Below are 69,838 nucleotides of genomic sequence, written 5' to 3'. Positions count from 1 at the left end.
TCTGTGTGTGTATGTGTCTCTCTCCGTGTCTGTTTGTCTCTCTGTGTATGTGTCTCTCTCTGTGTGTGTGTCTCTCTATTTGTGTATGTGTCTCTGTGTGTGTGTGTGTCTCTCTCTGTATGTGTCCCTCTATGTGTCTCTCTCCGTGTCTGTGTTTGTCTCTCTGTGTATGTGTCTCTCTCTGTGTGTATGTGTCTCTCTCTCTTTGTGTATGTGTCTCTCTCTGTGTGTCTCTCTCTCTGTGTATGTGTCTCTCTATATATGTCTCTCTCCGTGTCTGTGTTTGTCTCTCTGTGTTTGTCTCTCTGTGTCTCTCTCTGTGTGTATATGTGTCTCTCCGTGTCTGTGTTTGTCTCTCTGTGTGTATGTGTCTCTCTCCGTGTCTGTGTTTGTCTCTCTGTGTATGTGTCTCTCTCTATATGTGTCTCTCTCTGTGTTAGTCTCTCTGTGTATGTGTCTCTCTCCGAGCTTGCAGTTGCACACAGTAGTCACCTGATGACGGTTGCTTGTGTTGCAATCGAAACGTCGTGATCTAGTATTTATTTCATTCTTTCTACGTGACTTTACCGAAAGAACCAATAAGTAACTGCTCTCTCTCTCTCTCCCCCCTGAAGCCCTCTCGTCGTGGTGAACAGACCTCGACATTGGGCATCCGAGCTCAGGAACACGTTGCTGCCGCACGCAATAATACACTCGAATTTATTTAAAATATATTTATTCTTATTGATTTGAAGCTTTCGTGACTGCAGGAATCCATACTCTTTGGTTCTTTCGGTAGTCATCACGTAGGTGATTTATTTATTTTATACCTACGTGACTTTAACCGAAAGAACCAACGAGTTTGTACTCTCATAGAGAGGCGTGAGATGCGTAATAGTGAACGTTCAGTCGCGGATGGTGTGTGTCTCAATCCCTGGCGCAGATTCGTGAGTTTAACTTCCCCATTTCATTGTCATTTTCATCCACAACTTCTGAATTTGTTTTTAATCGAGATACCAGCTGCTGCTTGGGAGTCTTGTGCAAATAGCACGTGCAAACAGGGCAGTGCCGCTCCGAGACTAGTTTTGTGTAATCTGTTCCAGTTTGGTGCCGTTCCAGACTTCATGACAGTAATTTATTTTACATCCCTTTGTCCATGCACTGCTGGATGAAGGCCTCTCAATCCACATGGTGGTCAGCCATGGTGGATGTTTAACCGTACTTTACCATGCTGTGTGAAGGTGAAATCAGGGGGATTTGGTTCCGTTCTGGATTCACTCACCACCGCTGCTATCCGTGGCTGGTTTGACAAACTCGATTCGCTGGGCTCATTACGCAGTGTGAAAATACTTGAAACCTGGCCTGCCATACACATATTTATTTTACTTTCAGGGCCACAGTGTTGTTGTTGTTGACGAATGTGGTGAGTTTTTTGTATATAGGGCTCCCCGGTGGCTGTGAGATGTTATCTCGCTCTCCTGGTATGCAGGAGGTCCGTGGGTTCGATCCCGATCCTGACGCCTGCGTATTTGGAGTTTGCGGTGTCTCTCTCTCATCATCATCATCACGGTGGCTTTTAGATGTTAACTACCTCGCCTGGTATGCAGGAGGTCGTGGGTTCGATCCCGATCCTGACGCCTGCGTATTTGGAGTTTGCATTTTCTCCCCGTGGTCGCGTGGTCTTTTCTCCAGGTACGCCGGTTTTTCCCTCCACATTTAGAGTATTTTGACTGCTATACATTGCCACATGATAAGCCACTAAATTGGGCTATCATTTACGGGCAGATCGCGTCTGAATGAGAGCCATATAGCTCAGTGGGTCTTCACCTGGTAAAAGAAATAGTTTAGTTAAATGCGTGGTGGTCGAGCTGCCAGGGGCTATTTTGACCCAGGCCTCGCACAGAAGAGGGCATCACAACTGGCCCGGTTATTGTCGCTCACGAGCAAGGGGACCCCACGTGGCGTGCTACTCCTGGGCCTCCAGGAACCTCTGAGCTGCCCTGGCTGAGTGGTCGCCAATCAAAGCACTCCACCCTGCTTAACAACATTAATGATAATAGGTTTTTGACCCTTTTATCTGGCACAAAACGGACACTTTTTTTTTTACAAGGGATCATGTTTGCATTAACCACAATACCTGTGGTCAAAATGCAAACAAAAAACAGCACTCTGATAATGTATGCATTGTCCACACCAGAGACAGCTTTTTTTTTTAGAGCCCAGATAGTGCATACATTATCAGAGTAGTTTTAGACAGAGGAGTCGTACGGCGCAAATTTCATTGCACAATCGCCGCCCATGACACATTTGTCCTTTTAAGTACGCAGCGTTCTTGACAACGGCCGAGGAACCGCAGGAGACGAACGGGTTGGGAGTTGGGAAGGGAGCCATGAAGTGAGCTAGCGCCGACGATTGCCCAAGCTTCCGAAATCTGGCCGCATTTGGGGCAATTGTGGTGAGCGGCATGTGGAACATTCCAGAGGGTTACTGGAAAGGACGTTGCCATGACCGTGCCCACTCGAGCGTCGTGGCTCTCGGTCCACTAGAGGCACGTGAGTCAGGCGGAGAAAATTCACTTTTTTTTTCCCTGCGATCGTTCTGGAAGGAAATACGCTGCGAGAACAACAAGTTAATTGTGAAACACAGAGCACCGATTGCTTTTCAACCTGGCGAGGGAATGCCAGAAGCAGAAATTGGGCAGAGATTGAACAATTGACACGCAGAACAAAACGCGATGGCAGTAACAACCTCGGCCGTTAACCACAATTCCCTGAGCGATTCACACTGTGCACGTGGCATCAAACGGCAGCATCTGATTTAGAGCAATAGTTAATTAATGTAGGGCCCTTTATCAATCCACTGATGGATGAAGACCTCCCCCACGCTTTTGGAGGAGGTTGGGAGCACATGTGCATACCTCTCAACCCCCTTATCAGTGCCCTACCTTATTACAGGCCAATTTAGACCTTATTGGTCACGCCGTGCCCCTTATAAATCTCAACGTTCATCCTACAAAGTCCCATCACAAGGGAGAAACACAAACAAATAAAAAAATCACTACTACTACAATTCACCACGACACTCACCACTACACTCACCACTTGTACACTCACCACTACAAACCTCTCAACCCCTCATCAGTGCCCTACCTTATTACAGACAAATTCAGACCTTATTGGTCACCCCCTGCCCCTTATAAATCTCAGCGTTCATCCTACAAAGTCCCATCACCAGGGAGAAGCACAAGACAAATACAAAAAATAGTCTGCCCGTATTGAAACGGCTGCACGCCATATGGACCTGGAACACTCCCTGTACAACAATCCGGTGTTAAACCGTGATGGGTGGACAGATATGAAAAAAACCCTCGTACGGAGGACACGGTTACCGTAAATGCGCCCCCCACGTAATTTTGACAACGACATTGCAATTTATAATCATCGCAGTCATCACCAGCCATGGTCAAATCCCCACGTGAGACTGCGGAGTGTAACGATGCCGGTTACGTGTATCTCGCGGTGCGTGTATCTAGCGGTGCGTGTATCTCGCGGTGCAGTGCGTGTATCTCGCGGTTTGTATATCTAGCGGTGCACGTATCTAACGCTTCGCGTATCTAGTAGTAGTTCGTGTATCTAGCGGGTTCGTGTATCTAGCAGCGCACGCATCTCCCGCTGCGTGCATGTAGCGGTGCATCTCGCGGGTGCGAGCATCTGCCCACGTGTTGCTTTTGAGGACGCACCGCGCTTCAGGTCCCTCAACGACGAGACAGAGGCAGCCTGCGGCAGGAAATTTACTTGAAACGTTCGGGCTCAACGCGAGGTTGGCGGCGGTGGAGGGCAAACGGAGATAGCCGCAATGCCGGATTAAGCTCGTGCGGGGCCTGTAGCATATGTTAGAAAGGTAACCGAATTTTTTTTTTAAAACATCACTATTAAAACACATTTTTTTTACTCGCACAGCAAAGTTATTGTACGTTTTTCATTTGCTGTACAGCCAGATAATACGACAAATCGCTAACCTTGAACACCCAGTCGTTCGTAAATGTTGAAGGCGGTATAGTACTATAGTGATAGAGCAAGTGCAGCATCACTGAACCGGAACTGATAGCTTGAAAGCATTTAGCGCGGGGCCCTTGAAAGTGTGGGGCCCGTAGCTACTACATGTGTAGCTACTTTTGCGACTCCGATAATTCCGGCACTGGACAGGCGGTGAGGAACAGCGGCGTTGCTGCACCGGACAGGGGAAACGGTCTCAGCCGTGGACAAGATGGGGAGCGTCTGCGGGAGGTTCAGACGAGGGCTGAACGACGTTTTGATTGCAACACAAGCAACCATCGTCAGGTAAGAATGAATGATAAAACACAGACACGGAAACAACACAGGCAGATACACATGCAGAGAGAGACACACACAAAGACACACCGAGCGTGTCTGTGTTTTATCATTCATTCACACCTGATGATGATTGCTTGTGTTGCAATCGAAACGTCGCAATCTATTATTATTTGATTTTATTTTCTACGTGACTTTACCGAAAGAACCAAAGAGTAATTCCTGCAGTCGCGAAAGCTTCGAATCAAGTTTCAATCACCCCCTTCAGCTCATTCCCTCTCACCACCACCTGCCTCATCCAGATCCTCTTCCGATGCAGTGCATCTCAAACCATTATCCGACCTCTCTCTCTCTCACTTTGCCATTGCTATGGAAATTACTTTGACGCACGTCCACAGTTTGACCGACGTCACGAGGCGACGTCACGAGGCGACGTCGTCAGAAGGCGACGTCGTCACGTGGCGACGTCACCTCGTGACGTCACGAGGCGACGTCACGAGGCGACGTCACAAGGCGACGTCACGAGGCGACGTCGTCAGAAGGCGACGTCACGAGGCGACATCACGAGGCGACGTCACGAGGCGACGTCACGAGGCGACGTCACGAGGCGACGTCACAAAGCGACGTCACGAGCCGACGTCACGAGCCGACGTCACGAGGCGACGTCACGAGGCGACGTCACGAGGCGACGTCACGAGGCGACGTCGTCACGAGGCGACGTCACAAAGCGACGTCACGAGGCGACGTCACGAGGCGACGTCACGAGGCAACGTTCACGAGGCGACGTCACGAGGCGACATCACGAGGCGACGTCACGAGCCGCCGCTGTCTGGGCAAGTGTAAGCGGGCGCGCGCAGCAGTGTTGCTCTTCAGTAACGGGGAAAAATAAATCACACACACACACAACTGTTTGGTAAACGATTAACACTGATTTATACGTAACACTGACACACTTCGAGTTGTGGCAGCAAACCAAACGCGTCGCTCGAGAGGCTCGTCGCGGCGTCCACAACCGGAGTGACCTCGTGGCGCTCTTCGTCCCATCGGTAATGCTGCAGCCGCCTCCCGCCATCGCGCTGGGCACAATGTAGCGATTTCAAATTACCGGAGAGACACAGCGCGGATGGGAGAGTGAGCGGTCACGTTGAGCTTTGCCCATTGGACACTGACAGCAAGTTATGCATCGGAGTAAAATGTACGTACTAAATGTACATGTAATTTAGAAAAAAAAGTGCCCATCTCTGGTGGCGAGACACCTCAAAATATATTCTTTCACCCACTGGTGGGAACCGGTGGATGCAGCCAGCCGCGCTGACACGGCTCACGAGGGGATGGTTGGCCAGCGTTACGCCCGGCCGCCTTTGTCTCCGCAGCGGATTTTTGTTGACACACCGCACCAGGTACTCATTTGCGGGGAGGCCCAGGACCGATTTGAAATAATCACCACCCGTTACTGGCGGTGGTCGTGAGCGGTTATCGAACTCGGGTCGTCAGGTTCGTAGCGCAGCGCTAACCGCCGGCGCCAGCGCTCCCCCCACACGATGCACATTCCTCCCGCGAGCCCTCCAAAACGAGCAGTCACTGCACATTCATCACAATATCCGAGACCTTCCAGTCGATTCCAGGCGCTTTGCTGGAAAAGCAAAGCGCCTGGAAATGAGATGCAAAGCGTCCACGCGACGTGGAGCCTCTTCAATTCAGTTCGTGGTTCCGCTCCTGAAGGGCTGCTGTTGTGTTACAGCGCAGGTAGTGGCAAATGTCGCTGGCAATTTACTTTTCGCGAGGAAGCACTCAATCACAACTTTCGCTTTGAAGGCGCCAGCTCGTTGAACCAAGCCGTCTCCGATCACTCAAAGTCTCAAAAAAATACTTTCGATTTGTGAATCCAAGCGAGCAACATGTTTTTTTTTTCTCATCACCCGATCCCATCCGAAAAATAATACATTCACAGTTGCCCCGCGCTGGCGATGTTACACCGCAGCAAACTCAAATGTTCATCGCAGAGATCAAGTTCCTCGTTCATTAACAATCACAACGCCCTTTCACGTGTTTTGACGGACAACCGATCTGGTGAAGGCTGCTGCTGCCGCCGCCGCCGCCGCCTCGTTGACAATCAAAGAGAAAACGACTAACAAACGCAACGCGATCCGTCAATAATGACGCCCGGTATGGCCTTGAAAGTAAAAGATGTAATATGATGGGCGACGTTTCGGGCAATGAACCTACTCGATTGGGTGCTATTTGAAGAAGGGCCATTGCCTATTCCATATTTCTCCATTTGAAGGCCACACACACAAACGCACGCGGCGTCATTGACACACGCGTGCGAGGGGGTGGGGGGGGACGGCGGGGAGGGAGCCTCTTCGCTTCGAGAAGGCGCGCGGCACGAAACGTTGGACATCGCGCCAAGCAACACGAGGCTTTCAACCTGAACGCACATCGGGGAGCTGTGCAGCACAACCGCGAGAAACTATGCGGTCGTGAAAAAACGCAAACTCAAACCACATTGGGTTTGTTTTGTTGTGACCCCCCCCCACGCACACGCACGCACATCCGCTTTGGTTAAATAAATAAGTAACCCCCAGGCTTCTTTGTCAAATGGATTCCATGTGTCCCTTCCTCGCAGCTTAAACGGCAGCGGGACGGATAGAAGAACAGATCTTTGGCACTGATGCTGGCGAATCGTCTTCTTCTGCAGCTATGGGGTTCGCGACTGAGCTGCGGGAACGTCGTTTTCCGCCGTCCTTCACAATTCGACGTACAGAGGGCATTTAGCAAAGGGCACTCTCGAGCCGAGACCCAGAACCCGACTTCAAAGGGTTCTTGCCTATAAACACATCTGGCAGTTCAACCGGCGTCGATGGGTTCGAGCGATCGGCCCGAACTCTGCCCACGAGACACTGAAATGTAAAAAAATAGCAAGCGGTGGAGAATTTCGCTCGGTGCTAATCCAATGGCACTGATATTGGGGACGTGTTTGTTTTTTTGTCAAACAAACAAAAAAAGCGTGGATTTAACGCACACGTGGACCTTCGCGACCGATAATATTCGCAATTGATTTTGGGTCATGCGGGTATAGTTCAAGTCAACGCCTGGCTCGGCAAAACATTGGCACGGCACACATTGGCACGGCACACATTGGCACGGCACACACGTATGTATGTTGAACTTCATTCGCACCGTACGTGGCCACACGTGCTAATCGGAGGTGCGGGGGAAAAGACAACAAACTGAACACATAAGAGAGTTCTAAAGAAATTAGTTTTCAATCTGGATTTAAAGGTGCATAGCTCCAATGGCAGAAGCGCATCTGAAAGCGTGCGATGCGGTGGACGTCTTTGTCCAATGGCTAGCCCAAAGCCGCTGTGACGACGACCGGAGTTTGCATGACGGTCTATGTCCCTTGACGAGATCAGCAAGGTATTGTGGTTCATTTGTGGAAAGCACTTTGTGTGCAATGAGTGCGACCTCATATTGTATTCGTTCGCCAACCGGAATGCAATGCAGAGTCACGAGCACTGAAAGCAGATGGTCGGCTCTTGCAGTGCCCGTCATGACATGTGCCAAATAATTTTATATATGCTGCAGCTTGGTAATGCTATGCCAGACATCCCGTAGCGTAGTACATTGCAATACACGCTACCATGCTGGCTATGTCACGACTCAATAGTGGTCGAATGTGCATAGCCCTTGTTATGGTGCCGCGGCTCCATAAGCGAGTAGAAAACTGAATCGTGGAGTCTGCGACCGCCACATCTGATCCTCCCACGACATGCATTGATTTGCCAGGATTTCTAGCTCAAGGAGACGGCGATCCTGGGACAACGAGAACAGGTGGCAGCTCTCCCGAACAACCCAGCAGGGGTCCTCCTGAAGGACAATGTTGACACTCAGCGAGGCTTTCCTGGAAGGTTACGGCAAGCCCCTCAAACGACACCCTTCCTAAGACCCTGGCCAGGCCTCAGAGCCTACCCATCGAAGATCTCAACAAGGCCTGAAGAAGAATGAGGCAGACTTTTCTGGGTAACAGATTAAAATAAAAGCAATGCTCTTATCAGCAGCACCAAATCCAGTCACTTCAGTAAGCCTGTGACGACCCCCCCGTTTGCTCATCTGCATCGATCAGGAAGAGACATGCGAAGCTACGAGGTCGAGATGCCGCCGCCCGGAGACCCGCGGACCGACGGCGCCCCCTCAAAACGGATGACTTTTGTCCCCGGCTTCCTCCACCTTGAGCCCCTCAGTCCCCACGTCCTCCAACAGCAGCCCGTCCTCGTATCTCAGGATAGCCCTGAGCTGGGCCCAGAAGAAGCTCTGCTTGGTCGCCTCGGCGGGCCACTCCAGGTACGTCTTCTTTGACAGCAGCTTGCGCAGCTTGCAGAAGCGGCTGGGCAGCGACTCGGGCCGGATGGGCTCCTTGAGGAGCAGCACGAGGTCCTCCATGGCGTCGTGCGCTGGCCTCTGGTGCGCAAAGTACAGCTCGTAGTTGCACCACTCGCTGTCGACGAAGGCGCTGGACAGCACGAAGATCACCTTGCGGCTGAGCTCGATGCTGTCGATGATGTTGTCGATGATCCACATGCCGGGCGTGAAGTCGCGCTCGTGCACGCACACGCGCAGCGGCGGGCGCGCCGACTCCAGCTGCGGCATGAGGTTCTCGCGCACCCACGCGGCGTCCTCGTGGCTGTACGAGATGAAGGCGTGGAAGCGGTAGTCCCGCCCCCCCGGCGCAAACTGCCTGCCGCCCCCTCTCGTCAGCTTGCGCCGCTTCGACCGCAGCAGGTTCCACAGGGCGCGGACGTACCAGGGCACGTCGAAGCGGCGGCACAGCGCGAGGCACGCGACCGCCAGGGCCGCCGTCACCACCGCCGACACCAGCACCACGAGCCGCACGTCGCACTCCAGCGAGCCGGGTCGGAAACGCTCCAGTTGCGTGCCCAGCAGCTGCGCCGGGTGGTAGCACGTGTAGTTGTTGGGCCAGCCCTCGAGCCGCACGGGCGAGTCGAGGGCCCGCACCTCCGACAGGAAGCCCCACAGGTCGCAGGTGCACTGGAAGGGGTTGTTGTCAGCCCGCAGGCTGCGCAGGAGCACCATGAGCTCGAAGGTGCCGCGGTCGATGACGCCGAAGGAGTTGCGGTCGATGGCAAGGAAGCGGAGGACAGGCGCGCGCCAGCCCGACGGGATGAACTTGATGTTGTTGCCGCTGAGCAGCAGGCACTCGAGCCTGTCGGCGCGGGCAAAGTAGCCGAGGTCGAGCCGGTCGACGTCGCTGAAGGACAGGTCGAGGTGGCGCAGCGTGAGCGGCAGGCAGTCGTAGACGTCGCCCGCCGCGCGGTTGTACGAAAGGTCCAGCCACTCGATCGGCTGGCTCCAGTTGCAGCGCTCGACCGCGCCGCCGATGGAGTTGCGCGCCAGCGAGACGTTGCGCAGCGCGCCCCACTCGCGCGCCAGCTGCGCCACCGTCGCCAGCCGTGTCAGCGCGTTATCGGCGAGCAGCAGCGAGCGCAGGAGCGGCACCGTGCCGCGGTAGTCGCAGCCCACGTTGAGGAGCGCCGAGTCCGTGAGCCGGTTGTTGGAGATGTCCGCCGTGACCACGCGGTGCATGGCGGCCCAGGCGGGGCACGGGACGACGTTGAAGTTGACGTTGTTGATCGTCAGCGTGTCGAGGCTGCCGTACCAGTTGAAGTTACCGTTGTACAGCAGCACCTCCGGGTTGGTGATGTCGCGGAAGGCCAGCGTCCGCAACGGCAGCTTCCCCACAGGCACGCGGGGTCGCTCCGTCACGGCGGAGTACGCGAAGTCGACGGCGGTCAGCGCAAGCGCCTCCACGGCGCTGCGCTGCAGGTGCTTGAGGATGAGGTAGTGCAGGTTCTCGTTGAACTTGCCGCGGAAGAACTCGAGGTTGCGCAGGCGGGAGAGGCGCGGCAGCGGCGCGAAGAGGTCGTCGGCGCCCGTGTAGTAGTTGGTGGCGAAGAGGCGGCGGAAGCGCAGGCTGTGGACGCCCGTGGCCGCGAGGTCGGCCAGCATCGGCGTCACCGCCGTCGGCGCCGCGTCCAAGTCGCAGTCCAGGGTGACGGCCGGCTTGGCGCTCCCGGCCAGCGAGGCCAGAGCCCCCGGCTCGTAGCTCCGGAAGCCCTGGCCGGTCTTGAGGGAGAAGATCGTCAAGTCGAGCGAGCGGAGGGCCGCGAGGTCGGCAGCCCTCACGTCCGACACCAGCTCGCCGCCGAGCCACAGGTGACGCAGCGAGGTGAGGCGCGAGAAGGTGGTGCCCAGCTCGACGCGCCGGTACAGGTTGTTCGAGACGTTGAGCATGCGCAGGCTGCCGAGCAGAGGCCCCAGCTGAGCGTCGGGCACCACCGTGAGGCTGCGGGCGGAGAGGGGGAAGGGTCACGTGACGCGCAACCAGGACCCCCCCACCCCCCCCCCCGCAGCGTCGACCGTGCTGGAGGGGGTCGAGGCCCCCCCCCTGCTCAACGCTCAGCAACCTCAACCCCCACCCCCCACCCACTCCCCACGTTTCAAAATTCTTATATCTGTAAATTTTTTGGCCGGCCGTGCGTCCATGTGTCAGTGCGTCCGACCCACCCGCCCATCCGTCCATTCGTTTCTCTCGTTCGTTCTTCCGTCCATCTACCCGTAACGTCCGTACATCGGTCCGTCCATCCCAACGCGTCCGTCTCTCCCCGCCCCCGCGCGACCGCCCGCCCACTTGCCCGAGTCCGCTTCACCTGTTGTTGAAGAGGTCGAGCTCTTCGAGGGCGCTGCAGCCCAGGAAGGCGCGGTCGTGCATGCGCGCCATAACGTTGAACTGCAGCTTGAGCTGGCGCAGCAGCGGGTAGCGCCTGAACGCCAGCTCGCCCAACTCCGCCAGCTCGTTCCGCGACAGGTCCAGCGAGGAGATGTTCGCCGGCAGCCCCTGGGGCACGCGCGTCAGCCTGCGCCCCGAGCAGTCCGCGTGCGAGCCCGTCAGCTTGCAGTTCTCGGCTGCCTTCTCCGACCCCGTGGATGACCCAGCTGATGGCCCAGCCGATGACCCAGCCGATGACCCAAACGATGACCCAGCCGTTGACCCAGCCGGTGACCCAGCCGGTGACCTAGCCGGTGACTCGTCCGTTCTCGACTCCCACGGTGGTGTAGCTGGTGACCCAGCCGGTGATCTGGCGGATGACCAAGCCGTTGACGCCACTCTTGACTCGTCCAATGACCCGGCTAGTGACTCGACCAATGACACCGACGATGAAGCCGTTGCTGCTGACGCTGCTGGTGACCTCCCCGCCGACCCTGTCGCTGACCCCCCTGTTGACCTCAATACTGACCCCCCGGTTGGCTGCACTGGTAATGTTAACACCGTCCCTGCTGCTGCTTCTGCCGAGCCCAACGCTAGCCCCAAGGGCTCGCGATCCCTGTCGGGTGTCGCCCATCCAGCGATGGGTAGCAGGGAGCACAGTAAGAAGGTTGCCATGGGTACGATCCAGAAGCTGGGAAGCATCGTTCCTGCAGCGCCTGGTCTGACGCAAAGACACGTACACACACACACACAGATATTGATCCACTGCTGTACCGGTCGTGGGGTTTAAGTCGACCGTTCTTCAAAACGCCGGTCAGTTTGGGTCAGTGAACGTGTGGGGGGCATAGGTAGACGTGGCAGCATAGAAGTGCAGTACAACGACGGATTTGGCTTCAGCGTCCACGAGATTTAACGTGCCCGGTGTGTATCCGTGTGATTCGCATGCAGCCTGCGGTGACTACGGGCCGTGCCCTACACTAACCTGTGATGATTTACAGACGTTACAGCGCAGCATCGCACAATCCAAGCCATGCGTGAGAGGGACGAACCCTCAACTACGCCGCTAGGCAGGGCTTGCTTTGGGGGGGGGGGGCGGGGGCGGGAACATGTGGCGGTTAATATCAGCAGCGGGTGATTGTTTGACATACGAGTCGATGAGAACCGGAAAGGCCAAAAATAACAAAAAATAAAAACGGTCCAGAATTTGCACGCTTACCTAAACACTTTATTTTCGTTTGGCAAAAAAGCGTGCACGCGACTCAAACTCGACGAGCCCAGAATGCGACCGAGGATCTAAGCAGGCTCGAGGCTGTGTCACCGTGTCCGCTTGCTTCGTGGGGCACACCTTGCACATCGCAAGGGGAGGTCCACGCTCGTCCGACATCGCTCGCCACCGGCGTTGGGGGCCTGTCGGCCATAAATGACGTCACGCGATTTTGGACGATTTTTTTACCCCCCCCCCCCCCCCCATCGTCACGCGGCGTCACAAAAAGTCAGACCCCCCCCCTCAAATATGACGTCACAAAGCTCTGCCCCCCCCCAAAAAATGTTTTTAACATGCTTCAAATAGCTTTAAACCATTGTCATTGTAGTGCGTATTTAACGTGCCGCTGCACTCTGATGTTGTAGGTAGAAAACATTTATTTTAAAAAAAGTCTATTTAATTAAGTAGAACGTGTTGTCTGTATTTATTTAAAGTTGCGCATTTTTACGTGACGTCACATTTCTCAAACCCTCCCCCCCCCTCCTCGTCACACATCGTCACAAATGTCTGACCCCACCCCCCCCCCCCCAGGTGCGTGACGTCATTTACGAACGGCCCCTTAACCGTGGCGGGCTGTCGAACTCGGTGCGCTAACCGCTGTGCCACCGCTCCCCTGAACTGCGGCCTATCAACGGATCGTATGCTCTATGCTAAGTCGGCCAATCAAATGCTAATTTTTTTTCATGCTAATTCCTTTGTCAAGGCACCTTGTTTCCTCGCACACAGCTTAAAGGTCCGCGGTCTGAGCGTGGCTGTGTTTCACTCCAGCGCTGTCCTCGAGACAGCCTGGTCCCTTCACCTGATGAAGGCCGCTTGTGTTTGTGGCCGAAACGTCGTGATTTTTGTCGTTTTATTTTTTTTTACCTACGTGACTTTACCGAATAGAACCAAAGAGCATGGATCCTACCAGAATATCAACGGATCACTTTGCAGGGCAGGAGAGGAGGTCACCTTGCTCAGCGTCGGTGTCTGAAGCGTTGCCAGATGTTGCTTCGGCTACTCAGTGATCACAACCTCTGGAGACAATCCGCGGGCGGATTTTGCGGTATACATATTCATCCTTATTTAGGACGAGAAAAAGAAACAACGGGAGGCTTTCGCGACCAATATCATCAATTTTTTTTTTTGGGGGGGGGGTGGGAGGATTAGATCGCGTAAATATAAATGTTGTGTCGTTAAAACCGCCACCACCACCCGACACAGCCAATTAGTGAGGGGTTTGTGTCGCGTAAGGCAGAACGTGGCCAATTCGTTACGAGTACAGCACTAACCGGTGTGTTGAAGAGCAAATCCACAACATTAATAAATGTTATAAGGGGCCGTCTGTAAATGACGTCACGCGATTTTGGACGATTTTTGCCCCGCCCCCCTCGTCACGCGGCGTCACAAAAAGTCAGACCCCCCCCCCCTCGAATATCACGTCATAAAGCTCTGCCCCCTCCAAAAAAATATAAAACATGCTTCAAATCGCTTTAAACTATTGTCATTGTAGTGCGTATTTAATGTGGCGCTGCACTCTGATGTTGTAGGAGAAAACATTTATTAAAAAGTCTATTTCATTAAGTAGAACGTGTTGTCTTTATTAATTTAAAGTTGCGCATTTTGATGTGACGTCACATTTCTCAACCCCCCGCTCCCCTCGTCACACATCGTCACAAATGTCTGACCCCCCCACCCACCCCCCCCTAGGTGCGTGACGTCATTTATGGACGGTCCCTTTAGGCGGCGAGAAAAACAAAAGCGCTCGATTTTAAGAATTCCAAAAACCCAAAAAAACACAAACGTGGGAGCTCATCGGCAGGCTGCACGGCTGGGACATTAACAAATCGTGCGCGTGGTCTTAGGGGTGACTTTGCGGTCCGGCTATCCCCAGACACTTCCCGAATTCCGGTGCTCGACTATCTATCGTGCGCGCGTGCGATACGCCGCTCGCAAATCTTAAGAGAGCTTCCCTAACCATTGTGGAGCGAGGGAGATTCGTTTTTTTTGGGTTTGGACATGTTTGTTTTGTTGTAGTACGGAGTTAGACTGATGGCATTAATCTAAGTTTTCTTGTTGTTGTTGTTGGACTTAAATCCCACTGGGATTTTTTTTTTGCACACAGCGTTGGTGGTGTACGGTGCTTTTTTTCACGAATATTTTTGCTGTTTCTTTTTCATTGGATTTTCTGTTTGCACAGTCAACACATAGTCACTTTAAGATGTTTTTCTTGTTCGTGTTTTTGTTTCGTTGTGGTTGCACCCGATTCAAGAGCCGAATGGCTCACAGGGCTATACCAAAATAAAGAAACTGAAAAACTGAAACTGCCCAACTTGGGAGAGATGGATACGGCTGGCCCCAGCGGTAGATTAAATCCCGACGACACTCGACGTGGTACAATGTCTGTCGCGGGCAGGACATTCAGACACGGGTCTTGATTTGAATTCGAGCAGTGCCGGATGAATTTAAAAACATCTTCTTTGGTTCTTTCGGTAAAGTCACGTAGAATGAGAATAAAGTAATACATTAAGAAAATAAAATAACACAATTAAATTCTCACGACGTTTCGGCCACAACACAAGCTTCAATGAAGCTCTGTCGTCCCGACAGGTCTGTTCCTTTCACCTGAAGAAGGCCACTTGTGTTGTGGCCGAAACGTCGTGAGAATTTTATTGTGTTATTTTATTTTATCAATTTATTATTTTATTCTCATTCTACGTGACTTTACCGAAAGAACCAAAGAAGATGAATCCTTGCAGTCACGAAAGCTTTAAATCGAAATTTAAAAACACTTTAAAAAGTTATTGTATTTTTTCATTCGCTATACAGCCAGATAATACGACAAATCGCTAAACTTAAACACCCGGTCGTTCATAAAAGCTGAAGGCGGTATAGTACTATAGTAATAGAGCAAGTGCAGAATCACTGAACCTGAAATGATATCTTGAAAGCATTTAGCGCGGGGCCCTTGAAAGTGCGCGGCCCGTAGTTACTACTACATAAGTAGTAGTAGCTACTACTTATATAGCTACTACATGTGTAGTCGCAAAAGTAGCTACTTTTGTAGTAGCTACTACACATATGTAGCTACTACATGTGTAGCTACGACATGCGTAGCTACTTTTTGCTACTACGATAATCCCGCACTGAACCCGAGCACGTGCCTCGTTCGTTCTGCATCTCGGCTCGTGGCGAGTTTTGGGTGTCCGCGAGGAAACGACGTCGCTGCTTGTGGCCCATTGCGAGCGGGGCACGTTCCCCTCCACCCCTGCCGTGTCCCGTAAACCCCCGCCACTGCCGACCGCCTTAGGGCTGTGGTCATCACAGAGCCGCTTGGCTCAATGTGGGCCCTCCCCACCCCTTCCTAGGAGACCAGCTGACACAATGAAGCCTGGGTCTAGCTCTGGGTCTAGCACTTGCCTGCCCGCGACGAAATGCACTGCGGTCTGCGCTCCTTCAACGGAGGAAGAACAGCAAAAACGACACCAACTCTCTGTCTCTCACTCTCTCTCTCTCCTGAAGCCCTCTCGTCGTGTCCAGCAGCAGACCTCGACATTACACGCTGAGCCTCTGAGCGTATCGCCCCTGCTGCTTCTGCTGCTGCTGCCTCCTTCACGCAAAAGCAGAGAACAGAGGCATGGCATACTCTTTAGTTCTATTGGGTAAAGTCACGTAGGTGAAAATAAAATAACAAAAAAAACATTTCACCTACGTGACTTTACCCAATAGAACCAAAGAGTATGGATCCTAGCAGTCACGAAAGCTTTAAATCTAGAAGAGGCATGGCACTTGCGCCTGGCCGTTACACGCCAGCCGCTCGCTCCACGTCCACAAAATCCGCTCCGCACCTTTGACGCGCGGTTGGCACGGAACGCGGGCGGCGCGCAGCGTGCGAGGCTCGGACCAAGCAGACGCAGCCCACGATAGCCGCGGCGGGCATGCGGTGACAGGGCGAGAGGGAAGTCTCCGTCGCCTCCTTACCTGCTGGTAGCAGCGGGAGAGTCGGAGCGGTCGTGCCACCGACCCGCCACGATGAGTGTCGCGCTTTGCACGGCCGATACAAAACGTCGAAATCTTCTTCCTCCTCCTCCTCTTCTTCTAGCGGCGGTGGATTCGGTGGCGTCGCGGCCGATGTAATGCGACCCATTGGCCCCCCTTCACGCGGACATCAGCAGGTCGCAGCGGTCGGGCCATCGGCCGCTCGAAACACGAAGCTCAGAGAGGCGGACAAACAAAATAAAAGACGAAGTCCCCCCACGCCGCCGCCCCGTATAGCCTCAACAGACTTCTGGGACAAGTGCCGTTAGCGAGTAGCACCTATGGAGGCCGGCGACGTGGCACAAGACGGGGTTTGGAGTTAGTCGGCACCACGCCCCGGGACGCCTTTGTCTTCCCCAAGGTGGCTAAACATTTACGCACCGCACCTCGGAGTTGCCAAGAACCCGTTCGGATAATCGTCACTGACTCTTGACGGCCGTCGCGAGCGGGAATTTAACTCGGGTGGCCGAGGTTCGTGGCGCAACGCAGCGCTAACCGCAGCGCCACCGCTCTCCGCGAGGCTCGATCAACAAAGACAAAGATCCCACCGCATCGCCAGATCCGATAACCACACACACACAGAACACACACGGAGTCTGCCAAAACCCTCCTCCACTTCGTCGAGTTAGGGGCATCAACAGGCGAGTGCCCTCGTCACATGCGCCACGCGTAACTGGCGTCTCTGTTGATCCGGACCCATTTCCTCTTCACCGAGTGGCGAGCTCGCTTGACAAAGCCTCCTCCTCCTCTTGCCTCGATGTTGATACGTCATTGGTGCCCAGGCAGAGTTAAACACGCGTGTCTCCCCGTGCGAGAGTGTGTGTTTGTGTGTGTTAGTGTGTGGGTGTGTCTGTGGGTGTTAGTGTGTGGGTGTGTGTGTGTTAGTGTCTGGGTGTGTGTTAGTGTGTAGGTGTGTGTGTGTTAGTCTGTGGGTGTGTGTGTTAGTCTGTGGGTGTGTGTGTGTGTTAGTGTGTGAGTGTGCGTGTGTTAGTGTGTGGGTGTGTGTCTGTGTGTGCGTGTCTTCCCGTGCGTGTGTGTGTGTTAATCTGTGGGTGTGTGTGTGGTAGTGTCTGTGTGTGTGTGTTAGTGTGTGGGTGTGCGTGTGTTAGTGTCTGTGTGTGTGTTAGTGTGTGGGTGTGTATGTGTTCGTGTCTGGGTGTGTGTGTTAGTGTGTGGGCGTGTGTGCGTGTCTCCCCGTGCGCGTGTGTGTGCGTTTCAGCCCGTGCGTGTGTGCGTGTCTGGGTGCGTGTGTGTGCGTGTCTGGGAGCGGGCGTGGTGCTGGCCACCCACCCCCTCGTGTGCCGTGCCGGCCTTTCAAGGTGCTCGCTAACAGCACTTGCCCCTACAGTCCGTGAAGGCTATACGGGGATCTTTGTCTTTGTTAGTGTGTGGGAGCGGGCGTGGTGGCTGGCCACACACCCCCTCGTGTGCCGTGCCGGCCTTCATAGGTACTGCTCGCTAACAGCACTTGCCCCAACAGTCTGTGAAGGCTATATGGGGGATCTTTGTCTTGTTTGCGTGTGTTGTTTTTCACTGTGGCGATGACTACGTTGGCAGTAGTGCTGTGCACGAGCAAGCAGCAACAGAGCCAGACATTGGTCCCAACGTCAAATGAATAAGAGATATAATGAATAAGCGACGTTTCGGGGAAAATGGTCCTTAGGGGCCGTCCATAAATGACGTCACGCACCTAGGGGGGGGGGTCAGACATTTGTGACGATGTGTGACGAGGCGGGGGGGGGTTTAGGAAATATGACGTCACATCAAAATGCGCAACTTTAAATAAATAAAGACAACACGTTGTACTTAATTAAATTGACTTTAATAAATGTTTTCTCCTACAACATCAGAGTGCAGCGCCACATTAATTACGCACTACAATGGCAATAGCTTAAAGCGATTTGAAGCACGTTTTATTTTCAAAATGGAAATATGGTTTTGTGGGGGGCAAAGCTTTGTGACGTCATATTTGAGGGGGGGGCTGATTTTTTGTGACGCCGTGTGACGAGGAGGTGGTGGGGGGGGGGGTAAAAAAATCGTCCAAAATCGCGTGACGTCATTTATGGACGACCCCTTATTCCACAGCAGGTAGAACTGCGTCCTTTTGTTTCGGCCGATGACTTCTTCTTCTTCTTCACCTTCACAGCACATAAATAATGTATGTGCCCGAACTGTCTAAAAACAGTATGCGCATTTCCCCCCGCCCCCGTCCCTATTAAGGCCACGCATAACAGTGGTGTTCTTCCTGCGACAGAACGCGTTCATCTTCTCGTCATTAACCGCGCCTGTGCACCCAACTGCCAAAGCGGCAGCAGCAGCAGCAACGTCACCAAAGAATGGGTCGCCCTAACCGCGTTCAATTGGGACATTTAAATGACCTCAAAATGATGACTCCGTATGATAGGGGGCGCCGGCTGGAAATTAAATCCGAGCGAGCGTTGCTCGAGGCACTCGAGCGCCGCAAATTGCAGGCAACGAGTCGTTCTTTTACGAAACGACTCGTGAATCGTTCACCCCTCGCTGCGTTTGGCTTCTGCGACGGGCGCATTGCGCGGCGAGAAGACACCGGCAGTCAATAAATGAATCATTTGTGCGGGACCCCGGGGTCCCGCAAAAATCGGGTCAATCATTATTATTGTTGTTGTTCAGTCCGCCCCACTACGTGATCCCCGACAGCAACGCGCCGCCCGCCCAGACTACCGCGCCAACAAGCGCCAACACGCCAGCAGGCCACGATCGACACGATGGGCGCCACCCCACCGGCCAAACGCGATCCCCGGTGGGGCGTCCGCCGCCCTCCGGTCAGCCGTCGATCCTCAGCTCCTTTGCCAAGGCGAGCCCCACCGCTCCCCCCCCAGGCGGTGAATTTAACGTGTTTATGTAATTTTTCAACATTTACGAAACTTAGTGCCCCGAGTAGCTCTCGACGAAGCCAATCGATTGACCACCAGTTTGTGGTTGTCGGTAAGGCCTTAACAAGACTCGTGTCGCTACGCGGTTTTTCCCCACCCCGGGACAGTGATGGTAAACCCGGGGGTCCCGCCAATTGCTTCGAATGTCTTCGCTTTTCAAACGTTTGTCGGGAAGGTTGAGCGTCTCGTCTGTGCCCACGGTAAGGTGATGTTATGTACGTGTTATGTATATCGTTTATTGTAAAAAAAAATTCAATCAGAGTTCCTATGATCACTATTACATTGCTTTTATAGCTTTATTTTGGTGATTTCGAAAACGTTTTTTTTTGTTTAGCCATGTTTGTTTGTTCTAGTACAGAGTTCGACTTGCATCCCACTGAGATTTTTGCACACAGCGTTGATGTACGGTGCTTTTTCTGCAAGACTTTGCTGTTTTTTTCCCTGAATTTTTCTGTTTGCGCGTAGTCACTTCAAGATGTTTTCTTGTTCATGTTTTTTTTGTTTGTTGCAGTTGCACCCGATTCAAGAGCCGAATGGCTCACAGGGCTAGACCAACTAAATGAAACTGATGGCTTCTGCTCGACTTCATTAGGCGGCTTGAGTAAAGGCGGTGCACGAGGCGTGCAAACACGACAAGATCAACTCGAGATCTCTTATCGATCCGTTATAAACGTTAATCATCGACAAGCCCAGTCATTAATCCAGCGGTCTGATGCGCGTGCAAAAAAAAAGTGATTTCCTCCCGGCATCGGTGTTCATCTCTCGTTTACAGCACTGCCTGCCGATCCAGTCCTGGACATTCCACGTTTCTGTGACGGGGACGAGTCCACCCGTACGAGTCAACCACTTGGCTTTACCCACGGCGGCATTGATTTGATCGGCCCCGGAAGGGATGGTGGCCTCAATCTTTTTATTTGAAGCTTTCGTGACTGCAGGAATCCATATACTCTTTGGTTCTTTCGGTAAAGTCACGTAGGTAGAAATAAATAATAATAGATCACGACGTTTGGATCGCAACACAAGACGGTCGCTTGTGTCGCGATCATAAACGTCGTAATCTATTTTTTTCTACCTACGTGACTTTACCGAAAGAATCAAAGAGTATATGGTGGCCTCAGTTCAGCCTCCCAACCAGGATTTGAAATAGTCCTAGGAAGTATTTAGTTAATGATAATTATAATGACCGTTACCTTCCAGGACGACGTGGCACGGATCAACCCGCTGTGATCCAGCACCACGTGGAGGCTGCAGCGAGGATTGGTGGATCACAGAGAGGCGGTGAAACTCCCTTCCCGGCGCCAAAAAAAATACGTGGATCCTACCCGTTCCGTCTGTGTGGGATAGAGCGTTGCCCCCTTACACGCGCGTGGATTTTCTCCGGGTGCTCCGCTTTCCTCCCACATGCACAGACACTCGTTCATTGGCCGAGAACACCTTCATTTATGGTAGTGGAGCCGACTCATCACCGCCCCTCTCTCAACGAGAGCGATGAGCGGCAACATTGCCGCGCGGTGGTGACGCAGTTGTTACAAGCTTGAGAGAAATCACAATTATCCTCGCTACAAACCACCGCAGCTTCAGACCCTAATTGCAAACGGAAGGACAATTTCGTTCACACCGAATAAACTTCACGGAGGGGGTGGGGGGACGCCCCATTTACTTTTTCTGTTTAGTTTGTCCCACACCACATCCGATTAGCACGGTTGGCTACGTACGGAGAGGAAGCGTTTACGTTTTTTTTACCGGTCAGCGTTCATATTCAAAATAACAGATCTGCGAACCGTTAGGGCGACTGAGCCAGGGCACCGGAGACGATACATCCCCAGCGAATTCTGATCTCTGGACAAGATCGGAGCGAACCTGCTCGGATGCTATCGTCGAGTCTCCTGTCCGTGGCTGTTTTAGTCGAGGGCACGGAACGGCGAGCTGTGAAAGGTGGTCAAGGCTCAAGGCAATCGCGCCTCGGGTCGACGACACGCGTGAGATTTGACTACGCAGTCGGAAGGAAGAGGACGCCTTTGTGAATGGAATGCGGCCGCTTTGTAAGTCGCACGTCCAGGGGACGACGGATAAGGAGCTGTTTGGCGAGCACTTATTGAGGCCGGCACGGCGACATTGTGTCCGGGGGTAACGTGTTCACCCGTCTTTGTCTCATTATCTCCCCCAAGGCTGGCCGACGTCGTTCGCACGAACCGCGGGCACGATATTCACATTGAAGGATGAATCGACATAAGGGGGTAGGGCGGGGTCTGAAACCAGTCGATGATGATGCTGCTGCTGCTGTTGTTTCGCCATGGTCAGAAGTCAAACCCAGGTTCTATTGGAGGAGGCGGCGGATTCGTCCGCCACAAGGAAAAGGTGTTGTGGCCTGCAGCTTCGGGGTGGGTCGACTTGGACATCCAGCAGCGGATTGAGCATGGGCCCATGGGAGATGCGTTTAATAGCCGAGTCAAACGCTCCTCCTCGCCTCGTTCGCTTTAAGTCAACCCGCGCGCTCGCAGACTCATGTCCGGCTTGAGCCAGGGGGGTTGGTTGGTGGTTCCATCTCACGATGTTCCTTCCCCACAGCGTCACATCGACGCGACAACGGAAGGCAAGAAAAAAAGAAACCGGTTTTGGAACAAGCTTCGCGGACGTGCCTCGCGAATTACGTGCCTAGAAAATTATTTGTTGGAAAAAAAAGCGCAATTAGATTTGGTGACGGAAATAACTTTACCTGCCGCAAAAGCTGGCGTGAGTCAGCCAGCTAAGCGCGATTATACTGTTGGGTAATTCGGAAATTTCAACCGTTTTCTTTGATGGAAATTTTCGTGTAGCGGTACACAGTCATCGAATTAATTCCATAAATGTTATTACACAAACGGCAGGTCGGAAATGTCAACTGTTTTCTTTGATTAGAAATGCTCACAACGCAGCTTTTCAGCAACTGGTGGTTTTGAAAAATGCTAGAGGCTGGCTCGTGTATGTTTGGCGAGAGGGCAGTTCGGGATGTGGGGGAGGGGGTGGTGCTGAGTCTGGATAAGGCATTCTTCCCTCGCCACTGATGTGAGCCGTGGCCAGAAACCACACTCGGGTCGCCGGGGTGATAACGCAGCGCGCTAGCCACCGCGGAAGGAATTTATAATAAATTAAAAACCAAAATGTGTCCAGGAATTCCCATTTTCCACCCGCTTCTTCATAGCCCCGCGCCTGCCCCCCCCCCCCCCAATGCCCCGTGAGACCCAGTGGTGCAGCTGCACCGCCTGCACACTCGACACCTACGAAGCCAAAAACGCCTCGCCGGTTCCCCACTCCGCGCTTTACACATCTCTCATACCCTCGCACCTTGCAACAAGGTCCCGTCGGGCAAGCCGGCATGATTCCTCCTCGAACACTTACAACGTGATTTTTGCCCAAACTATATCCCGATTGCGCCATCAGCGCGGGCACAACCGATGCATTTGGAACGTGGAAGTCTCGCGGAGCGATGCTTTTGCAACCCTCCGTGCGACCAGAACGGCAAAACATTCCAAGATGCTCCCCCCCCCGCCCCCGCCGACCCCCATTCAAGGGTTCACGTTCGTCCGTCGCGCGAAGACTCAAACCGTCACATTATTCTGCGAGCTGGAGAGGAGCCGGGTTGAAGTCCGGGAACCAAATTGATAGCGACGCGACAGTTTTTTGTGCGGTCATTGGTGACCGACTTTGAGACGGAGCAACGTTCAATCGCAGGCAGATGTAAGCCTGGATTCGAACGGAGGGATCTCACTGAGCGACATAGTCCTGCCGAGGCATTCCTCAGCTCAAGTCTGTCGCCAGGGAAAGGGAGGTCTGGACGGCCCTACTCAACATGCTGCCGGGGACCCTCAACAGGACAAGCGGATTGAGAAACGAACGGACGGATCTGTGGTGCATAGTCTTGGTTCTTTCGGTAAAGTCACGTAGATAGAAAACAAAACCCACGACGTTTCGATCGCGACACGAGCGGTCTTCTTCAGGTGGAGAGAAAAGAGGGGGGCAAGCCTCCAATTTGTAGCTGCTTATAAGTACCATCGTCTTAAGAGAAATCTATTTCACGCGAGCCAGCCGCATTAAAGTAATGATCAGCTACGGCAGAAGTATTGGTCCTGCCGTGTTTCAGATCTGCCTTGTGTTCACGAACACGGTCCGAGACATGTCGCCGAGTTTCCCCAATGTAACTGCTGCCGCAGGTACAGCTTAGTTTGTAGACGCCGGGATATTGCATGTCAGGAATCTTGCCCTTCACAGATGGGATCAGGTCACGAATGTTGTGCGCTGTGTTAAATCGGACCTGGATCTTGTGTTTGTTAAAGATTTTGGAAATGTTTTGGTTATTCCCGCTATACTCTTTGGTTTTTCGGTAAAGTCACGTAGATAAAAAATAAAATAAATGAAAAAACTAAATTAAAACACGTTTCGGGCGCAACACAAGCGTCCTTCTTCAGGTGGGGACAACGGAGCGAAAGCACACCGCTTAAGTGTGTCTCAGAGATGGCTGTGACGAGGAGTTATATAGTTGCGGGGGATGGAGGGGGCCATGGTGAGTGTGGGGGCAGGGTGTGTCCTGGGAAGGACGCTTGTGTTGCGCCCGAAACGTCGTAATTTGTTTTTTTAATTTATTTTCATTTAATTTTTTACCTACGTGACTTTACCGAAAAAAACAAAGAGTATGAATCCTTGCAGTCACGAAAACTTCAAATCCGGAATTATCCCTGCTATGTAAGGTGACTATGTAAGGTAAGGTGATCTGTGGTGCAACGGAGTGCTCCGACCTTCCAGCCACCCGGGGCCACATCCCTTGCAGAATTACTGGACAAAATTCCACGAAACTCCTGGACGGATCAGAAACTCCCGAGACCCCAGCAGCACGCACCGCCCAACCGCGCCCTATTCCATCGGTTTATTTTTATTTTTAAATTATGAGCATCTTAAGACATCGTACAAGGCAAACGTTAATCTCTAATAAGTAAATAGTCAAACATTTCGTTATCTAGACACCACCTTTATTTATATGGTGACAACCTGGTCTTACCGACGCCCCTCACCCCCGACCCTTTCCTCCCCTACACAATAACCAAAATAGATCTGCCCCTTTCGACCCCCTCTACCGTTACATCGAGCCAACCTTGTGTGTGAACGATGACGCTCCCACCCCCTGCCCGCCACGCAACCCCCCCCCCCCGCGCCCACCCCCATCAACAATCGCACAGCTCTACAAAGCCCGCAACGTTAATTGCGAGACCCAATGGAGCCGAGGAACACCGTCGGCGGAACGGAGGCTGGGTGCGTTGGCGTTTCACTGCAGCACGCAGACTTTGTCGACCCCGTCGGGTCGCAAGGCGGCGTGGACGATGGCGGGGGAGGGAGAACCCTCGGCCTGCGCACCGCGCCGCTGTCCCGCCCCCCTGCGACTTCGTGTTGTATCGAATATCGGACAAACGCAGCCGGAGAGAAGTTTTATTTAAAGCGTGGATTTCGGTAGATTCCACCGCGACCGTGAATCGCACCGCCCGCGTTCTGTACTGCGGTAGGGCCGCACCCCCCCCCACCCACCACCATTCCCACGCAGGGGCAGTCGGTGGTTGTGGGACGCAGATTCTCCTCCATCCCTTCTAATCCCACCCCCATTCCATCCCCTCCCCCTCTCTGCAGAGCAACGTTTGCCACCAAGGCCAGACGACACTCTTTACTCCTTTTTCCACTGCCACATCCGAGCAGAGGCAGCGGTCGGGGGGGGCCCTCACGGACCGGGTTGGGTTTTTCCACTGGCTATTTTTCTCGAGCCGAGCCGGAACACAAAGCAGCAATCTTGCTGCTTTGCCTCGCGAGACATCCGAATCCGGATCGAGGCTAAGCAGGACCAAAGGGGGGTTGTGACGTCAGCCGGTACGCCGCGAGAACACGCGGTTACCGCACCGTCCAGGTGCTTCCCAATTGATTTGCTCCTCGGGACGCGAGGCAGTGGAAAAACAACCCGAGCTGCACCAGTCTGGCACGGCACCGGCGCAGCTCGATTGTGCCAGTGGAAAAAAGCATCACTCGCGCCCGTCTACACGTCTGCCACCCCCCCCCCCCCAACCTTGCCAGCATTCCCTCCCATCTGCCCCGATCGGACGAACGGGTGGGCAGACAGACAAGCGGTGGCGTCTCGGAAATGGCGATTAAATCAACGGTAATCAACATGGCGTCTCTGAATTGTGTTCTCAACATTAGGTTCGTCTTTCGTCGGTAATGTTTACGATATAATATATTTATTTAATTTTAACTTTCGTTCCCCTCCCCCCCACTCCCCCCCCCATTGATGTACGACTGCTTGCTTGCTTGCTGGCTTTTTTTTAAACTATTCTCTCTATTTAATAAGTGGCCGGGACACGGTGGTTTAATGGTGACTGGATGAAATGTACGTGGCTGGTGTTGCGATACAGCGGTCGGCAGAGCAAGCCCTGATAATGAGCGGCGGCACATCTGTGTTTTTTTAAATAAAACAATAAAAAGAATGATAAGGCCAAGACTAAACGAATGAGAGAGAAACAAATATAACCCCCTTCCCGTGTGTTGTCAACTGGGTGCTGAGCGCGGGGGGGGGGGGGCGGTGGGGGGGGGGCCCTGTGGGGCAGTGGGCGGAGCCCGTGGGAGGAGGAGGAGGAGGGGGAGAGGGGAGGGGCTAGGAGCCCAGGAGCCGCTCTATGGCGGCGTTGATATCTCCGCCCGTCGCTATCAGCGCCTGCAGGTTCGCGTCCCGGTTCACGAAGCCCATGGCCTGCAGTTGGTCCAGCTGCGAGCGGAACCGCACCTCGGGGCTCACGATGGCACCCCCTAGTGGCTGCACTCACACAAACAAAAAGACAAAGGTCGCCAATGTAGCTTTGAACTGTCAGGGCAAGTGCTGTTAACGAGTAGCATTTAAAAGAAGGTCGATGTGGCACACAAGGGGGGTGGGGGTGCCCAGCACCACGCCAGGCCACCTTTGTCTCCCCTTCAACGCTGTCGACCAAGGGGGGGTCTCCAGGAACGATTCCCGGTCACAGCCACCATTGTCGTTGGCTGCCAGCGGGAATAAAATTTGGGTCCCTGGGTTCGTAGCGCGCGCGCACGCGCACACACAATACGGCTTTGCGATCGTTGGAGCTGCCCGGGCACCGTGTTTTAAGAAGCTGCTGGCACGTGGAATGAAACGTCGGACACCACAACAAACGGCACGCGGTGCAACCAGAAGACAGATCACGAGTTGTGTCGCACGACTCGCCGAACCTCCGCAATCGTGACCCTGCCATGTTTTTTGTAATCCACGCCAAGCGCGGCAGACACGTTTAGATTTTCACCGACGGTAAACTATTTTTGTGGATGTCGTATAAAACAGGCAGGCCTACATCAAGGCCTTGGTGACATATACGCCCCCGATATAAAAAATTCTCAGAACTGGAACTTCGCCAAAATTAAGAGAAAAAACACACTTGATGTGACAGTTTATCTGTGCAGTCACTGTTGACCGGGCAAAGCCCATGAACACACTTCTGAACTAGGTTTTAAACAATAAAACTATTCAAAATATTAACTATTTTTTATTTTACCAAGTAAGGTCCACCAAGCTGTACAGCTCTTTTTCAGAAGCGACCTGGCCACAAGTGATAGCTCAACTAAGTGGCTTATCACGTTGAAATTTCTAACGGCCAAATACTCTAAAAGCATGTTTCTAAATGTGGAAGGAAAAACCGGAGGACCTGGAGAAAAATCCACACAACCACGGGGAGAACATGCAAACTCCAAATATACGGGCATCAGTCGAGATGGAACCCACGACCTCCTGTTTTATCAAGCGAGGTAGTTAACATTCGGCATTTAATCCCAGTCATCTGAAAACTGGATTCGAAACTCGCCAAAATCAAACGTCGATTTTGAGCCACAACGGCCATGAATGACGACCGTGTTGAGGCCCTCCTTGGCTGTATCGCCTGCAGGCCTACACATCCCACGTATGGATCAGTGGACTCCAGGCCTTGTAGCATTTAGATTTCCTAACTCCGTGCATCGCACACTGAGATCCCTTCATGAACTGCCCCTTATAACTGACAATTATTTTAACATGGGAATGAAACGTTATCTGCTTATTTAGATTGTTAACTATATTCTCCACGACGAAGCTAATGATTATTTTTCTGGCATTCATCGTTTACTTACGTGAAAACATAAAAAAATAGTTCGTTCGACAGCGCCTGTTGTTGGACAACCGCGCGGTAACTGCAGACAACTGCGCGGTCCCAGACCGGGCGAGCCGCTGCCACAAATGAAATATGGGCCGATTACCGTCTTAACAGCGGCCATAAATAAAGCGGGCCGGGGGTGGGGGTTGTCTGTGGCTAACCGCACAGCATCCTGCCTGCGAGCTGCTACCGTAAAACCGTCACCGATTACCTTAAAAAACAAACGTGCGAAACCACACACGGCCGACAACAAAAGCGGTGTTTCACCGCAGCGGAAGAACGCGGAATTGCGACCTCAACAACAACAACCGGCCCTCACCTGCGAGCTGCCCATCCCCGCGAGTGCCTGCAGCATCTGCTGCATGAACTCCTGCTGCGCCGGGGTGGGAGCCTGCCCCAAGCCCAGGCCCGCCGCCGCCGTTCCAACGCCACCCGTGCCTCCCCCCCCCAACGTTCCGCTGCCCCCCAACGTTCCGCCCCCGCCCGCCGTTCCGCCGGCGGCGGCGGTCGTGGCCGTGCCTCCGTCTGTCGCCGTCCCGCTCGCCGGCGCTGCCGCCGACTCTGGCTGGGCACCACCCCCCGGGGTGGACAGTGCCGCCCCACCGACGCCGTCAAAGCTGCCCGGCACCAGCCTGCGTGGAGGACGGCGGGAGGACGGCGGGAGGGAAGGGCGCAACAGCATCAAGCGATGTGGCCGGCGAAACTTCAGAGGTTATTCAGAGACCTCTTTCTACCACGCAAACAGAACCCCGGCGCCGTGGACCGTGCCGAGCCAGCCCGGCGTGGTTTGGAAAGCTACCAGTGGGGCTTGCTTTTATACCGCGGAAGCTGAGCCCATTCCCAACACGGCCAAGTGAGTGATGGAAGGCGAGAAAATGGATCGATGCAGGTTGGCTACATACGGTGCAAAATGAGTTCAACGTACGTACGTACATACGTAGCTAACAATGATGTGTGTGCTGGTCTCTCACCCCGGCATGAGGCCTGGAACCTCGTTGGCGAGGACCTGTAGCCCCTGCTGGATCTGCATGAGCGCCATCATGGCGCGCGGGTTCGCGATGGCCGACATCACGTCCGGGTTCTGCATCTGTGTGGGCGGAGCATGGGGGAGACGCGCACGGGGGGAGAGACGCGTGCGGGGAGACGCGCACGGGGAGGGACACGCACGGGGAGGGACACAGGGAAAACCACACATGGGGAGACACATGGACGGTTTGAGCAATGGCAATGTGTTCCCTGTCCCCACACACAGCGAGTTGTATTTGAGCATGGCGAGGATACCGGTCTAGTAGACACGTATATCTGTCCACGATAACCAACTATCAGGTAGCTGATGTAGCGTCCAGCTTAATTTGCATGCAAATGGAATAGGATGGCGATCGGGGGTTAGGCTGCCCATGCGGGAATCGCGAGCACGGGCGTTTTGAGACCAACTTCCCTAAGGCTAAAATTGGAATTCACATATAATTTGAATGAATTACAATAAATTCTTACAGGCATGCACCAAACAATATTGCGTAACATGTGCATCGTATAACCATCAAATGCAATCAGATCGAAGCTATTGAACCAGGTGACAGCCCAGTGACCTGGGCTAACGTACACAGTCGACGAATCATGCTGTGTGGGCAGCGTCGCGCATTCACACGTGCAGAGGTTAACCCACAAGAGGCCCACGTGCAAAGAACCACAACCGCCGCCGCTTACAAAACACGTCCAGCAGTCAAACGTGGCTCGCGCCGCTGCTTACAAAGCAGTGCGCCTGCCGCACTGAAAGGTAACGAGGCACAGGCTGGGGGGGGGGGGGAGAGACACAGCCATCCTCACACCTGCTGTAGGAACACGGGGAGCTGCGTCCTCATATGCTCTCTGAGCTGCGGGTTCCCTTCGAAGATGGGGCTTGTCAGGAACACCTGGCAGGTTAAAGGGAACAAGGTGGGGAGAGAGAGAGAGACAGCTAGGATACAAGACAGCTAGGATACAATCTCGCTTGCCCAGGCTCGCCCGTGACACCACTCTCTTTAAAATACGACGGAAAATCAAATTTCGCAACGCGGCGTTCATCTCCATATCGGTTTCGCCCTTAACTCGTCGGGGGGGGGGGAGGTTATCACAACGTCAGTTTCGTAAATCGAAATAGACATTCGCATCTCCATAAGAGTTTTTTTTTTGGGTTAGATCGCATAAATGTGTCGTTAAACCCACCCACAGCCGAATAGTAAGGTTTGTCCCGTCAACAAAACGTGCCAATTCGTTACTAGATCAGCGCACCGGTGCGTTGGGAAGAGTGACGAGGAGGCGTGTGACCGCCGGTGAGCGAGTGGCCGAATCGAATCGGCGAGCGTTGTATCATCAATCACACCTTGCCCCCCCCCCCCCCCCGCTGCATGGGTAGGTCGGGAGCTTCGTCAACTTGCACTATAATCCACCAACCCTCACCTCCAAAGTGCTCCATTGCAGGCATGTGCCACCAGCATATGTACGGGCGTGCGTGCAGCTGTACGTACGGTTGTATGTGTGTGTGCGTGTGGTCGTATGTATGTAAGGTTGTGCGTGCGTGCGTGCGGCTGTACGTACGGCGGCTGCGCATGTGGTCGTATGTACGCGTGTGCGTGCGACTGTGCATACGGTTGTATGCGTGCATGCGTGCGGCCGTGTAAACGCGTGCGACTGCCGCCGCCAGGTGCGTACCTGCTCAGCGAGCGAGGGGTTCAGGGCGAGCGCCTGCAGCATCGCGGGCATGTACGGCGCCGACATCATGTTCTGCATGAGCTGGGGGTTCGCCGCAACCTGCCTCATCACGCCTCCTGGGATCACCAGCATCGCTGCCACACGCGCGCACACACACACGCACGCGCACACCAGACGCACACGCGCACGCACGGGGTACAAAGACGCCCTCCGTTTAGCTGTGCGGACCTGCTGCGGCACGCCCCGTTAACGACTGCCTATTAGCGGGAGGCCCCCCCCGACTTACGGTCGGGGGGGCCCTCCCAACTCCCGCACCCCACCACAGCCACTTTTACCTCCCCCTGGTGGTGGTGAAATGGAGGGACGCGGCGATACGAGAGACCGCTGCCACGCTGGTCAGCGTGGGTTGGTGATAGTTGGGGGACGATAAGAGAGTACGACAACGCATTTTGCTACACCGCCCTCTGCTGCCCCCCAGGCAGCACTGCAGGCCACACAAAGGTGGTCGCCGTCCCAGCACAATCCAGGGCTCGACCGGCTTCCGCGATCCGACGAGATCGGACGATTATTATCATTAGAAAAAGGGACAAAGGTGCAGCGCTGATATTTCTTACTCACGCCACTGCTGGAGGAAGGGCCTTCAGTAGAGCGAGCTCTATGAGCCCATCTAATAGGGCGTTATTGGGCCTACTCTCCCACGCTGGCCAGGCATCTTCAAAGAGGTGAGAGTACTGCACTTAAAACTCCACCACGCGCAACCCGCCGATGAAATTAACTGTGGTGAACCCATACCCACAGCTTGGTGGACAGAGGGCGGGAGAGGCAGTGGGGAATTTTAAAAACTTGCCCCATGGCTTCAAGTGCCACACCAGTGACATCTTGGTCACGAGCCAAATATGTCGCTGACCATCACACTGCTGTGGCAGCAGCAGCAGCATCCCTTGGTGCCGCCATCGTCGTCATCAAAATCAGAATATTTATTTATACTGGAGGAATTTATACTGGAGGATGTCAGGTCAGGGCACGGGGTCAGAACGTTACAGGAACAAACAAGAGAAAAACAAGACTCATATTTTTTCAATAGCGTATCCCTCTCACTTCCTGTCATCCTTAAATCCGTAACCATCCTCACCCTTCCCCTGGATATCAAAAATGATAGCGCGAGTAAAACGCTGGCGCCACCGACCGGGATGGATGCCCAGCGGGTTGGAGACGCTGGGCGTCGCGCCGGGCGTCTGCTGCTGGAGGAGCGGCGAGGCGGGCGAGGCGGAGCCGGGTCGTGGCGACAGCGCCGGACCCCACGGGTTGGGCAGCGGCTCGCGGTTCTCGGTGCGCGACGGTTGCCCCTCGGCGTTGCCGCCGCCTGGCGCCGTGCCGCCCGTCCCTCCCGAGCCCGCGTTGCCGCCGGGGCCGCTGAGCAGCGAGGCGAACGGGTTCCCTCCGAACTGCGGAGGGGGCGGAGCGACGGTGCGGGTGATGCAGAGAGATTGATGGATGACGAGGCGGATCGTTACCGTGCGGGGCAGGAGACGGTTGTCCCCCTTCGCGTGGTGGCTCCCCCGCCCCGAACCTGTTACGTCTTTTCGTGTCACCTTAAACGCAACTAATGTACCGTAACGCGGCGTCGAAATGGACGTCGTCAATTCTAATTCAATACGCAAGAAAATAAATAAATGGTTCGTTCCTAAATTCCCCGGTTAACTGAAAAAGGCATACACACCGCATCTCAGCGCTGCCATTCTATTGCTCCTGCTGCTGCCAAGCCAAGGGGACCCCCCAGCCCCCTAGTGGCAGTTGTCCATGTACATCAGAAGGTGCACCGGACTGCCCTGTCCTCATGCTGGCCTGAGAGAAGGTTCTGTCGTCACGTTTGTTAATTTCGCGCGATGCACTGACATACATTGCAGCTGCGTCAGTAGTTACTGTTGCGACACCTCCCGAATCAACTGCATCAACCGAGTCGCCTCCACCACTCACATCACCCTTCACACCAGCTGAATCATCTGCCCCAATATCATTCATCCCTCTCTTGAAGCTTATGTAGTGGCATAGCGTTGGCTGCTGGCGGAAAAAGGTAAATGCGGTGTACGGCAGTACTCAACGTCAGCAGGCCACGATATATAGGAGAGCGGGACCATCTAGGGCAGGGGTCGGCAACCTATGGCTCACGAGCCAGATGTGGCTCTTTTGATGACTGCATCTGGCTCGCAAATAAATCTTAGCTGACATTTCTTAACATGATACTTATAAGTCTTAGCATGCTAAGCCTTATAAGTCTTATCATGTTAAGAAATGTCAGCTAAGATGTATTTGCGAGCCAGATGCAGTCATGAAAAGAGCCACATCTGGCTCGCGAGCCATAGGTTGCCGACCCCTGATCTAGGGGAAAGGTCACAGAAGGGCCCATTGGGAAACCCCGGGAACCCGCTAGTAGGTTCCAGAAAGGGGGCGTGGCCCGGGGGCGGAGCAAGGCCACGCTGGGAGTATAAGAGGGGCCCCCTTGTGTGGGACATCGTGGATGTTGCTGGAAGTGGGATCCCCGTCGTGCTGCTCAAGATCGTCGTCGTTACCATCTCCTCGTCGTCGTCTCTGTCTTCACCATCCCGGGGACGCTGTTAGTCAGACAGCCTACCAACTGTTCTAAGTCGTGGCGCCAGCAATAGACAGTCTTAATAATAAGTGTGCGCCCACGTGGTTGTGTGTTATCCCGATGGTGCTTGTTCAATAAAAGAAGTGCATCCAGTTATTACGGTCTCCGAGTTGAGTCGCTACACTTATATTGTCCCCTGCACATCATTGACGTCAAACTTCATTGCCTCAACTCTACGCATCACCCGAATCAACTACATCACCTGAGTCAACGCAGGGTTGTTGCTATTACTGTTGCTAACGTTTGGCCGTTGATATTTAATACACGAGCAGTTCACCGGACAAGTGCTCCTCTCTCTCTCTCCATTAGTCCGGCCAGCCAGGGTTTTACTGCATTTGAAAGTACAATCGCACCACGTGACATTATCACGAACCATTAGCTACAGCACTTGCATAGCTTGTTAACATCCCTTACCCCCCCCCCTCCCCGCCACCGCCCCCTCCCCCTTGTGTCGTCACCTGCTCCTGCGCGGCGCTCAGCATGGGCTCCTGGATGTCGGTGTACATACGGCGCAGCGCGTTGTACCCGCCGGGGATGCTTTCCAGGTTGCTGAGCGCGCGGTCCTGGTTTCGCATCATCTCCTGCATCATGGCCGGGTTGCGCGCCAGTTCCATCGTCTGCGTAGAACGCGCGCACGGAAAGATCAACAGGCAAACTCGGGCGTGCACAGAGGAACAGAGGACGCGGACGCATGCGCGCAAACGACGCGCGGACGGATGGATGGACGCACGGAAACGTTATGGGGGCATGCAGACAGACACGCGCGCACACACACACACACACACGGACACATGCAGACGCACACACATGGAACAGACACACAGACTCACGGCACACATAACGATACACAGAGGCACACACATGGATACATGCACAGACACAAAAGAGAGATGACACAGATGATGACATGCACAGACACAAGGACAGATAAAAGCAGAAACACACACAAACACGAGGGCATACACACACACACACACGGACGTACAGCCAAATGCACACACGGAGAGACGGACATGCGGTTACAACGATCGGGAAACCCACGCTGAGACACGGATGCGTGTTGCACAAATGGGGCAGCGGGTAGGTACAGCAAGGTTCTCGAGTTCAGTGGAAGGGTGTCCTGATAAATCCATTTTATCTCATAAAAACATCATTATTTCCATGAAGACCAAACTTAGCTCATTACCCGTATGACTACTTGGGAGTATTAGCACTACCAATACCGTTACCAGCACCGCCTCCAACTCCGCAACGGTTTCAAACTCACCCCGAGGGGCCTGCGGGGTCAGTAACCCGCCTGCTGTACTGCGTCTCACCTGCCGCAGCAGCTCGGGGTTGTTGAGCATGTGCGTGATCTCGGGGTTGCGCTCCATCAGCTGCTGCATCTGTGGGTTTGTCATGATGAGCTGCCTCATCATCTCTGGGTTGCTGATCATCGTCTGCACAAAGGGGTTCTCCATGACCTGCAGTGGTATAAGGTGGGTTTGTGGGGGGGGGGGAGGAGGAGGCATGGGGGAAGGGGGTGGAGAACACGAGGCATGTGGTTGAGTGCCACGGTGTGGGGTGCTACGGTGGCTAGGAGATGTTAGCTGCCTCGCCTGGTATGCAAGCGGTCGTGTGTTCGATCCCGACATTGACACCTCCTCTATATTCTTGGTTCTTTCGGTAAAGTCACGTAGAAGGGAAATAATAAAATAATACAAATAAAACAATAAAATTCTCACGACGTTTCGATTGCAACACAAGCAATCATCAACAGGTGTGAAAGCCACAGAAACATTTTTTTTAAAGTAGCGTTTTTTTCTTCAAATTTTCTTGCTGTGGTTTTCACACCTGATGATGATTGCTTGTGTTGCAATCGAAACGTCGCGAGAATTGTATTGGTTTATTTTTATTATTTTATTATTTCCCTTCTACGTGACTTTACCGAAATAACCAACAATATGAATCCCTGCAGTCACGAAAGCTTTAAATCGAAATTTAATCTACTCTATATTTGGAGTTTGCGTGCCTCTCTCGATGTGGTTGTGCGGATTTAGTTTTTTTTTTATAGTGCGATGCAGCAAAGCTATTCTGAACAACACACACAAAGGCGCGGTTACAAATCGAAGGATGGCACAATTCCAATCATACCTTGCATGCACGTCGTGTTTTATTTTTTTTAAACAGTTGCTAGGCACAGGCCCAAGGGCCCAAAACGTCAAGCTGCCAGCAACAAACGGCACGATCAAAGTGGATAGCAGATAATTAAGAGTCGACAGGCTTCTTGAGTTGAGCAACGTTATTATTATTACAATAACTTGGGGGGGGGGAGGCGATGGAAGGGGATTTCCCAAGTGACGCAGTACCAGGGAAGAAGCGGAAAGAGAAGCGTGGTGAGTATTTGAGTGAGAGTGAGTGAGTGAGCAGGAAAGTGGCTGGGTAAGTGTGGTGCTTGAACACAGCACGGATGAGGCGAAACGGTCAATCTGGTTGACCCGAGTCAACAACATGGGGTAGAGGAACCAAAGAGTTCACCTATGGCTCACTGGAACAGTGACCATGGTGGTAGTCGTAGTAGCAATAGAAGAGTGATAAAGAGGTGACTGTCCGCCAGCGAGCAAGTGATAGGAGTGAAGAAGATGCATCCACCACATTGCTCGTACAATGTGCTCAGCCTTATGGCGGTGACCGTGTGGCGGTAACATTCACTAGGTGGTTGGAGTTTCGTTCGGCGTTGCGAGCCGCAAGAGCCGTGGGCCAGCGAGGGGCAGGGATTCAAACCTGGCTGAGCAGCTCGGGGTTGGACATGAGCTGGCGCTGCATCTGCTGCTGCATCTCCATGAAGTTGGAAGAGCCGACGCCGAGGTTACTGAGGCTGGCGAGACCACCGAGGTTCCCCCCTGCACCACAACGGACAGCGAGGGCACAGTCACGGTGCGTGAACGCGTGAACCTCATTCAACTCCGTCCCTTCCGCCCACAATGAGAGGGCACAATAACTCTCGTAAGGACAACGCGAAGGAAATTTAACTTTAGCACAAAGTTACGTCGCAAGTGGGGATTAGTGGAGGGGAAGCCTGCGCCAGTCAGAAGAAGCGAGGTGCCTCGGGTGACACTAGCAAGCGCCATCTGACAAGTCCCCCATGATGAAGCACAAGCGTCCGAGTTGTGGGAGGATCTGGGTTGCTCGGTCATCAACGGAAGCACCCTGACAAACTGGTCAATGAAGATGGAGGAGTCATTATCTAATGCGATGGACAGCGATGACAATTAACGGCTTAGCGTGTTGAAAAAAATGGCTAAAATATATCAAAAGGGGATGAACCAAAACGTGCAAAGAACACTGGAGCGTGAAGGAGCCAACACCACAGCACCGGACGAGCCAACACACCACCACCGCCACACCATTCAATCACACCACTCCACTCAATCACACAGCCACGCAGCACTGCCACACCACTCCACTCACCGAGGAAGAATGGCGGCAGGCCGGGAAGCGGCTGTGTGGGGGGTGGTGCGGTGGTGCTGCTGCTGCTGCTGGAGCCTGTGGAGGTGGGTGTGGTGCTGGCACCCGAGGAGGTTGGCGCCGGCTGTGATGCCGGCTCCTGTGATCTGGGGGTCAGATGGAGAGGGACCAGCGGGGGTTATTGATGGGGGGGGACAGTTGGGGGGGGGGGATCAGAGTTTCAGCAATGGCAGGGAAATGATCTTCCTGTTGTTGCTGCTGTTGAATTTGCTTTTCAGTTGAACTATTGAAACTAGCCATGCTGGATTCATCACCACGAGCCCTTCTCGGTAGATACCCCAGCCGGCCACCCCTCTAAATGTCCACTCAAGCAATTCAAGATCACTTCTCATCCACGTGGTGGGATCACCTCTGACATCCTCCGTCTCACCAGCACTCTACACACACCCTCTGAGCTCTACCCCCCCCCTCTCTGGCTGCACCCACCATCCTCTCCCTCCAGGGTACCACCTCTGCAGCCGTGTAAGCTTGTGCCTCTGGCAGGGCTGGTGGAATTGCTGTCACGTTGAAACAATACATTCCAAGACTTTCACCTCATCCGAGTATCTCCCCCTCTCCGTCTCCCTTCACCTCTCCCCTCCCATCGACAAACTCTCTGCCATCTACAGTTGGCCAAATTCGCCCACGAATATTCAGCTACAGAAGCTCTCGGCACGTGGAGTGAAATGGTGGACGTTGTGATGAATAGCGGTTAAGACAATCGGAAATTAGGGCGGAGAGCTAGCTTAAGTGTTCTTCATTATCCGTGCTCTTACCCTTCCTGCCTACGCTACCCAAGATAATTCAGAGCTGACTGTATTATATTGTAATTGAGAGCCGACTGTACTGTATTGTAATTGTGAGCCAACTGTATTGTATTGTAATTGAGAGCCAACTGAATTGTATTGTAATTGAGAGCCAACTGTATTGTATTGTAATTGAGAGCCAACTGTATTGCACTGTAATTGAGAGCCAACTGTATTGCACTGTAATTGAGAGCCAACTCTATTGTATTGTAATTGAGAGCCGACTGTATTGCATTATGTAATAGATCAGTAATCAGCCACTTAGCATGTGACTCACCTATAAGGAATTGCAATGTGTTGTGTATTACTTAATAATACACTTCCAGGCTGCACTACAGCTATCCCAGCAATTCTTCTCAATTTCAATTGATTATCTAACTAATCTTGGCCAGTAATAAATCGTTCTGCATAACACTTCAACGTTATCAAAATCAATTGAATGTCCTTGTTGGCAAGCATGCCCTGCCACTGCTGACACAGCTGTGTTTGGGAAAATGTAATGTTCCTTTGGTGTTCTTTTAGTCTTACGCTAATGTTACGTCCCGTCTGTCCAATATAACACTTACCGCATAAAGCAATTGATCCGATATACACCTTCTGTTGATAACTTTGGTAATTCTTCTTTAGTACAAGACAGTAGTTTTTGAATTTTGCGTACCGTACCACCCACGCCTCTGATCTCGAATCCTGATGGGGTTTAACAATGATTATGTCATCCTGCACTATTTAAGACCGGAAGCAGGTGGATGGCTTCACTATTCTGGCAAATCGCCCGAAGATGCTGGATGTAATTACCAGTGAAACGTCGTACTCAAACTGTAAATGTCGTGGATCCACTCTTCCAACACACCGGTGGGCTAAAGTAGTCAACTATTTTGTCTTTTGCCAATGTGACACATTTTTTACTGATTGGCCGTGTCGGGTGGTGGAGGGTTGCGACACATTTATAAATAACGCGATCTAACCCAAAAACCTTTATTATCAACTGTATTGCATTGTAATTGAGAACCGACTGTATTGTATTGTAAATGAGAGCCAACTGCATTGCATTGTAATTGAGCCAACTGTATTGTATTGTAATTGAGCCAACTGCATTGTATTGTAAATGAGAGCTAACTATTGTATTCTAATTGAGCCAAGTGTATTGCATTATAATTCAGAGCCGACTTACTGTATTGTATTGTAATTTGAGAGCCGACATTATTGTCATTGAGCCAAGTGAATTGTATTGTAATTGAGAGCCGACTGTATTGCATTACAATTGAGAGCCGACTCTACTGCATTCCAATTGAGAGCCTATTGTATTGTAATCGAGAGCCTTGGCTGCAAGCCACTGCCAGGCTTTCCGTGACTCCGGGGCCTTCCAGCGAACGTGCGCTCCCCAGTATTAATTTAGTTGGCAATTTTTTTCATTATTTTACTCGTTCTAAATAAAGCAACCTGTGGAATTCTAGCCGAGTCTCATTCTATTAGTATCATCAACTACAGCAGTCACGTATTTGGTCAAAGCGGAGTTATTCAACGTTGGTGCGACAGGCCGCTCAATATCCCCCTCTGCCAATATTACCAGGTCAGCCAATCAGAAAAATGTTTTTACATACAGTCCTCTCGTTTTATCCGCGTGTGGTTTCTCCGATTTGTGGATGAACTGCGCACATCAGATTTTAACATGTATTAATAACTCTTGGATGTTTTCGCTTCAGCCCAAATTATTAACATAAAAACAGTTATACCACGTTATTTTTGGAAATGTTCATTACAAGTCACGTGCTTAAACCTAACAAATATGTGCTCCGGTAAATCCTAAATCCACGTGATCGCCTCAATAGTAAAGTAGTTACATATCTTTACAACAGTTTGATTGATGTTGATTGCCATGGTTCTGATACCCAATTCGTGGAGTCTTCTGCGAGGGAGCAGGAAAGTGTTATCGTCACCACGCGCATCGACCGTGAGTATTCGTTCTTAATTTATAGAGATCCGCGGAAGATGAATATTTCTGGACTATCCGCAATATTAAATTATCCGCGGCCGTCCTCCCCCGTCATTAGAGCGGATAATCAAGTCTACTGTACATACATATGGCTAATTATCACATTCGGCCTCCTTGAGTGCACCGCAGTCTCGAACAATGTTGCTGAATGATCTCAGTCTCAGCGTCTTTATCAGGACCCGTTAATTCCATATTTGTCACAGCCAGTCATGCTTTTGTCTTTGACGGAGTAGGCGGGTCGCCGTCAATGAAGAATTTTCATCGCTCATCGTCGTTTAAAAGAGACAACGCTACTCCGGCGCGCGGGTTACCCACCTGCCCTGCGTCTTGATGACCAAGTGAACTGTGAGACCGTCCTTCACGCCGTTCTGGCTCAGCGAGTCCGGATCCTTGAGGATCTTCCCCGCGAAGATGAGCACCAGCTGATCGGGCTGAGCCTTGAATCGCTTCGAGATCTCCTCCTTGAACTGAATGTGCACGGGGGGGGGGGGGGGGGAGCAAGAGCCGACAATGTTTTTGTTATTCTACGTAAAATATATAATTGGAAGACGCCTGCACTAGGAAACGGTTCTTATGAGATGTGTTATCCCCACAGCCAACAGAGGTTTGTATGTATGGGAACTTATTTCGCACTGTACGTAGCCAGCCGTGCTAATCGGAGGTGCGGGTTTTCCTACCGACTCGAGTTTTCCTCCAACATGCAAAACGCTACTTACAAAGAAATGTCCTAAACATCCGAGTGATCCACAATTGATTTGTGTCAGATGGCATAAGTCAAATGTGGGTCGTAAATCCTCCTCCACCTGAAACACCCAATCAGCAGAGCTGCGGGGCGAACAAACGTGCCAATTTGCGTCCGCTTCAGCACATGACCAGTGTGCTGGACAGCGATCCACGCACATTTAACTATTTGTGTTGGGCTGAGGAGGGTCTACGACACACATTTTACTTCTGCAATCAGATCCAGCAATCAGTTATAAATAGTAAATATTGGTCGTGAAGGCCTACGTGTTCAATCGGAAAAGTCAACCTGAAAACGCGTATGAAAGAGTTAATGTATGAAGAGTTAACTAGGTTTCTCAGATAAATAAATAAAAATATGTTACATTGAAGTCTCTCAACTCGAGCCAAGCCTGACGCCAATGAAAACAACCCAGTGCAAGCGTGGCATGCAAATAAGATAGGCGTGCCCGATTTGCTAGATCACCTACTTAATAATCTGGCGTATTTTTGTCTGTATATATGTGTACGCATAACACCTCCTAGATCGCTCTAGCAAATTGAAACGAACGAGTTAGTTACTCGAAAGTTTGCGATTTGGAAATTTACGCACGACGTCGAAATAGCAACAACAAAAAGACCATCGACCTCATACGGCCGCTTATCTGTTTTGCGATTTACAATAAACTGCCACGTGATGCGAGCCCCGTTTTCAATAATCACACAACAGGATTGGCGAGCGCCATTTATTACGGTTTAATCTCAACAGGCTTCCCACCAATCAGGCGTACATTGCACCACCGGCGACACAAGTGGCGCTCTCGTGACGTTGAGGTGAGGAGCGCGCGAGAAGCGGCTGGAATGTTCCCTGGCATAATCAACCCTGGGTCCAAGGTCTACTGACTGTAGCACCCACCCTCCCTCCCCACGTGCCTGCACCGATGCCACCGTAATGCCCCCCCGAGTTCCTCATGCAACGCACGAGCCAGAGAGGCAGAACGCCTCCAGAGCTCCCGTGCTTACCGGATGACTCATCATCAGCCATGCTCAATCCCACTGATGGGCAAGCCCTCCCCGAGCCGTTACCATCTCTCACGATAATCCGCCAAGCGCCTGCACCATGAGCTTAATTTCCTTGATCCATCTCCTAGGCGCGTCCCCTCGGAAAAATTCCATTCCTTGGTTGCCGCTCCCCATCACTATTCTTGACCAGCGGCCATCACCCCTTCTCGCCCTGACGTGTCCTGCACTCAAGCCCACCGGCTTTTCTTCAGTTTGTCAGTTCAGCAAGATTTGAACAACGCGACGGTCCGGGTGTTGTACGTAGCAGTGATGGCCACAGTTGTCCACTTCATACCCATGTAACGCCGACGACTGTGGTTAGTTTTTTTTAAAGCTTTATTAATAATTCTATGCAGACTAAATGTGTAAACATCAATGATCGGTCGGCCGCACATTTTTAAATGCCAAACTATAAAGGCAAAGGTCCAGCCCTGTGCGTGTGTATCTGCCCGATCGCATTAGCCAACGTGCTGACTGATGAGCCCATACACATACATAGGCTTAGATGAGCAACTCAATACACTTGCATAGTGCCCCATACACTTACATAGGCTTACATCTGTTGAGCCAACAGCTTCATTATTTGCATAAGGTCAGATGCTCAGATTTTCTCTCTCTATGTGCTTCTATTCTGTGCCTCTACTCTCGTTACATCCACTGTTCTCACCTCTCGGTTACACCACATCCTCTCATCTCACCCTCGGTCTCCCACTCCTCCCTTCTGGTGCCTTCCCCAGAATGAAACTCAGATTCAACAACAGAGATAAGCGTAAATAACAAAAGTCGACCACAATGCTCTGTTAGCAACATTTCCCAGTTGACTCCGACATAAGACTCGCATTGAACGGTCAAGGCCTTTTAAAGTTTTAACTCTGTGAAAACAAAACTGATGCCCAATGCAGTAATCAAGAGTTCTCACAATTAACACCCACAGCAGATATACCCACCGACTAGAAATGTGTTTATACATAAATAGTGCGTGCAGGGATGAATGGAGTGCAGTCACTTAGAATGCTGTCACCAATCCAATCTTTGGTTCACCAGGAGATCCAAACAAACTCCTTGAGAAACCCATGTAGTGTATGAGCATAGTCTTGTTCGCAAGAATACCTGGTCAACGGATCATTAACAAATGTGCCAGGATTTGTTACCCTATGTTTTAAACAGCAGATGGGTTATATAATGCAAGCGCCGAGAAATAAATGACTTTGCGTCCATGTCTGTACAACGCCTCTTATCCGTGAAATGATGTGGATAATAGGGCCAACTTGGCATTTCCAGGAGATCAATTCTGGGTGATTTATCTGTGGATAAAAGTGGATATTATGAATGTACCACAACTTCTGGCTCACTCCTCTTATCTGAAAACAGGAAGCATTCTTTAGCGGATATAATATTTTCTTGCATCTATTAGGATATGGATAATATAAATGACTATATGGTGTACTCTGCGAGTTTAAGATCTCAGCTCGGTCACCAATTTGTTTCTCCATTTCATCCAGCTCAATTCCAATGTTTGAGAATTTTTAAAAAAAATATCGGTTAGACTGCTATGCGACAGACATTTCCCCCTCTGTGGCAGGACGGATGGTAACGTGCTCACCCCTGAAAGTAATGTCATTGTGGAACGCATCGGTGATGTCTGCTGGCCGAGTTGCCTTGAAAAGAAGAGCTTCTTAGCTCAACAAACTTTACTATGGAAATAGACTCATGATTCTACAGTGTGGACCAGAGATCACGAGAAGGGATCTCAATGGCAGCTCTCTTGATATCCTTTTCCGTTGTCCACTCTCACACGAATGGATGAACTGCTGTGCTAAAATTCCTACTGGTGTCTTCGTTTTATAGCGCCTTTGGCACAATCTGGTTCAACTTGATGACAAGAGACAATACATTTAAGTTGTTCGTTAAAGTTAACTTTAATTTATAACTGCATGACTGAGGCCTAACAGTGAGAATACATTTAAACACATAGTCACCTTAATCCTCATCATACCGGTAGCCATTTTAAAACAATCAGAATCTGAATATTTATTTATACTGGAGGAATCAGACGAGCTATGAAGTTATTTTTTCACAGATGTCCAGTATCGTGATCGAACCCACGACATCCTTCATACCAGGCGAGGTAGTTAACATGTTGCCACCGTGGCGCTCATAATTACAGTGAGGGAAAAAAAGTATTTGATCCCCTGCTGATTTTGTACGTTTGTCCACTGACAAAGAAATGATCAGTCTATAATTTTAATGGTAGGGTTATTTGAACAGTGAGAGACAGAATAACAACAAAATCCGGAAAAACGCATGTCAAAAATGTTATAAATTGATTTGCATTTTAATGAGGGAAATAAGTATTTGACCCCCTCTCAATCAGAAAGATTTCTGGCTCCCAGGTGTCTTTCATACAGGTAACGAGCTGAGATTAGGAGCACACTTTTAAAGGGAGTGATCCTAATCTCAGCTTGTTACCTGTATAAAAGACACCTGTCCACAGAAGCAATCAATCAGATTCCAAACTCTCCACCATGGCCAAGACCAAAGAGCTTTCCAAGGATGTCAGGGACAAGATTGTAGACCTACACAAGGCTGGAATGGGCTACAAGACCATTGCCAAGCAGCTTGGTGAGAAGGTGACAACAGTTGGTGCGATTATTCGCAAATGGAAGAAACACAAAAGAACTGTCAATCTCCCTCGGCCTGGGGCTCCATGCAAGATCTCACCTCGTGGAGTTGCAATGATCATGAGAACGGTGAGGAATCAGCCCAGAACCACACGGGAGGATCTTGTCAATTATCTCAAGGCAGCTGGGACCATAGTCACCAAGAAAACAATTGGTAACACACTACGCCGTGAAGGACTGAAATCCTGCAGCGCCCGCAAGGTCCCCCCGCTCAAGAAAGCACATATACATGCCTGTCTGAAGTTTGCCAATGAACATCTGAATGATTCAGAGGACAACTGGGTGAAATGTTGTGGTATTTGACATCAACTCAACTCGCCGTGTTTGGAGGAGGAGGAATGCTGCCTATGACCCCAAGAACACCATCCCCACCGTCAAACATGGAGGTGGAAACATTATGCTTCGGGGGTGTTTTTCTGCTAAGGGGAAAGGACAACTTCACCGCATCAAAGGGAGGATGTACGGGGCCATGTATCGTCAAATCTTGGGTGAGAACCTCCTTCCCTCAACCAGGGCATTGAAAATGCGTCGTGGATGGGTATTCCAGCATGACAATGACCCAAAACACACGGCTAAGGCAACAAAGGAGTGGCTCAAAAAGAAGCACGTTAAGGTCCTGGAGTGGCCTAGCCAGTCTCCAGACCTTAATCCCATAGAAAATCTGTGGAGGGAGCTGAAGGTTCGAGTTGCCAAATGTCAGCCTCGAAACCTTAATGACTTGGAGAAGTCTTCTTTGGTTCTTTCGGTAAAGTCACGTAGAATGAGAATAAAATAATTGATAAAATAAAATAACACAATAAAATTCTCACGACGTTTCGGCCACAACACAAGCAGCCTTCATCAGGTGAAGGGACGAGACTGTCTGGAAGACAATGCTGGAGTGAGAATTTTATTGTGTTATTTTATTTTATCAATTTATTATTTTATTCTCATTCTACGTGACTTTACCGAAAGAACCAAAGAAGATGAATCCTTGCAGTCACGAAAGCTTTAAATCGAGACTTGGAGAAGATCTGCAAAGAGGAGTGGGACAAAATCCCTCCTGAGATGTGTGCAAACCTGGTGGCCAAATACAAGAAACGTCTGACCTCTGTGATTGCCAACAAGGGTTTTGCCACCAAGTACTAAGTCATGTTTTGCAGAGGGGGTCAAATACTTATTTCCCTCATTAAAATGCAAATCAATTTATAACATTTTTGACATGCGTTTTTCTGGATTTTTTTTGTTGTTATTCTGTCTCTCACTGTTCAAATAAACCTACCATTAAAATTATAGACTGATCATTTCTTTGTCAGTGGGCAAACGTACAAAATCAGCAGGGGATCAAATACTTTTTTCCCTCACTGTACATTACAACCACAACACAACAAGAATGCGATTGCTAAATATTTGAACACCGTCTATAAGTGTATTCTTTGGGTCTTTCGGTAAAGTCACGTAGATCGGTTCAAAGAAAATAACCCCCAAAAAATCACGAAAAAACTACGACGTTTCGATCGCAACGCAAGCGATCGTTATCAGGAGGAAACAATAGAGGAAAGCTACTGAGACAGACTGTGTTTAAAGGTTTGAAATGGGTGTAGCCCAAGGGTCATTAACGAAGTGGGCAGGGCTATTGATGTTAAGGTGAGAAATTATCGTGTTGTATGTGCCTATGATATGATCACCCGGAATGCACCATCCCTATCTCGCCAAATCTCGGAAGCTATGCAGAGTTAAGCTTGGATTTAGTGGATTGATGGACGACCAACAGCATGTCATTGGACGACTTTCAACGGGCTAACGTGGTGGGCAGAATTAAAATCCATTGCTGTGCTGTTCTTATATGCGTCAATGCGCTTCCCCCATTCACCAATCTGCACTGCACTATCGTGGTGGCCAAATAACCAACCTGCCCCCACGACCAGTACGGGGTTGGGGTGGCCCTCACCCAGCAGTGGATTGACATTTACCTAAGTTCACGTTGCAGAAAAACAATTTCAAGTCATAGGGAAACTTGACATAATGACGCATGGGGGGGGGGCAAGCCAATGGGGGTAAAATGACTAGACGATTGCCAGTGTAATATTAGTCATCAGTTCTGACTTTTAAGACCGTCTAGCAGTTTTGAACGTTACATCACAATCACGGAAACTATTGTGAAACGTTTAAAACAATTACGAATTTGTCCATTCAAAGAGAACGGGACGTGCAAGTGAGTGGCATGGAATTCTTCCGTGCGATTTTTTTTGCGAGAGAATAAAACTCGACCACGTAAAATGTTTCCAAGCCCCCCCCCCCCTCCCCCAACAATTTAAGTAACATATTTATTTAAAATCTGGTAAACATTTAATGTTAAATCCAATGTCTGTTTCGGGACTAATGGTAAACACCGGTCGTCTAAACAAGGCCCAGGCAGGAACTCGGTGCATTTCGAGTGCAAATAAAAAAAAATCGTGACTTTTGTTTGACTGTAGGCATTAAAACGCAGATATAGTTTGCAGGAGGCATTACATTAATCGACCTAAATTTAAATACACGTTTAAAGTGTGTTTAGAAATAAACCAAAATCGCGCGCGCCCGCACGCGCCGAGGCCTACACGGCGAGGCCTGCGCTCGCCTAGTTCGACGCATAACGCCGCACGCCGATGACTCGATATTGTCCTCGAATCAACTACGTTAATCTACCATTACAATTGTGACTTAAAAAAAACCCCACCACGAATACGTTGAAGCGGAACATTACAATGCGGGCGGTGTATGTGAAGATGTTGAAATTATGAAGATTTTTTTAAATGCTTATTTGATTGGTACAGTAATATATACTGTACTGTCAAACCACATTGCATCTGGGTGCTGTTGCTTGCTACCTTGGCAGCAACAATGGGCCGTCATCATAGCATAAATAATGTCCTTAAGAAATAGTTTTAAAAAAAACTATACTCTCCAGTATTAATTGCTAATAAAACACCGTACTTTCATAAGTACAGGGCCTCTCCCACGCCGTGCCAGTTCATGGGGGGGGATTTATTTGACCATATTTCACCACGCTCATCAGTACGTGGGGGGTATGTAAAGATTAAATGCACTGTTGCGCCGTAATGTCCATACTCCCGCATTTTCACCACCCCGCACTAGTCCACCGTGGTGAAGTATGGTCGAATAACCCCCCCACAAGGCGGGGGGGCAGGCGCTCATCCAGCGGTGGATTGACAAAGAGGGCCGTACCCGTACGTACGTGTACGAGAATGTGTTTACGTGATTTTGAAAACATCGGGAAATGACTGTAAAGGGGGTAAACGTCACAAACTACGGCAATCTGAGGGTAAGCTCAACGAAGATAAGATGTAGCGACGATTAAATCAGCTGGGAGGATTAGATGTCAGCACTGCGAGAGATGGTGGCGGATTTGGGAAGGACTTCATCCAGCAGTTGACTGACCATGGCTGCTGTTGCTGATGATGATGGGAGCTTTATTTGGACAAGCCGCATTCCAGTATAACAGAGGATGCGTTTAATGTCCTAACAACTACTCGCCCTTACAATGGGAATGCGGAATTCCTCCCACCTTGATAACCCTAAGAGCAAAAAACTTACATCAATTACTTACTTTACCTGGGGTCTTTAGACAATTACTAAACACTAATGTCGTTGCATTTGAAAAATCATTGCCCATAATATATATTTTTTGTAAGGTTAGATCGCAAAAAATATAAATGTGGTGTCGTCAAAACCGCCACCACCCGACACCCAATTAGTAAGGGGTTTGTGTCACGTAAAGCAGAACGTGGCCAATTCGTTACTAGTACAGCACTACAACATTCACAATTCGAGCGTGCTGTACCAGTAACGAATTGGCATGTTTTTTGTTTTTACGTGACAAACTTCACGAATTGGTAGCGTCGGGTGGTGGCGGGTTTTAACGACACATTTACGCAATGTCATCCAAAACTTATTATGGATATTGGTCGCAAAAGCCCAACGACTCCGTGTCATTGCATTTAGGCTATTTGTTATTTAAAACAAGTTTGTTGTCAACGTCAGTAATGATAACAACACTACTATACTGATTATTTTATTTTTCCTGAACCAGGACTGATGATGAACGTAAAGTACTGCACGTGTTTAAAGAGAATATTTATGATAATTTACAGTATACAGTGGCAGGCTATCAGTGACGAGCGATGAGAATGTGTTTAGTTACGTGGACATTTATGCGACTATTAAAAACACTGCTGATGGTCATGAGTAGTATTAGTATTCATATCGTGTCACTGATGACCACGTAGACTATTAAATGCAATGACTAACGTTAAACAAAATGAACATGCGGATGACCAAATCACCCGGAATGTGCCCCACCTCGTAAAATATCTGAAGCTATGCAAGCTTAGAGCATTAATATTGCTCGTTTGAGTAACCATTATGCGCAACAGGTTGCTATTGGCTAAGAGGCCACGTTGCGGGCAGTAGTCAGCAGTGTACAAAATGCAATTGTGTACAGTACTTCTATGCTCCCAACCTTCACACCAACACGTATTGACCAGCGTGGTGAAGTATGGTCAAACACCCCCATGACCAGCTCGGCGTTAAGCAGCATTCATCCAGGAGTAGATTTTGCAATATGTAAATGAGTGTCAATATTGAGCACATCCATTGAAACTATACATGGCACAGGATCAATGTTGTTACCAGCAGTGTTCGAATTTCAAACTCTCTAATTTACACATTAAACATTTATTAGGGTCTTGCGATTCGTAACGGTGTTAGTAATAGGCTCTTGGGCTCTTTGGAGTATGCAAAGAAATTAAACAATGCCGCGATTCAATGGGTGTTAAATCAGAACAAGCACACCATTGAATTACGCACATCACTGATCATATTCCGGCAGTGTCCCTGTGACTACAATCATAGTTAATGTTCCATCAATGAGTGGGCATACTTGACACATTACCGTCGAGTGCATTGATTGATCACTTATGCGTCTATCATCAGTCGTGATGCTGGTATAATTACTGCAGTCCACTCATACACAGTCCAATATTCACAATGCACATTTACCGGTTGCTGTTTACGCAGCGTTGTACGGAATCTCTATACCTCCTCTATGCGTCTCGGTCTACAGCAGCGTGAATACCCCAGCGTGAATACCCCTGGGGTATTTCACCATACTTCTGTACTTTAAGCACGGATGCTATCAACACACTATCATGCGTATTACTGCAGGTTCAGTGAGATCAAGAAAATACAATAACCACTATCCTTATTTAATGTATCGGTCAGACTATAACAGTGACGTACCGTAGTGCCTAAAATTAAGTGGGCCAGTTTTATTTCACACAATTGTGAAGCACTAACTGGTGGTTATTTTGGGTATATCCAGGAAGGCCACAGTCATCCGTAGAACTCTGAGGGTATTTATTCATATGACAGTGTTTTAAGCTAATTAGTGATGAGTTGTGTTTATTACACACGTGCCATGGAAAATCCACGCCCGCGAAAGGTCAATACTCTTGAGATCACCGGCGAATACGAATTCCTTCCCAAGCCTACTTGGAGAATCTATACGTCGCTGTTCATTAGCCGTGCCAAATCATCATCATCACCAAAGTCTACGCGAGTAACATGCAAAGACTGTGAGTGGCCTATCGAATCCGCTGCTACCATAAGTCGTGATGTAAAGTACTGCTTACTGTAATGCACTGCCTTATCTAATTAATGCCGATTAACACCGCTCTTGTTAAAAGTTCACCAAAAACAGCAAAACGTAGAGCCAACAATGGGATGAGGGCGCTTCATTTAAACTACACAGTATTTAACCACTAATGAAACTAATAATACTATTACTAGCTCACCAGTAAACACCATGCACTGTATATTACTTAACACTAAAACATGTTTATTAAAGACGTTATAAACGATGACACACGTGACAGTGCCCAGCATTGTGATGAGTGGCCTATCAAATCCACATTACACATTACCCACTGCTACCGTCAATAGCAGTATGCAACATCAGTATCACAGATTCCCTCATTGACCTCTCTCTCTACACATTAACCACTCGATCTTCGTAACGTAACGTGCATGCTGGGCACGTTTATAATACCAGAGTAACGTAAAGTGTTGGGTGGCATCAGCCCTGGGATGAGCGTGGCCTAATTCACACTCTAAAGCGATCGTCAACGATACTTAGAGCTGCAAGGCGAGTAACAAACGTCACGCTCAAATTAACCAACACTTTACAGTCCCAACAATAGTAACGTGAACACTGCAACCCGACGTGAAATAGTGAGCCCCGAAAGAGCGGCCTACCCCATTCACGCTAACACTTACCCCCCCACAACCTCAACAACCACGATTTATAAATCCCACAGCGTAAACCCAGCGGACGCGTTCTACGAAACTCTCGTCTCGGGTAACGATAACAGCAGAGACGTCAAACAACGTCGCGCAACGCACGGACACAGGGCCACGGCGGTCAGCCCGTAGGGGCGTGCGGGCGCTGGGGGCTACTACGAAGGAGAGGCCGGACGCCCGAGGCCGCCATGTCCCGCCGGTTCCTCCTCTCCTCCCCTCCTCCTCCTTCCCCCCCCCGACGCGCGCACCTCCTTCACGGTGGACGAGGCGGCGATCACGAAGTCCTCCTTGTCCTTGGGCGTCTTCACCGTCACGCGGATCTTGTCGCCCTCCGCCATGGCGAGAGGGGAGGTTGCGTGGGTGGTGGTGGTAGTTGGGGGGGGGCGGAAGGGGGGGGGGTAGGAAACCGGTGCCGATGAGAGCGAGCGGCGAGTGAAGGGAAAGAGAGCGAGAGATGACGGGAGAGAGAGGGAGAGAGAGCGAGCGAGAGAGAGAGCCAAGCGACCACAACCACCACCACCACGAGCACCGCAGCCGCCACTGCAGAGCCACGGACCAACCGCCAGGGGTCCAATCACAGGCGGCGACGAGCGCCACGTGACGGGCCGAGGCGAGTTGAAGTCCCCGTGCCATGTTGCGTGAGGGCAGAGCCATTTTAGTGCCGCATGGAGGAGCGGAGAGAGAGGGGTGGGGGGGTGGAGAGACGTTTTTATTTGGCTCTGGTCACCGCTTGCATTGGAAATCTTTGCTTCTTCCCCCCCCACCCACCTCCTCCGAGTGGCGTCTCAAAAGGATGAAGCGACGGCGCCGTCAGACATCTTGGTAAAGGGGGTTTTACGGGCTTCATAGTAGGGATTGAACGTCTTCATCATGGTCCAACCGAAACCGCATCCGCTGCACGAAGCGTGGCCACGGTCGATGCGGATACCCGACGCGTGCACACATGGAAAAATGTAAAACAATTCACCAGTAGTCAGGGGGGGGGGGGGGGGGGTGCGACCGTGGTCATCCAGAACGGACCGTAGAACGCATAAACGATGCAGTGGCCCCGATCCACGGATCCACGAATACACGAAGGAGACATCACGGCAGGTTTGCGTGGGGCTTTGACCACCTGAATGTGAAATTTTTCGTCGTTGGCTCTGCGTCTACATCATCAGCCGTACGAGGACGTATGATGAAGATCGTCATCGCGAGACGTGCTCTACCCGCTGCTGTTGTTGACTGCTGTCGTGGCAACAAAAATAACAAAGCAAAGCCAATACAATTTTTTTTAATTTAGTACAAAACTCAACAGTATTTCAAGAGCTGGTCCAAATTGTAATAATGCTATGCTTGGTAAATCAAATATGGTTATTACTTCTAGATTTGAAGCTTTCGTGACTGCAAGGATCCATACTATTTGGTTCTATTCGGTAAAGTCACGTAGGTAAAAAATTAAAACAAAAATCACGACGTTTTTTTTGGCCGCTTGTGTTGTGGCCGAAACTGTCGTGATTTTTGTTTAAATTTTTTTACCTACGTGACTTTACCGAATAGAACCAAAGAATATGGTTATTACTGTATCTGTGTATTACAATAATTCTCCAATCCACATCGCTGTCAACCCATCACGGTTTAGCCCGTATTCTTGTACAGGGAAATTGAGTTTTCAGGTTCATACGGCGTACAGACGTTTCAATACGGGCATCATTTATTTTTGTCTATTTGTTTGTGTTTCTCCCTTGTGATGGGACTTTGTAGGATGAACGTTGAGATTTATAAGGGGCACGGGGTCACCAATAAGGTCTGAATTGGTCTCTAATAAGGTAGGGCACTGATAAGGAGTTGACAGGTATTAATCCGGTATGTAGAAAGCAGATATTCTTCTGATTCATATTTTACTTAATTTTGGGTTAGATCGTGTGGGTATATCACATTTTAACTATAACCCAACACCACCCGACAGAACCAATTAAATCGAGTTGTCACGTTGGGAAAATTATGCCCCAATTGATTTGGTTTCTCAGCAAAACTAAAATGTTGAAAAGCTGAGCTTTGAATTTCTTTTACGTGATTTCTTCAGATCTGTCCGGTGGTGGAGGGTTATAGTCACCAAATATAAACTCATGATCAAACTGGTTGTAAAATCCTCCATGGAGACGTTACGGTATATTCTTCATATCATTGTGCATATACCTTGTGGGGCTCTTGACTCGGAATCTAATTTGTTTTTTTTTACACTCTAATCTCGTTGCAAAAATAACTCACAGACTTTGTCAATCTGCTGGATGAGGGGCCCTCCCCACGCCATAAGGCTCCAACACATCTAAATACCGAACTGTTAAATATAACTCATCAAATTAATATTACTTAGGCAGTGATTGTTGAATGAGTGCTGGTATCGAATAATTTTGGGTCGCACTCGGAACCCATATCGTCGAGAGAGGTACCTGGCCAACAAGCATTTGGCAGTACAAATTTTATTTAAAGCTTTCGTGACTGCAGGGATTCATCTTCTTGGTTTTTTCGGTAAAGTCACGTAGAAGGGAAACAATAAAACATAATAAAATAAAATTCTCACGTTTCGGCCACAACACAAGCATCCGTCCTCAGTTATGTTTCTTCACCTGAGGACGGCTGCTTGTGTTGTGGCCGAAACGTCGTGATAATTATAGTTTTATTTTTTATTATTTCCCTTCTACGTGACTTTACCGAAAGAACCAAGAAGAAACATCTGGCAGTTCCACCGACATCGATTCAAGCGAGCCTTGACTGCTGATGAGACATTGAATATTGGAACAGGTCACACACAGAGTCGTGGTGGCCTTGAATCAATGCTGCTGAGAAAGCATGCAACTTCCCCCAAGGAAGACCGCACGGCTGATGGACACGCATATCTATCAACCACATTATTATTATAGACCAATTCAGACCTTATTGGTCACACGGTGCCTTTAAAAATCTCAACGTTTATCCTACAAAAGTCCCATCACAAGGGAGAAACGCTATGTATTTATTTTGCCCTTATTTAAACGGCTATACGCCGTATGGACCTGAAAACTCAATTTACCTGTACAAGAATACGGGTAAACTGTATGGGTTGACACGGTATGGATACGTGAGCAGGTAACGCTCATTAAGTTACAGATTTTTTACAATATATTTTCATACCCCACTGAATATGGCTACAGCGAAGGCTTGGGGTTCTGCTAATGACGTCACCACCGCTTGACGTTGCTTTCATCGTACGTACAGCAAAAATTCACATTTTTGTTGTTGTTGCAACAATACGATAAAAAAATGTTTTTACTCAAAAGCAATGTCGCCGGATGCGCAAGCAAAAATGGATTCGATATTTCCGCATCAGAACTTGGGAGGCTAACCGGAAGTGGCCAGACCGCCATCTTACGTAGGGGGAGATGCGGAAGGAAGCACGTGCCGAGTCGGGGTTGCGAGCGGAAGTCTGCAGGAACAATAATAATAGCAATCCAGCCTACATGCACAATCATAATAATAGCAATACAGCCTACAGGCACAATAATATCAATACAGCCTACAGGCACAATAATAGCAATACAGCCTACATGCACAATAATAGCAATACAGCCTACAGGCACAATCATAACAATAGCAATACAGCCTACAGGCACAATAATAATAGCAGTACAGTGTACAGGCACAATCATAACAATAGCCTACAGGCACAATCATAATAATAGCAATAGAGTATATAGGCACTACCACAAGAATATAGATTATATATTTGTGCATAAGGGGCCGTCCATAAATTGTTACGATTTTGGACGCTTTTTGACCCCCCCTCAAATATGACGTCACAAAGCTCTGCCCCCCCCCCCCAATAAAAATAAAACATGCTTCAAATCGCTTTAAACTATTGTCATTTTAGTGCGTATTTAATGTGGCGCTGCACTCTGATGTTGAAGAAAACATTTACTTAAAAGTCTAATTAAGTAGAACGTGTTGTCTATATTTATTTAAAGTTGCGCATTTTGATGTGACGTCACAAATGTCTGACCCCACCCCCCCCCTAGGTGCGTGACGTCATTTATGGACGGCCCCTAAACAAAACGGCGAGTGGGCGGCGCGCCGTTGGTTCTCAAGCGAACGCGCGCCCTGTAGGACGGGAGCCGTCTCCCTCTTCCGGAAGACGCGCACGTGCACGAACCCCCATCGGGTAGGAGGGTTCTGGAATGTTCTGCGGTCACCGCTCTCTTCTGGAAGTGTATTGGGTTGTTGTAGTTGGAGCGTTCTGAGCCGTCACTGACTGAACATATGTGAAAGAGCTTTATAGCTCATCGGATTACTCCAATACTGGATAAACATTCTAATTCTGAGGCCTTCAAATTGCACAGCAGTAACGTGAATCATGGACAGAGGCGCAACTGGAAACGTCTCAGTGGGTGGCAGGGCGGCAGAGGGTAGTTTCCGAAATCTCACGATTTTCAAATAGGGCCCGACATTGATATCATACCTTACTATATTATAACTGATTTGTGTTGTCCTTTTTCCACACTTCCGATTAGCACAGTTGGCTACATAAGGTGCGAAAGAAGCTCAACATACATACAGTAAAAAAAACTTCGCTGGCACACACGTGCGTGGTGACGTCACCTGAGCCAGATTTGTGCGTGTGTGGTGAAGTATGGTCAAGCGATGACTGACGTGGTATGGAGCCATTCATCCAGCCGTGGATTTAAACGGCTACAAATTATTTTTAATCTGGATATCTCCCATTGTTACAATCTTAAATAAACGTGATATTTAAAGGTAAAGACTGAAAACCATGTCTGGAACACAATAAAAATGTTAAACCCTTTACCCAGAAACGAGCCACAGAGTCTTAATATTTTTCATAATGGTCCTCCTTTAAATGAGGGGTTGGCTTTGTGCGAGAGGAATCCAGAAATACAGCCACACTAAAATGGGGCAACACTGAGCACTCCTGGCCACCTCGCAGCCGAAGGCATCTCGAATTCCAAGTCTCAAACTCGAGCACTGATCAGGCTTCATCATCTTAGCTTCGAAATTATAACGAGATTGGCCAATTTATTCCAACTTTTTAGTGTAAACATACAGTAAAAACGTTTAAAACAAAACACAAAACAATTAAAGACACTATCAAGTGTTATTTATTTTTAATCGTTTAGAAAAAATAAGATACTTCATGTAATTTACCTAGAAAAACTTCAGACTAAATAATAATTGGTCAGGGGGGGTCATGCTTTGAGAGGTTTGACCAATTGGCCAGCGTTTATTTCTGTTAGGGCTGGGTGGAGCGGTGGGGCAGCAGTTAGGCAACTCGCTTGAGTTCAATTCCTGGCCATGGCTAATATCAGGAGTGATATATAAACCAGTACTGGGCCCCCATTCCTTTCACCAACCTGCAGTCTCTTGTATATCTCTCATCTCAAATAGCCTGTATCTCTCTTTGCCTGGGCGAACTATATTTCTGTGGGTCATAGCTCGGTGTGCCACGAGAATAGCCTTCTGGCTCATGGGCTGCCAGTTGAAAAAAACTTGAATTGAAAATCCAGGCTCAAGGCAAAATTATGTAGACCTCATTTCAAAATTTTCCGTTAAAAGTGCGCTGGGTTGGTTTCGTTGCTGCCGGTTTTTTGCTACCGGCAGGTGGATTGTGTTGAAAGATGGTCGAAAGTATGGCTCTGCATAAGCAAATGCGACAATACCATATGTACTGTTACTACTCTTGGGCCCCGAATCGTGACAACCAAATCGTGGTTATCGGTGGGAAGCAATTGCTATAGGCAGGGATTATTTTATCACCCAATATTTTCCGGGTCACCGGTAGACCAGAGTAGGTGGCACATGACCAGTAGCCACAGCCATAGCAAGAGGTAAACTGGATGTGGTGTGTCAGCTACAAATATATTTTTAGGGTCGCTGACCCACAGACAACCAGCTGAAATTAAGCCCTGGGTACAAAGCCTCATTGGAAGATATATGGTGGGGTGCACACACGTGATGAGATTCACGCCTGTGTGGGTTTTCACGGTTGTGCTGTACAGTTCTACAATGTTTTCGGGTTGTACTGCAATGTTCAGCGTAATGCCAAATGTTTTGGTCCACGTGCTGAGAGTTTTCAGTTCCTGGAAAAGCTCTCAGCACATGGTGCAAAAAACTTGAGCATCATGGATAATTAAATCATGTTTTCAAATATAGTGGCTTTATGGTCTCAGCCCAGTTCACCAATGACTGTGATTTGGCCGAATTTAAGCTCTGACAATTAAACCATTTAATGGATTGTAAAGCAACATTAAACGGTGATAGCCCATTCTTGGGTCGTCAGGTCCATTTCCAACCTGCTTCCTGCATACAACGCAGTCATTTTGTGAAGGCACTGGTGGACCATGAACTGCATCAGAATATCAACAGGCCGCTGCAAACATTTTCATTAATGTAAAATTAAAGACAAGTCACAGTGCGACCGTGACCATGTAACCCAAACTATGGACCATATGACATAACCACTGTAGTCTGCGCTCCTCCAATGATAGAATAGCAAAACTATGCCAACTCTCTCCTGAAGCCCTCTTGTGGCTAACAGGCCTCGATGCAGGCATTTAACTCCTGGACATGTTTCCACATGCAAGAATATAATAGAATTCGGTGAAAGTTGTCTGCAACCACGTGCTTGCAGTTCCTAAAGAAGTTCCTCGTACGCAGAGCCAAAGGCCGGAGATCACGCTGAACAACACGTGGTACAACCCGAAAACACACACGGGAGACATTCACTCTGCCGGCCCGTGCGTCTCAACGTCCATGATAAAGCTCTCGACGGCCTTCAGGTACGCAGGCTTCAGGTAGTCCTTAAGCTCGCGCCGCGTCACCCAGACGTGGCGCGGCCCCGCGGTGGCACCAGCATCAGCGACTGTGCCAGTGACATCACCGCCCAGCAGCACTGCCTTGAAGAAGAACACTTTGGCTCCAATGGCGCTGGGCTGGCGCATGGCGACCGGGAACTTGTAGCGGTAGAACCCAAACGGCGCGTTTCCCATGAACTTAGCTTGCAGCCCAGAACCTGCACCGCCACACACGGTCGTCATCAGCATCATCAACCATGGTCAATCCCGTTCCTAGACAAAAGGCCTTCCCAAGCCATCGACATCTCTCATAGCCTTGAGACGTAACAATTCGCCTCGCACGTGATAACAAGCTGATGTCATCACTCGCGGGCACGTTAAGTAGTATGGTTGTAGTGCAGCGGTGCTATGATGATGGTGCGATGATGCTGCCGTGATGTTGTTGGTGGCTTCAGTGAAGAATATGCGAGCGCTACAGCGGACAGCTAGCTGCACCCCCTCTCATCCCTTTATCTCTCACCCGCAGCGTCTCCGAGTGCTCTCTCAGCCGTGTCGCGTAGCGTCTCGCCCTCGTTCCACGCCACCTGTGGCAGGAGCCACACGTCTTCCTGACCCAGTCGCTGTTGCACTAGCAGCACAAGCTTGTCGTCCAGGCGGCGCTCCAGCGATGTGCGGTCGTCACGAGTGTCTGCGTCTGCACGTGGGGACACACACGCCCTGACCATTATAACATTAACCGTTACTACGTCTTAGGGGAATAAAAACTACAGGAAAGGTCAGAAGACATATAATAAAAAGTAGTGAATTACGTTTTGTATTATTAATTTTCTGCCCATCATACCAACTTACATTGCAAACATTTGTGCGGACAGGCCCACGCACGGTGAGTATTGGTTCTTAAATCATACGATGTGCACGGCTCCTTTTCATAGATTACACTGATGCACATTTAGGCATCGTTAACATTGGTGATAATCGCATACAAAAAACCCCGAAAATAATCATTAGGTTTTCATCACACATAGAAACGGCTTTCAAAAGTTCAACCGTGTAGATGCGTGCACCAAGAGGCTGAAAAAAATAACGTGATGCTTAGCGACTTGAAGGAAAGAAGGGGGTAGGGGTGTTCAGTGAAATTGAGATGAAAGCTCAGAATCGGACAGGGCAGGGGGAGTTGGAGCCACTGAGGGGAGGACTACCGGTGACTCGGGATGCGGGCTGGAACTTCTTGAACCTCTGCTCGTACGCGTCCTCCTTATCTTCGGCCGTCACGATGCCGGGCCGATCCTCATCGTCGTCCGAGTCCAACTCCTCGTTAGCCTGGCGCATCTGAATCCTCGCCGCATCCTCCACCAGCTGGATCTCGTGGTCGGAGAGCGCGCTTCTCTCCAGCTCGATCTGCTGCACCAGCTCCCCGAACAGTTTCTCATCCGCGCTCAGCTCCTGGGAAAGGCGCGGGTAGCGTTCCACGCACGCGGCCGCGAGCAGCCTCCATTTCGGCGTCCCCGACGGCTCGGGACTCTGCGGCCTAGCGCCTCCCCGCCGTGAAATGCCACTCTTTCCCGCGGAGCCGCGAGGCGAGGCCGGTCCCGATAGCCGAGCCCCACCGTGCACGGCGGCGTCCGCCGCGTAGGGACGCGACAGCGGCGGCAACAGCAGCCGGGACGAGGCGAGAGCTAGGCTCGGCCTCTGAGTTCGAGGCCACAGGGACGCGTAGCCCGCAGCGGACGATGACAGCCGCCGGGCCAGTGTGGTCAAGGGCGCCGCCATTGCTTGTGGCGCCTGAGCACGCTGTTGCGGGGCGGCGTTGACGATGCTAGTGACGCAGTGAGGGCCACGTGCAACACGGGCGCCATCTTACCTAGGGGAGTGGTCATACGGCATTGGGGCGGCGTCGGTTGCGTTGGGTGCGGGAATCTCCCCCCACGTAAGATGGCAGCCGCGGGCGTCTCGGAATGTTGCGCAACGCTGGAGGAATCCGATGAGCTACAAAGCTCTTGTGATTATCACCCACGTCCATTTTCTCCATAATCTTGGGGGGGGGGGGGGGTTGTTTTGGGTTAGATCGCGTAAATATAAATGTGTAGATAAACCCCGTCGCCAACCGACAGCCAATTATTATGGTTGGTCACGTAAACAGAACGTGCCAATTCGTTACAAGTACAGCACACCGGTTGTGTGTTGGAGAGCAAAATCCACAACATTTACAATCTGAGTACGACGTTTCGCCAGGAATTACAACCGGCATCATCAGGCAGACAGCCAGATTTGTGCATTTTCTCGTCGTGACGAGCCGAGAGCACACCAAAGTTCGAGATTTGCAGCAGCGAGAGGTTACTTCTGCGAGATAATTCGTCTGTAATTATTTACAATGTGGATTAATGGCGCCGTACCAATGAATTAGTTGTTGGCGACGCTGCTGAGCTGCTGCGTTGGCAGTGGTGCACGAACAAAGCGACTTTACACATTCGTCAATCACCCTTTGTGGTCTTATGGCCCGTATAGGACAACCACCGGAGTCTGCGGGGCCGCCCATAAATGACGTCACGCGATTTTGGACGATTTTTTGACCCCCCCCCACCAAGTCACACGGCGTCACAAAAAGTCAGACCCCCCCTAAAAAATGACGTCACAAAGCTCTGCCCCCCTCCCCCCCAAAAAATTGAACATGCTTCAAATCGCTTTAAACTATTGTCATTGTAGTGCGTATTTAACGTGGCGCTGCACTCTGATGTAGGAGAAAACATTTATTTAAAAAGTCTATTTAATTAAGTAGAACGTATTCTTGGTTCGTTCGCTAAAGTCACGTAGAAGGGAAACAATAAAATAATAAAAATCTAAAACAATTAAATTTTATTGTTTTATATTTGACTTTACTGAAAGAACCAAGAACATAGGCCTGTAAAAAAAACTCGTCTCCTAGCTAGTTGTTCTTTCTCGGTGTCCTCAAGACGCTGGATTCCTCTCTCGGTCCTCCAGTTTCTCCCTTCCGCATTTGGAATCAACGCGTGTTTTAGAGCATTTGACTGCTATCAATTTTTCAGATTATGATATAAGGCGCTTCGTTGAGCTCTCATTTGTGGCCCAGGTCACTTCTGAAAATGTACTCAGTGGGCCTTATCTGGTAAAATAAAAAAGTTTAGTTTCGGGGTTAAATTTTGATTTAAAGCTTTCGTGACTGCAGTAATTCATATTCTTAGCTCTTTCGGTAAAGTCACGTTGAAAGGAAACAATAAAATAATAAAATATATATTTTATTATTGTTTCCCTTCAACGTGACTTTACCGAAAGAGCTAAGAATATTTCGGGGTTAAGTTTAAGAAACTTGCACCGTTTTTTATCCGACGCGGGAGATGGAATCGAACCGGCAAGCCCTCTTGGTTTGCAAGTCCCAGCGGCTCTGCTCACCGTTGCAACCACTTGGGCAGGATCCATCTGCGTTGATTTTCCTACTCTGCAAAAAGCTGTTCCGTGTTTGCTTTTTTTTCACGGACCATTTATTTCCAATTACATTTCATGTCCGTCGCTTAATAGAGCCAGAGATCGTCGAGATAAATTATTTGTTTTGCAAGGAAGCCCTAAGTTGTTTGTAATTATATATATAGACGGTTGCTATTATCGCAGTTGCATTGTTATGAAATGTAGTTTAGCTAAGGCCAGTTTTCATATTTGAGTAAAAACCATAATTTGCTGTGGTGGGTGACTGCGGATAATAAAATAAACAGGTCCCTGCAGGGTGGGCTGGTAGGAACATTGGAATTTTGCGCAATTTTATGACATTGTTACTTCCAAATGTTGGGTGCAATAAGACATATCAAGTCTCTGCGCTGTCTATTGCTGATTTTACACCCAACAGCACGAGATTTCACTTTGTTAAAGTATTGAAAGGGGACGGACGGACCGACACATTAATCTATTGCAGGCTGGTACACTCAGTTTACAACTTCGTTCCTACCAGTAAAAAATACTTCTGTTCATCTGTCCAGAATAAAATTAAATGACAATTTAGTCCATTATCCTGATTGGCCTTTAAAGGTAATGTTTCCCAGTCGTATGTGTTTGAGCAGACAAACTCTGAGGCTGGTTTTGACCTTCTGTGGCTCATCAGCCGAGTCAGGCTTGTTGAACATGCTTACTGGGTTGTCACTGTAAAGAGGGGATGGTGCTTGCCACAATAACATTTGACACGATGAGTTATGATACCATATTGATGCACGCTCTGTGTTGATAGAGGTGCCACCATTCAGACGAAGTGTTCAGCAGTTTTTTTCTTGCTGTGGTTGTCCCACCTGATGACGATTGCTTGTGTTGCGATCGAAACGTCGTGATGTATTATTTTTCTACCTATGTGACTTTACCGAAAGAACCGATAATATGAATCCCTGCAGTCACGAAAGCTTTAAATCAAAATTTAAGTAGAACGTGTTTTCTATGTTTATTTAAAGTTGCGCATTTTGATGTGACGTCACATTTCTCACCCCCCCCCCCTAGGTGCGTGACGTCATTTACGGACGGCCCCTGCACTCCCTTCAACGGAAAACAGCAAAACGACACCGACTCTTCTACTGAAGCCCTCTCTCGCCCTGGTTTAACAGACCTCGACATTGGCATCGAGCTCCTGGACACGCTGCTGTAGACATCATGCAACAAAATTGCAACGCTGCCTTCAAAGCACAAACAAATGTTAGGCAAATGGCCCGTCTGCATAGCAGATGAGTAATAAGGGCCATTGTCCAAAACGTCGACTTTTATGTTTCCTTTGAATGTGTTGTTATTGGCGAATGTGTTGTTGTGCTTTTGTTTTCTCCATAAGAGGCGGCTTTCCCATACACCGCCATTCGCCGCGAAGTGGCGCGGACGTCACCACGGCGCTTGTGCCAGGCTAGGTGCACGTTAAGGCCACGTGAAAGTGTTGAACGCCCATGTGGTTCAACTGAGATAACTGGCCGATGCACCACCTGTGCCCCCCCCCCCAACTCTGCCAACTTTCTGCGTTTTATCCGCCCGGCTCTCCGCTCGTTGTTGTGAGTGTGGCTCCTCGGCCCTCCGTTGTTGCTGGAGGGCGCCTGCCCATTAACAACACCAATATTCGCAACTAAGTGATGGAGACGTCACCACGGCTCCTGTGCCAGGCCAGGTGCACTTTGAGGACACGTGAAGTGTCGAAGGCTCGCTGCTGACAGGAAGGAGGTCGCGGGACAGACCCAGCAGGTGCCATGGGTTGGCTGACTGAGATGACTGGTAGATGCACCCCACTCTGCCAACTTGCTGGATTTTATCCACCCCAGCTCTCCACTCGTTGTTGTGAGCGTCGCTCCTCCGTCCTTCTTTGTCGCTGGTAGGCCTCGGCAAGGTAAAACAACGAGCCTACCTTTACCCTACCTTTTACCTTACCACAATACAATCACTCTACCCTACCTTTTACCCTTCAGCAGGTAAGGTTAAAGGTTAAAAGCAACGAGCCTACCTTTACCATACCTTTTACCTTACCACAATACAATCACTCTACCCTACCTTTACCTTACCACAATACAATCACTCTACCTACCTTTTACCCTTCAGCAGGTAAGGTAAAAGATTAAAAGCAACGTGCCTACCATTACCCTACCTTTTACCCTTACCACAATACAATCACTCTACCTACCCTTTAGCCTTCAGCAGGTAATGTTAAAGGTTAAAAGCAACGAGCCTACCTTTACCCTACCTTTTACCTTACCACAATGCAATCACTCTACCCTACCTTTTACCCTTCAGCAGGTGAGGTAAAAGGTTAAAAGCAACGAGCCTACCTTTACCCTACCTTTTACCTTACCACAATACAATCACTCTACCCTACATTCTTCCCTTTAGCAGGTAAGGTAAAAGGTTCAAGACAACGAGCATACCTTTACCCTACCTTTTACCTTACCACAATACAATCACTCTACCCTACCTTCTACCCTTCAGCAGGTAAGGTAAAAGGTTAAAAGCAATGAGCCTACCTCTACCCTACCTTTTACCCTTACCCCATACAAATTACCCGATTACAGGGTAATTACTGGGGTACTAATACACATGAAAAAGGTTTATAACAGGTAAATGCTAGGTAGAGCGCTTTATTCATCTATAGAATACTCTCAATGATTCCAATTTTACACGCACGTTGTCGTATCCTCAAATCTTGTAACTCAATTTTAACCCACTTCCCAATGTGGTATCGACTGCAAACTTGGTATACTTGTGTCATACTGATGACAATACTATATTCTATCATTAAAAATAAAATAAATTTTTAAACATTATTTTTTATGTTATGTTTCGGCTTGGGTCAAATTGTCCACAGTCAATTGACGTTGGCTGTGATTGGCCACGGTCCCTTATGTTATGGCAAGCTTCGGGGTCACTTTCTGGAGTCGTGGAGTTCTGTCATTACTCGTAGGGTACATTTTCTTGGTTCTTTCGGTAAAGTCACGTAGAAGGGAAACAATAAAATAATAAAAATATAAGTCACGTGGAAGGGAAACTAAAAAGCAACGAGCCTACCTTTAATAAAAAAATATTATTTTATTGTTTCCCTTCTACGTGACTTTACCGAAAGAACCGAGAATATGAATCCCTGCAGTCACGAAAGCTTTAAATCAAAATTTAGTAGGGTACATTTCATAAAAGCGTGTTTTAAAAAAAAGTTTTGTTTAAAATATTACTTATTAAACGGAGGCCACGGACTGCGCCACGGAGCTTTTAGCGGTAAACAATGCACCGTATTTACCGGGTTAATACTTCGCGCTACATTTCGATTTAAAGCTTTCGTGACTGCAAGGATTCATCTTCTTTGGTTCTTTCGGTAAAGTCACGTAGAATGAGAATAAAATAATAAAATAACACAATAAAATTCTCAAGCTCTGTCGTCCCGACAGGTCTGTTCCTTTCACCAGAAGACGGCCGCTTGCGTTGTGGCCGAAACGTCGTGAGAATTTTATTGTGTTACTTTATTATTTTATTCTCATTCTACGTGACTTTACCGAAAGAACCAAAGAAGGCTTCGCGCTGCCTTTACCCTACCGGGTAATTCTTCCGAGCTACCTTTACCCTACCCTTTACCTTACCCCTTGGCATGTCGACACCTTTACCCTTTTACCTTTACCCTTTTACCTTTACCCTTTTACCTTTACCCTTTTACCTTTACCCTTTTACCTTTACCCTTTTACCCGGTAAAAAAGGCAAATTACCTTACCGAGGCCTCGTCGCTAGAGGGCGACTGCCCATAAACAGAGCGCTGAAAAACCGACGGCACTCGAGACGAGTCGACTATTGGTGTTTGGGGGGGGGTGTTTAAACAAATTCAAGTCTAATAGTAAACAAATAATACAGTGAATCTAAGTGTGACGTTGTACTTTGCGAAACTATAATATATTTATGCAAACACTTGTATTATATAAGCAAATCAAATAAAAACTTATCGTTAACTACTTCACAAACGTTTTATATATATTTTTTAAAATTCCTATCTGACTTGGTACATTCCTCGCCGGTGGGGGGTGTGGGTCACAGAAACGTGACACCGAACAGCGTGCAACTCCCCCCCAAAACCATTCATATTACCAAGCAAACAAACAATCCTGAGCCGGTAACAGCGGCGCTATCTCGCCGAATAAACAACGCCGACATGTTCACGCTGAGGAACTCCCTGCTCTGCTGCCGTCAATTGACGCGCGCATGGCGCCTGCCCGCGCCCTTGACCCGGTAGGTGCCGTGTTTCCTAGCTGCCCTACCGGCAAGCCTGAGCTAGGCCGCCCGCAGAGTTGGGCCGTGGCCTTCTCGGCGGTTGGGGTTCGCCCCGAGTCCTCGGTGTTTTAAGTGTTTGTGAATATATCGAATTAAACGCCGCCCCCCCCCCCCAAGTCACGAGGTTCCGTCGCAGAGATGGAGCGCTGAAATCAGATCGCGCGTGCAAGTGCGAGGCGAATTATTACACCGTGCAGGCTTCGCGAGAGGCTGGCGGCGGCTCGTTGGGAGGCTTGCATCCAGCAGTGGATTGACCACGGCCGCTGACGATGACCGACTGTGGCTGGTTGGATCTTTGCCCAGGTGCCCCGCAGTGGCTGGAAGTATCCACACGAGTGGACGCGCGGAGGATTCGCAGGCGGCGGAGAGCGCAACCTCTGAATACAGGTGAGGAGTTTGTGTCAAGGCGCTCAGTCGCCTCCCGGATCGCTCTACTATCGCTACTGCCGTGGTGACCCTTCCCGTAAACTTCACTCCTAACGTATATATCCTCTTAACAAACTCTGAGACGTGCAACCGCATATAGAACACAGTCGCCTGAATTTGAAATCCTGATGTCCAATTTGGGGTGTATTTGATATAATTCAACGTGAAAGCAGTCGGGCCCGGGTCGATGGTTCAGTGCTCGCCGATTCACCCCAGTAACTCGCTCGCTCATCGGCGGTCAATCGCCTCCTCGTCGCTATTCTGTGGTTACTGTTTCACGTGAACGTCACTCATTGATTTCGCAAATCATGTTGAAGGCATGGGTGAGACTATCTGACCTCATCAAGTTATGTGTTCAACTAAAATACCCGTGTGAGTGTGAATATAACTCGCCAATTACCAGTTGAATGGGCAAGTTGTGGCACAGTGGTTCGCACATTGCCCTTTGAGCATGGTCACCCGAGTTCGATTCCTGGCCACGGACAACATCACTGGCGGGTGATGTCTTAACAATTCCTGGGCATCCACTCCCCTCATCATCACCACCTCCTCCTAATGACCAGCATATTGACGCATTGACAAACGAGGCAGGGACCACGTCCAGCAGTTGGCTGGCAGAAAGGCTGTGTATAGGTCCACTTAAAAATGACACTTTGCTGTTGTGTTGTTCGTATGCTCGTGCCTTGCACTCCGGCAGCATCTTTGCACCGTTGCCCGATCAGGAAGTGCAGCCGACGTGGGCAGGGAAGAAGTACAGCGACCTCCACATCGCGCACGTCAAGGCCACGCACAACAAGTGAGACGCGCGTCCGGCGGCGGCGGCGGTGGTGGTGGTGGAGGAGCCTTCGCCGCTCGCCTGCCAGAGACAACCCAGACCCTCCTGGGCGTGCGTTTCACGTTTATTTAGTTTAGCTAGTCGAGAACTCTAGAAAACATTGGTAATATTGACTTAAAGCTCTCGCGACTGCATGCGTTCATATTCTTTGGGTCTTTCGGTAAAGCCACGTAGATAGAAAAAAAACGAATACAAATATCACGACGTTTCGATCTTATTTTTCAAGTGACCTCGAGTGTGGCGTACGTGTATGATGCATGTGATGTGTTTCAAGTTAGTTTTAACCAGGTGAGAACTTCAAGAGACCAATATATATTCTTAGCTCTTTCGGTAAAGTCACGTTGAAGGGAAACAATAAAATAATAATATATATAAAACAATAAAATTCTCACGACGTTTCGACCATAACCGTTTGTGTTATGGTCGAAACGTCGTGAGAATTTTGTTTTATATATATTTTATTATTTGATTGTTTCTCTTCAACGTGCCTTTAACGAAAGAGCTAAGAATATGAATATAAAAATTTGAGACCAAGATAGTCTCATATGCAAGACTGACCTGTGGCATTAATCTTTCAGTAGGTACCATTGATTGTTATGTATTATCCCAATAGAGTAATTTGTCAAATTTGTGTGCTGCATCATGTGTGTGTGGGTATATGTGCAGTAGGTGGCACAATCCACTTCAAACTCAGCTACTCGGGTTTGATTCCCGAACACAGCTTAACATTGCTGATCTTATCAAAACCGGTCCCTGGGGCAACTCGGCCTTAAGTAAATCGCTGTTGTGGTGTGTGATCAGCACACACATACAGATCATGGAGAGCAGTGGCGTGTCTCTGGTGAGGACGTCGTGCGGTACAGAGGGCTTCAAGAACTGCAAGAAAGGGACGACTATTGCGGCACAGACCGCTGCCATCGCCGCCGCCAACGTAAGGGCAACCGTGCCCACCGGCCCCGGGTTGCACAACGATTCAGAGACGGCTGGGTGGCTCGTGATGGCCATTTCGGTGACACTAAGCTGGCACCGCAGAGATGGCGAGTTCAACAGTTGGAAGTTCGTCGGTGGGGATAGCACTGCCAAGTTGGCACTGCCGAGATGCTGGGGTTTAAATCGAGTTCTCCAGTGTAGCGAGTCGATGGTTTCAACTTGCTCTCACCAGTGCACAAAATACCAGCGTTTTTTACGACTGTAAATTTTGGCTTGCACGTGATTTGTTACTAAATTCCAGCTCCACAATTTAAAAAACAAGTTTGAATGTGATGTGACAGTGTCATAGCAGAGAGTGTGGAAAGGTGAAGGTTGTGGAAGGATTATTCATCTCATGTATTGGCACTGGTAGCACGATTGGAATAAATTGTGGCCTGGCCTGGTGGACGCCCGCCATTACTGGCAGACTTTTGCCGGGTTTTTGAGGAACTCTGCTCGTCTTGTTTTCCCCTGCGCAGAAGGTGATGAGGAAGGGCGTGGGCTTCGTGCGAGTGGTGGTGAAAGGCCTGGGACCCGGGCGTCAGGTGAGGGACACTTAACGCCACTCCTTACGGACAATACCAATAAATAATCCACCAATGGATAGAGACCTTTTCCCCCCATGCCATGTCAGTCTTGAGGGTTTCTTTTGTTGGTTTTAATCATACTTGGCCACGCTGGTCAGTGCAAGTTGCCGACGGTGGGGGGGGAAGGCGGGGAATTAGGGGCAGCAATGATTCCGGTTTCACTTGCCCACTGATGTTAGCCATTGCCGATAATCTAACTCTGGTTACTGGGTTCGGAGTGCTACCAGCTTGCCACTGCTCCATCTCATGGAAAATAACACTACAGGCAGAAATAACACCTCCTGCAGCTGCTGTTTCCACACCGCAGCTGCTGCCGTGATCCTTACCCGTGCCTCAACTCCTGACTCAACTGTTAGAACAACCCTCTCTCCTCGGGCACCCTAGTTGATCCAAACAATGCACGAAAGGTTTTTTTAATATAAAAATTCACTCGGTTTTCTTTTGCTGCAGGCGGCGATCAAGGGTCTGACGATGGGAGGTCTGGAAGTGGTCTCCATCACCGACACCACCCCCATCCCCCATAATGGGTGTCGTCCACGCAAAGCCAGGCGCCTCTGAGGCTGGCGGCCGCCACCACCACCACCTCTGCTTAGCCACCCCTGCCGTACCCCACCGCCGCTTGCGAAGACTTTTGTTAGGATGTGCGATGTTCCGGTTGTGCTCTAGCACGAGTTGTCTCGTCACAAGGTGAAGAAGTGAATCGGCCTGGGATTGTCACAGCCGTCAGAGATTTCAAGGCCACAGAAGATGTCACCGCGGGGTTCGGCAATAACCGTCGCTCACGCACATACAACACCACACACGGACTCTTCACGCTCTGTAAAGAACGTTTACCACTTGAAAGTAAAATAAATTTATTATAAGAGATGGAATATCCCAAATGGAATAAAAACCCAAATGTTGTACGAGTGTTTCATGTTTTTAATTGCTTATGACGAAAATCACCTGCAAAGCTTCCAATCTCGTCGTATCTCTGATACTAAGCAGAGCTGAGCCTGCATAATGCTTAGATTGACTACCCTGCATAAAAAAGGGTGTTATATACGCTGCTGCAAGCCTATGCTGTCAGCAGGAGGCAATGATGCAATATCCATTGTAGTGATAATGGCTGTACACGGCATTGTATTGTGCAGATAACTCCCCGCTTTGTAAGTGAAAGGCTGCTTAATTGTGGTCTAAAAGATACAAAACTCATTAACTCCCCATGTTCTCGCTAAAACCGAGGCCATGTTTTTAGTCCATTGTGGCTGGTGTCACGAAATCTTCCCAAATCTGCACGCAATCGCGCTAAGGCAATGGAAACCTCGATCCCGTCAAAAATGGAGTTTAAAATGTTAAAGTTTTACATCGACACCGTAGGCACACTGCTTGTACAAATGAATGTTTGACGGAACAAAGCAATAATGCACCCACCAAAGCCACACATGGTACCCTCTGTATACACACCCACGTTATATTTTTAAGAAAAAATAAAAATTGAAATAATGAATACCTGCACTTACCCCCATTTTCATGTTCACACTGCGAGTCCAATAAGAATTTATTAGAAAAAATAAAACACCGCTCGGATTTGCGGCGTCGATTCCATTTTGATGACTGTGCGTAACTCTGCGATTCGTACAGAGTAAGTGACGGCTGCCAAGACCATCACCCTGTAGTGGGAATGATACGTCACGACCCTCTCAGGTGATGGAACAATAAGGGTGAGGCCTTGTCGATGAACCAGAGACGGTGGTGACATATCCTACTTGATGCCGGCCCAGATGTCGATTCCAACAGGAATTGACTTTACAACATCCGCTTCCACAGTTTCTTCCATTCGCTTTTATCAGTTCTTTTTTTTTAACTGCTCCGACATTGTTGCCTGACAAAGGTCCAACCTTGCTGATGGACCAATTCCACCAGCAGCTTGACACTTCTCTTGAGCTTCTGCGAGACACGTTTTGGGCGACGATCAAACCCAATCCTTGAACGTTGAACAATTTCGCGTTTTCAGCTTCCCTTGAAATGTTTCCAGTTTTTGTTCAATTTTATTTTTGATTACCTCCCGGCTCCGGCGCTAGTGCCCGGCCGCGCTGGCGCAGCCCCCGCTGCCACCAGCTCCTTGGTGCACACGTGCCGCATGTGGAAGTTGACGACGTACTCGGCGTTGGTGCGCTGCACGGAGATGGCGAAGGGCTCGGACGGGTGGAAGGTGAACGCCACGAGGCGGCGCGCCGACGGAGGGACGGGGCGCCCCAGCATCCCCGCCTGGATCTTGAACTTGAGCAGGCCGGAGTCGCGAGCGTAAAACCTGGGACGAAAGACAAAACGATAAAAAAGCCCATCGTGGGATTCCCCGTAAGGCTCCCACCATTACCCAGCCGAGTTGATCCAGCGTCTAGAAGTCGCGGATGCAGATCGGCACTGAAGCGTGACCCCGGGGACACGAAGCTCCTCACCGTATCGGGTGGTCTCCGCAGGCCTTGGGCCGCTCCATGACCGAGACCCACTTGTCGTCGTAGCTGAAGAGCG

The 69,838-nt window shown here is 49.9% G+C and overlaps 5 protein-coding genes across 14 annotated transcripts in view; 1 reads left to right on the top strand and 4 right to left on the bottom strand.

Annotated features, from left to right (window-relative positions):
* Window positions 1–5,219: 5,219 nt before the first annotated feature.
* On the bottom strand, window positions 5,220–17,639 carry LOC116954935 (toll-like receptor 2). Of its 3 annotated transcripts, XM_032975774.2 has the most exons (4): window positions 16,322–16,404; window positions 12,080–12,174; window positions 11,039–11,818; window positions 5,220–10,674 (listed from the first exon to the last, which is right to left on the bottom strand). In XM_032975774.2, the coding sequence occupies exons 2-4, from the start codon at window positions 12,127–12,129 to the stop codon at window positions 8,505–8,507; spliced, it is 3,000 nt and encodes a 999-aa protein (XP_032831665.2). In that variant the 5' UTR covers window positions 12,130–12,174; window positions 16,322–16,404; the 3' UTR covers window positions 5,220–8,504. The 3 variants fall into 3 exon arrangements, with proteins under 3 accessions (XP_032831665.2, XP_032831664.2, XP_032831666.2); XM_032975773.2 differs by lacking the exon at window positions 12,080–12,174 and having other exon boundaries at window positions 11,039–11,813; window positions 16,322–17,639; XM_032975775.2 differs by lacking the exon at window positions 12,080–12,174 and having other exon boundaries at window positions 16,322–16,452.
* Window positions 17,640–24,175: 6,536 nt separating this feature from the next.
* Window positions 24,176–50,501, bottom strand: LOC116954951 (ubiquilin-1-like). Of its 2 annotated transcripts, none has more exons than XM_032975823.2 (12): window positions 50,168–50,501; window positions 39,433–39,584; window positions 36,283–36,425; window positions 35,596–35,714; window positions 34,149–34,295; window positions 33,291–33,449; window positions 31,369–31,627; window positions 30,183–30,316; window positions 29,321–29,404; window positions 28,463–28,578; window positions 27,811–28,123; window positions 24,176–26,113 (listed from the first exon to the last, which is right to left on the bottom strand). In XM_032975823.2, the coding sequence occupies exons 1-12, from the start codon at window positions 50,255–50,257 to the stop codon at window positions 25,955–25,957; spliced, it is 1,875 nt and encodes a 624-aa protein (XP_032831714.2). In that variant the 5' UTR covers window positions 50,258–50,501; the 3' UTR covers window positions 24,176–25,954. The 2 variants fall into 2 exon arrangements, with proteins under 2 accessions (XP_032831714.2, XP_032831715.2); XM_032975824.2 differs by having other exon boundaries at window positions 30,183–30,298; window positions 50,168–50,500.
* Window positions 50,502–55,033: 4,532 nt separating this feature from the next.
* MRPL46 (mitochondrial ribosomal protein L46) lies at window positions 55,034–58,618 on the bottom strand. 2 transcript variants are annotated; one of them, XM_032975908.2, is made up of 3 exons: window positions 57,943–58,618; window positions 57,264–57,431; window positions 55,034–56,961 (listed from the first exon to the last, which is right to left on the bottom strand). In XM_032975908.2, the coding sequence occupies exons 1-3, from the start codon at window positions 58,511–58,513 to the stop codon at window positions 56,672–56,674; spliced, it is 1,029 nt and encodes a 342-aa protein (XP_032831799.2). In that variant the 5' UTR covers window positions 58,514–58,618; the 3' UTR covers window positions 55,034–56,671. The 2 variants fall into 2 exon arrangements, with proteins under 2 accessions (XP_032831799.2, XP_032831798.2); XM_032975907.2 differs by having other exon boundaries at window positions 57,264–57,437; window positions 57,943–58,597.
* A 5,625-nt stretch (window positions 58,619–64,243) lies between these two features.
* On the top strand, window positions 64,244–68,227 carry MRPS11 (mitochondrial ribosomal protein S11). Its single transcript, XM_032975944.2, has 6 exons — window positions 64,244–64,465; window positions 64,811–64,894; window positions 65,631–65,729; window positions 66,570–66,699; window positions 67,217–67,282; window positions 67,775–68,227. The coding sequence occupies exons 1-6, from the start codon at window positions 64,389–64,391 to the stop codon at window positions 67,880–67,882; spliced, it is 564 nt and encodes a 187-aa protein (XP_032831835.1). The 5' UTR covers window positions 64,244–64,388; the 3' UTR covers window positions 67,883–68,227.
* The window catches only part of DET1 (DET1 partner of COP1 E3 ubiquitin ligase), an 8,728-nt gene continuing 7,051 nt past the window's right edge, over window positions 68,162–69,838 (bottom strand). For all 6 annotated transcript variants that reach the window (XM_032975852.2, XM_032975853.2, XM_032975854.2 and 3 more), the window contains 2 exons: window positions 69,766–69,838; window positions 68,162–69,617 (listed from right to left, as the gene is read on the bottom strand). The exon at window positions 69,766–69,838 is cut by the window's right edge and continues 119 nt beyond it. In XM_032975852.2, the coding sequence (XP_032831743.1) occupies window positions 69,365–69,617; window positions 69,766–69,838 (326 nt within the window). In that variant the 3' untranslated portion in view covers window positions 68,162–69,364. The remainder of the gene's footprint in view (window positions 69,618–69,765) is intronic.

The sequence above is a fragment of the Petromyzon marinus genome, chromosome 57, assembly GCF_048934315.1.
Source record: "Petromyzon marinus isolate PM22_M1 ecotype Great Lakes invasive population chromosome 57, UKy_Petmar_22M1.pri1.0, whole genome shotgun sequence".
NCBI lineage: Eukaryota > Metazoa > Chordata > Hyperoartia > Petromyzontiformes > Petromyzontidae > Petromyzon > Petromyzon marinus.
This window is presented reverse-complemented; position numbering and strand designations above follow the sequence as displayed.

Excerpts from the sequence above, each read along its gene's own strand:
- LOC116954935 (XM_032975773.2), bottom strand. The coding sequence starts at position 16,487 with ATGGGTCGCATTACATCGGCCGCGACGCCACCGAATCCACCGCCGCTA. Across the intron at positions 11,814-16,321 it reads TCTCCCGCTGCTACCAGCAG|GCGCTGCAGGAACGATGCTT; the intron begins GTAAGGAGGCGA and ends GCGTCAGACCAG. Across the intron at positions 10,675-11,038 it reads CTCGACCTCTTCAACAACAG|CCTCACGGTGGTGCCCGACG; the intron begins GTGAAGCGGACT and ends CTCCGCCCGCAG.
- LOC116954951 (XM_032975823.2), bottom strand. The coding sequence starts at position 50,257 with ATGGCGGAGGGCGACAAGATCCGCGTGACGGTGAAGACGCCCAAGGAC. Across the intron at positions 34,296-35,595 it reads ACCCCGAGCTGCTCAGCCAG|GTCATGGAGAACCCCTTTGT; the intron begins GTTTGAATCCCT and ends ATACCACTGCAG. Across the intron at positions 33,450-34,148 it reads ACCCCGAGCTGCTGCGGCAG|ACGATGGAACTGGCGCGCAA; the intron begins GTGAGACGCAGT and ends CGTTCTACGCAG.
- MRPL46 (XM_032975907.2), bottom strand. The coding sequence starts at position 58,513 with ATGGCGGCGCCCTTGACCACACTGGCCCGGCGGCTGTCATCGTCCGCT. Across the intron at positions 57,438-57,942 it reads GCCCGCATCCCGAGTCACCG|ACGCAGACACTCGTGACGAC; the intron begins GTAGTCCTCCCC and ends CCCCACGTGCAG. Across the intron at positions 56,962-57,263 it reads AGCACTCGGAGACGCTGCGG|GTTCTGGGCTGCAAGCTAAG; the intron begins GTGAGAGATAAA and ends GTGGCGGTGCAG.
- MRPS11 (XM_032975944.2), top strand. The coding sequence starts at position 64,389 with ATGTTCACGCTGAGGAACTCCCTGCTCTGCTGCCGTCAATTGACGCGC. Across the intron at positions 64,466-64,810 it reads CTGCCCGCGCCCTTGACCCG|GTGCCCCGCAGTGGCTGGAA; the intron begins GTAGGTGCCGTG and ends ATCTTTGCCCAG. Across the intron at positions 67,283-67,774 it reads GCCTGGGACCCGGGCGTCAG|GCGGCGATCAAGGGTCTGAC; the intron begins GTGAGGGACACT and ends CTTTTGCTGCAG.